Genomic DNA, 72,089 nt, shown 5'->3' with positions numbered 1-72,089 from the left:
ACCTTTACCTGCTCTTTGACAATCGGATCTTCAGAATCTCTATGATCAACTCCTGCTTCATCATAGGCGATTTAAATGGGCATAACCCTCTATGGGGAAGTGCAAGTACAAACAATAAGGGGAACGTCACTGAAGATTTATTTCTGATAATAATTTATGTGTCTTTAATGATGATGCAAGCACCTATTTCCATCCTGCCACTGGAACTTATTCTGCCCTTGACCTGTTCCTCACAGATTCAGATATTTACAACTAATTTGAATGGTCTGTACATGACGACCTTCGTGGAAGTGATCACTTCCCTAATGTCCCAACAGCTGTACAACTGTATGATGACCCATCTTCATTACGGTGAAATTGTACTGAGGTCGATTGGTCCTTGTATGAAATACTATGTGCTTAAAACCCCCTGATAATTTCAGAAATGTACCCGATCCCATCCAGTTGTTTTCAGCTCAGCTAAATGACATTGCTGATCATACATTTCCTAAAACCTCTGCAAATCCTGCAAACAAGCAAGAAAGTGTAGATAGAAAGCTGAAAAAAACATTTCTGCCGACATCCTACAGTTTACAATTTGAATGACGTTGAAATTACCAGTGACAAGGCTTGATGTGCTTATAAGCAAAATAACGGCAATCACGTACGATTGTCTCCAAAATCAATTCACGCACACCAACGTCCAAGGTGTGGAACATGGTTAAATAAATAAAAGGCAAATGTTCAATATCTTCTGTAAATACTAAAAGATGGTGACACATTAATAACAGAAAAATCTGACTTTGGTGACACTCTTGCCACAAATTGTTCATCATCAAATTATGTCCCTGTGTTTCAAAGATATCAGAAACAGCAGGAAATGATAAAAAGTGACTTTGAAGTATCATCATTGCATGAGCTACATACCGCTCTTGAGCATGGTCATGGTACTGCAGAAGGTGATGATCATATCCACTGGCAGGTATTGGCGTATTTGCCTTAATCATGTTTTGACACACGTTTAGATATATTTGACCACTTATAGACTTCGGGGAATGCTCCTCCTTCGTGGCATAATGCCATTGTAGTCCCCATACCAAAACTTGGCCGGGATCATACAGATCCCGGAAATTACCGCACTATATTTAACCAGTTGTTTTTTGCAAAACCATGAAACGAAGGGTAACAATAGATTAATTAAGTATCTGGAAATCTTATTACAAATATCCAATGTGGTTTCCTGATACATAGAAGTACTATTGACCATTTAGTACGATTAGAATCCTTTGTTAAAAAGGCTATAGTAAATAAACAACACTTATATATCAATTTTCTTTGATCTTGATAAAGCATACATACAACCTTGAAGCATGGCATTTTGAAGAATTTACATTATTTTGGCCTGAGGGGTCGTTTACCTCATTTTGTATCACAAATTTTGACAGACAGGTAATTTCAAGTCCGAGTGGGTTCAGACCCTTGAAGAATCGGGGGTAGAATAGGTCTTCAGCAACCCATGCTTGCAGTAAAAGGCGACTATGCTTGTCGTAAAAGGCGACTAACGGGATCAGGTGGTCAGGCTCGCTGACTTGGTTGATGCATGTCATCGATCCCAATTGCATGGATCGATGCTCATGACATCAATCACTGGATTGTCTGGTCCAGACTCTATTATTTACAGACCGCCGTCATATAGCTGGAATATTGCTGAGTGCGGCGTTATACAACAAACAAACCAACCAACCAACCGAGTTGGTTCAACTCTGTCTGCTAATTTTAATCAGGATCAGGGTGTCCAACAAGGCAGTATTTTGTCTTGCACATTATTTAGAATTTAAATAAATAGTCTTTCAAATGTTTGAAGTGATTCAATGGATGAATCAGTCTTCGTGGATAGTTTTAATATTTCTTGTTGTGGTAGAAATATGCATACAATAGAGAGGCAGTTACAAATCTGTCTCAATAAAATTCACATATTCTTTCTTGACAACGGCTATAAATTCTCTAAATAAAACGCGAATTTTATACACTTCTTCGAAAACTGCAAGCCGCATAAGGACTCTGAACTATTTTTGAATGGCACCCCTATCAAAGTTGTAAAGGAGGCCAAGTTCATGGACTTACTTTTGATACCCATTTAACATTCTTAACCCACATTAAATACCTTAAAGCTACATGTAAATGACTGAATCCCCTCGATTTGTTGAAAGTTGTATCTAATTAAAAGTGGGGAGGGGATCAGACAACCCTTTTACACTTATACACATCACTGATCCGTTCAAAACCTGATTACAGCTCCGTCGTCTATGGTGGAACATAGATATTAAAAACAACAACATAGAAACAAGATATTATTTATCATCAAGGCCCGAGGCTTTGCCTTGGAGCCTTTCGAACTTCTCCTATTCATAGGTTGTATGTGGAGGCCGATGAGCCATCCCTTAAACACAATTATCCTCACAATACATCACCAAATTATATTCTAATCAGTAAAATCCAGTTTTTAATTGCTTCTCTCTCTTCTCCATCTCCACTCGATGACCATGTGTTACTATTTATTCCTCTCTACATGTATATTTACAATGAGAAATCATCTTTTGTTCTTTTGGAATCAGAATCAAATCTGCTATTTCTGCTGCTAAAATTAACCTTCAAGATCTAGCTCCCATCCAACTTTTGTCATCACTTCCTTGGCAAATGGTTAGGCCAAATGTGAACCTGTAGACTAAACTTAAAGGAATCAGACACAAACCCACTTATTTATAAACAAGAATACAATCAATTACTAAAAACCTATGACACTTATTAATCGATATTTACAGATGTATCCAACGATGGTGGCGCAGTTGCTAGTGCTACCGCCATTGGTCCTGAACAGTATTACCAGATAACAGCCAATATTCACAGCAGAGGCAAACGATTTTAACAGTTCTAAACTATATCATCAATAACCATTCCAAACATAAACAATTCATATTTTTCTCAGATTCCTTTTCGTGCCTTCAGGCTATTAAAATATAAATTTTACTAAAAGGTGGTTGAATTATTTTATTATCTTGCTACTGGCCAACATGACAACGTCTTTTGTTGTTTACCCTGTCATGTTGGAATCATTGGTAACCAAATTGCCGATGCTGCTGTAAAGGCAGCGCTCAACAAATCTGTGACACCGCTTCTAATCACAGTGATTATTAACCCATGATTAGATCTTACATCCGTGATCTTATGCAAAACAAATGGGACACCCAAGTAGATATCTATATGTTATGTGATATTTACCCAACTATCGGTTACACCTACTTGGGTCAGTCTGTCCAGATTTCAAGAGGTCATTATTCGACGATGCCACATCCGATGTACAAATGAATATTTATTGAAAGATGAAGATCCTACGTTTTGTATCCCTTGTGATGAAAGAATCACGGTCAAGAATATTCTGCTTGACTGTGATGATTTTTCCATCACAAGGGATAACTATTTCAAGGTTTCATCCATAAAGGATGAGGTCTCATTTGATCGTAGTTTTTTTTAAAGAAATATAATTAATTGATCAATTTTGATGTACACAACTATTGTTTATGGAAGTGTCTATTTACTGAGATTGTTTGTGGCTGTGCCCTCAAAGGGGCTTGGAAAAGCGGAAAACTATTGTCCCCATGAGAGGGTAGTTTTTAAACATAGAATATTTGTGAATTTTAATTCAGCTGAAGGGATTGGGTACCATTTAAGGACTTAGTATCTTCTACGTAGGACTTACTATCTTCTACGTAGGACTTAGTATCTCCTATGTAGGCGATTGTAAGTCATACGTAGGAGATAGTAAGTCCTTCGTAGAAGATACTAAGTCCTTAAATTCTCACGTCTCACGTCACGATATGGACAGAAGCCCGACAAGCCAGATGGAGCCATGAACACATACCTCGCGGCATTACAGGGACAGTAGCCCTACCAGACAATGAACCATGAACACGCATCTCGAATCACCGAAAAGACAGTATCAATGTAAGAAAGATGGAGCCACAAACAACATGTTCAGCTGCCATATAAGATAACGGGAGGCATGAACACTCATCTCACATCACAAAACGGACTGTAGCCTTTCAAGAAAGAAGGCGCCATCAGTGAAGTTGAGACTAATCAGCAAGATGGATTATATAAGATGGAACTTCCTACAACTCCCTGCAGTCGTTGTGATGGTGATGTGTGTTCATGGCTCCATCTATCTTGTAGGGCTACAGTCGATGTGATGATGGTGTGTGTGCATGGCTGTCTATCTTGTAGGGCTACAGTCGATGTGATGGTGATGTGCGTTCATGGCTCCGTCTATCATGTAGGGCTACAGTCGATGTGATGGTGGTTTGTGTTTATGGCTTCCTCTATCTTGTAGGGCTACAGTCGATGTGATGGTGGTGTGTTCAAGGTTCCATCTATCATGTAGGGCTACAGTCGAAGCGATGGTGATGTGCGTTCATGGCTCTATCCATCTTGAAGGCCTACTGCCCACGTGATGTGAGATATGTGCCTATGGCGCCATCTGTACATGTGATGTGAGATACATGTTCATGAGCAGGTATATTGTCGTGGAGTTAGAGCATCAAACTGTCACTTACTCATGCCCACTGGGACCACGAATAGGTCTGGTCATCAATTCTGTGTTTACGAGTTGGTGCCAATACTCCTATATTATTGTTATCGTCAAAGCCGTGAATGGAAAGCCAAAGGTAGCAGCAGTATAGCGTATGAAACATGGTCAAACACCAAATAATGGCATAAAATGGATTAGTAATGTATTTATTACATTCAATACTTTGATACTTACGGTAACATACTTACCAAGCAGGATAAGAAAAACACATAAAGATAGCAAGTCCATAGCCAGTTGACAAGTACGTCTTGAAGGTGGTCCTGTGTGAAGGCACCGTACGGACATGTATTATGCGTTGTGGGATTGAATAGAAAGGTATAAAAAGTTCTTTCCTTGTCTTCTAGAACACACCAAATCATCTATATTTCAGTTAATGGCGTTGTGCTATTGTTTGTGATACTGAGTTGTCTTATCAATGTCCGAAGGCGACCCCAACATTGACTATTGACCACTCCATAAGGAGATATTGTGGTTGGTCTCCGATATGTGATTGGACCTTCAACATTGACGTGATGGGGGTGACATTAGGCCAGACAGTGTGTCCATTTTGCTTAAAAAATTAGATACTCTCTTTGTAATGTTAGATTTGCGGCTCCCTCTATCATGCAGGGCTACAGTCCAGCGTGATGTCAGATGCGTCTCCATCTGTCTAACTCTACCAGGGAGCCATGTTTAGTTCCTGGCTCTATCTAGCCACTGGGGTGTTGATCTGAGATGTGTGTTCGACATTTTCTCTTTTTGTTGGCATGGGTTTGTAAATTTAGAATAGATACAAAAACATATTTGGTCAGGGTGTCGTTTTTTAGGTCTGACACGCCCAGGTCTTATTGCAACCCCACCCGTTTGACGGTGCTTGTCCCACAGAGATATTACACTTTTCGTTTTGCCAAACATTCGGGCAACTTGTGATACTGACGACCCACACCCCGCTCTAGCTCTGTCGAATCCACAGTTCCCCATTTTGTCTGTTCATTGAGCTGCTGTCTCCGAAGCACTTTTAAGCGTGTGCTTAACTCAATTGCATTTGTAACCGTGAGCTTCCCCTTTCTGGGGCGTGCTGTTGATGCATGATGTGAAATTTTATTGTGATAAGATGTTGCGTTCAGATGCAACGCAACGGTTTTGTAAATGTACACCACAACGATAGCTACCTTCAAATCATTAGTTATTATTTTTTGTCGGTAATGCATTCCACTATTCTTGGACAATTTCATTAGTAATTAGGCTGGTTATGAAATGAGAAACGTCACTGATCGATGCTGACCCAGGATCTCTCAGTGCGACAGCACCGCCAAGGTAACATATCTGTATTTTTTATCTATAGTCCGTTAAAGTCTTCTTATCTCACAACCATTGTTTGTTTCCACAACAGAACCTACAGTTTCCTATACAATAATACATTTTGTATTTGTATTACATCGATTAATAAAATCAATCATCAACATATCGATCTTGAACTGTAAGTCTCATGGGTATATTCAAAATTGCAGAATTGGACAGATCGTAACATCGTCAAAGCAAATATCGTATTCAAAACAGCGAAAGTGGCTCTTAAATAAGGTTCATTTGCTCTTTAGTCTTGTCTGTCAATTTCAAAGGCTGCGAATTATTTCAAAGTGCAGCGGAGGCAGAACCTCTATATTTAGAAGCTCCATATATCGTCCTGGAGGATATGTCCTCCAAAAATTACACGCTTAATCGCACAAGCCCGCCCCTCCGTTTGCACCCTGGCAAACAAGCTTCTGTTCACTTATCTTTGTTTAAAATTGAACAAGGACAATATTTAAATATGTTAAATTATATGGTGGTAATACGAAATCAGGTTTCAGTTTTAAGATTTTCTTTTGGGGTATCTTTGTTCACTATATATTTTTGATAGTTTAGCTTGTCAGCGATTAAGTGCCATCGGGCCATGGACAATTACAATGAATCAATGCTTCGATCAATCGTTACACCCTTGCTGCTGGTGGTGACTTAAAACAACATTCACTCGCAGTTTGTAGAGAATCAAGAACAGCAAACACGACTACCCATGTGTCTCGAAAGAACACATTGTAAGTCAATGAGGTATGCATGGTATATGCTTCACTGGGATTCAGACCCTGTTCCCCACATCCCCATCTCTAAATGGTTGTGCACAGTCTTTACAGTTTGTACTGTAGAATTGAGAGTGAAAAACTTGTCATGAGCACAATTCGCCATTTGGGTTGTTGCAAGTTATATTCTACGATGTCGATAACAATAATATAGGAGTATTGGCACCAACTCGTAAACACAGAATTGATGACCAGACCTATTCGTGGTCCCAGTGGGCATGAGTAAGTGACAGTTTGGTGCTCTAACTCCACGACAATATACCTGCTCATGAACATGTATCTCACATCACATGTACAGATGGCGCCATGGGCACATATCTCACATCACGTGGGCAGTAGGCCTTCAAGATGGATAGAGCCATGAACGCACATCACCATCGCTTCGACTGGAGCCCTACATGATAGACGGAGCCTTGAACACACACCACCATCACATCGACTGTAGCCCTACATGATAGATGGAACCTTGAACACACCACCATCACATCGACTGTAGCCCTACAAGATAGAGGAAGCCATAAACACAAACCACCATCACATCGACTGTAGCCCTACATGATAGACGGAGCCATGAACGCAAATAACCATCACATCGACTGTAGCCCTACAAGATAGACAGCCATGCACACACACCATCATCACATCGACTGTAACCCTACAAGATAGATGGAGCCATGAACACACATCACCATCACAACGACTGTAGCCCTACAGGATAGACGGAGCCATAAACACAGATCACCATCACATCGACTGTAGCCCTACATGATAGACGGAGCCATAAACACACATCACCATCACATCGACTGTAGCCCTACATGATAGACGGAGCCATAAACACACATCACCATCACATCGACTGTAGCCCTACATGATAGACGGAGCCATAAACACACATCACCATCACATCGACTGTAGCCCTACATGATAGACGGAGCCATAAACACAGATCACCATCACATCGACTGTAGCCCTACATGATAGACGGAGCCATAAACACACATCACCATCACATCGACTGTAGCCCTACATGATAGATGGAGCCATAAACACACATCACCATCAAATCGACTGTAGCCTTACATGATACATGGAGCAATGAACACACATCTCAGATCAACACCCCAGTGGCTAGATAGAGCCAGGAACTAATCATGGCTCCCTGGTAGAGTTAGACAGATGGAGACGCATCTGACATCACGCTGGACTGTAGCCCTGCATGATAGAGGGAGCCGCAAATCTAACATTACAAAGAGAGTATCTAATTTTTTAAGCAAAATGGACACACTGTCTGGCCTAATGTCACCCCCATCACGTCAATGTTGAAGGTCCAATCACATATCGGAGACCAACCACAATATCTCCTTATGGAGTGGTCAATAGTCAATGTTGGGGTCGCCTTCGGACATTGATAAGACAACTCAGTATCACAAACAATAGCAAAACGCCATTAACTGAAATATAGATGATTTGGTGTGTTCTAGAAGACAAGGAAAGAACTTTTTATACCTTTCTATTCAATCCCACAACGCATAATACATGTCCGTACGGTGCCTTCACACAGGACCACCTTCAAGACGTACTTGTCAACTGGCTATGGACTTGCTATCTTTATGTGTTTTTCTTATCCTGCTTGGTAAGTATGTTACCGTAAGTATCAAAGTATTGAATGTAATAAATACATTACTAATCCATTTTATGCCATTATTTGGTGTTTGACCATGTTTCATACGCTATACTGCTGCTACCTTTGGCTTTCCATTCACGGCTTTGTAGCTGCTTATGATATATTTTCGCAAATGTTTGTACCAAACATGGCAAGTGCTGATGGTTAAGAACTCACTTAGATATGTACCAAACATGGCAGTACGGATGGTTACGTACTCACTTAGATCCGTACTAAACATGGCAAGTGCTGATGGTTAAGTACAGTAAACTACGTTTATAACGAACACCCTTATAACGAACTTACCGATATAACGAACATATTTTTTAGTCCCGGCCATATGTTGTATATATGATGTATATATGCTTATAACAAACTACGGTTATTACGAACTAAAATTAGTGGTCCCTTTGAGTTCGTTATAACCACAGTTTACTATACTCACTTAGATATGTACCAAACATGGCAAGTGCTGATGGTTAAATCCCCACTTTTACATGTACCAAACATGGCAAGTGCTGATGGTTAAGTACTCACTTAGATATGTACCAAACATGGCAAGTACTAAGAGTTAAGTACCCTCTTCTATTCGTGCCAACAAGACATATACCAACGGGTTGTTCACTCAACATTCACACCAGTGCTATATAAAACATATTATATAGTGATCAAGTCACAGTGCAATCAAAAAGATTTTTCCACCAACAAATCTGTCAGAGGATGGTATACTTTATTTGTGCTTCCCATATGCATCTGTTCATTAATAGAGGTATCACGGGTGGCCTGGTGGTCACGCCATGTCTCCATGTACACAGTTAAACCCTGAACCAACATGCTATGTCTGTACCCACATGGCAGGTGCTGCTGGTTAAATCCCTCTTCTGTCCGTACCAACATCTCACGTGCAAAATATCTTGTCCCCTCTTTAAAACGTACCTATAATGACTAAGGTGGTGTTATGAGTTTACGATATTATTTGTCGTATTTAAGAAGGGCTACTAGAGTTATATAAATAGACATTTTGTTCAAATTCACACATTGTAGAATGAATGATCATGTATCCTCAGTTACGGTATGTATATATGCTCTTTTTGATTGTGATATCATGTACGCGTCATGCTAATGTCAGTTAGGCTGAAGGGTCAGTTGCGACTAAGGATTTAGTAAAGATACCATGTTTTGAACTGCAGTCATCATTGTTGTCATTATTAACAAGTAATTTAAGACGAGGTGTAACAGTGGTTATAGTTCACTCATCAGTCAGTGCTATATAAACCATGTTCTGTAATTCTCAATTCACAGGGCATGGGAGAGGAAGCCTAATCCAGCCGTCAGAAGCAGGTATATTTTATTTGTGCCTTTCACGTGCATCTGTCATCGTTGTTGTCATTATTTACTAATAATTTAAGACGCGGTGTAACATTTGGTGGCAGCGGTGGGATCTACGTTATTTCACAGATATTGTGTGAATATATACTCATCGACAAAAGAAAAGAGAATACCATAAATGTTGGTTAACATATGAAGATGTACTCACATTCAAGATATATCAGATTGGTTCGACGCACAAATGAACATACTGGTTTCTTGTGTGAAACATCGACGCTTATGAACGCATCATATGTGACGTCATAAACCACATGCATCGTTTGTCCCGTGCAGGATTAGTGTGTAAAGTTTGGAAATCACGTGCAGCATATCGTGATAAGAATAAAGACACTGTGGTTACACTTGAGTGATTGTTAGTTTTGTCATTAACTGGTACACTTTGGAAACATCTCTTCTTTACGTACATACTTCTTGATATGTTTCTATGGTTCGGTGAGTAAGGTTCTTTTGGCGGTGAGTATATTTTATGACAGGGCGATGGCAGAAGAAATGGAGCCAATATATAGAAGAGGAGGGGAAAATGTGGAAGTGAAACGACCGCTCATCATGGCAGAACCGTTTGATGGAACAGATTCATGGAACGATTGGATCTAAGGATTTGAGGCATGTGGTGCATTAATGGATGGAATGACGAAATTAAGGTATAGGTTTTGAGACTTAGACTCACATGGCAGTCATTGAGAGTTTTCAGTGATTTGGATACTACAGAAATGAATGACTGGAATACTTTAAAACAGTGTTTGAAGAAATGTTTATCTGTGCACTCTATACCCGAAATGCTTCAAGCTGAATTCTTGATAAGGAAACAATTTGATGGAGAATCACTTCAGGAAATTGCAAATGCATTGAAACGTTTGCCTTGGAAAATCATATCCTAAGGTAGGAAGTCAAGTGAGAAATGAACTTACAATGGATAAGTTTTTTCGGTGTCTAAACATTGGATGGAATTTAAGATTCGTCATTTCAAAACCTGAGCCAATTTGATCATGCTTTTCAAATGACCTTAGAATGACGAGCAATCGAGAAAGATGTGGTTCCTAAAATCAGGAGAAACGTTGCTGCAGCAATAAGTGGCTGGAATTCTGATATTGATGAGCTTACAAGTATGTTGAAACAAGTGATGAGAATGTGTACAGGTAGAAGTGAAGATTATCAGGCAAGCCAGTGAAAAGAGCTCGAATCAAATAATGACTGTTGGAATTGTCACAAAGATGGACATAGGAAATGTGAGTGCCCAGAGAGGAAATTGCCACAATGCCTAAATGTGGGAGATATGGACATAAGCAATACATGTGCTTTGATGGACCAAATATGTCAAATGTAAACTAGATGGTGCTTAGGTAAAGGGTCATCTGTCAGCTGAAAGAAGGAGTTAAAAGGGCCCGATAGTGTATGTGGTTATTGACCACAGTGAATCTTATAGTAAGCTATTATTTCCATAAATGTCCAAGGGACGGAGACGGAGGGGCAAATAGATACTGGATCAGCATTTGGAAATCCCAAGGGCACAGGTATTTTTTTAACCAAACTTTAGATTTTCATGAAAAAATTGTATTCTTGTTGCACATAGCAGTGTCTGCAATGAAGTTCCAGTGTGGTAAATACCCCAGAAGCACCCCCCCCCCCCCCCCCCCCCCCTACAGTGTATAATAGTTCTACTGGGGACCATTAGAAAATGAAGATGACTTGAACACTTTGAATGGGACGTGATGAGGTGGGTAAAACAGATATAATTGCTCATCAAACAAACACTGGAAATGCTCTACCTATTCGCCAGCCTGCAATATCTTTACCAGCATCAAATAGGTCAGAAGTAATGGAATACTTTATGAAGATGTTGGAACAAGGTGTCATCACTCCGTATACAGTTCACAGGCATCGTCAATAGTTCTGGTTAGAAAAATGAAAATGAAAAATAATTCATGATATTTCGAAGAAGCATGCTTTTCTGATCCTGAAAATACAAGACAAATTTTATTGCTTAGCCGGCAGTCAGTTCTACTCAACCTTGGATTTAATATCAGGCCTTTGGCAAGTTACGATGCAAGATAAAGAGAAAACAGCATTTCAAACACCTTATGGCTTGTACCATTTCAATGTTATTCCTTTTGGGCTGACTTGAGCTCCAGGTACATTTCAAAGAATAATGCTGGCTGTGTTAGCAGGACTTCAATAGGAAGTTTGCCTTCTCTACCCTGATGATGTAAGGACATTGATGAATACTTGACCCGTCTTAGAGCTGTCTTGTCTAGACTTCAAGAAGCTTTTTTAAGAAAAAGGCCTGAAAAGTGTCATTTTATGATGTGTTTCATGTCTAGGGCACATTATGTCTCAAAATAGTGTTGAAACAGATCCAGAGAAAACTAGACTTGTTCATGAATGGTCAACACCTTCAACACCGCATGCCGTCCGATGCATCATACTACCGGGGTTTTGTGATGATTTTTGCCGAAATTGCAGCTTCACTACCCAAGCCCAAACAGAAAACAGTAAATTCAAAGGGAACTGTAGCACGGAATTCGCATTTAGGAGACTCAAAATCAACGGTTTGATCAGTCGTTCATACTTGATACTGATGTGTCAGATGTTGGACTCGTAGCACCACTGTCTCAAGTGCAGGGTGGGAAAGAAAAGGTCAGGTCAGAGGTCATGTTTGACAAGATTGATTACGCATCTGTGGTAATCACCAAGAGATTAAGAATGATGTGCTGTATGTGTAGTCGTACAAGGGAGAGAAAGGAAAGTTGATTGTTCCTAGAGGTCTTTTGCAAAGGTTTTTGCAGAATGTACACAACACTGTAACTGGTGGTCACTTGGATCTGCAAAGATACTGGAAAAGACCAAACAAAAGAATTGCTGGCCACGGATGGACAGTTAGGTAGAAGATTATTGCAGGAAGTATATTCTTTGTCAAACATGGAAAAATCCATCGAAGAAACAGAAAGCACCACTGGGTAAACAGACTGCAAGGGCTCCATTTGGTATAGTGGCCATGGATAATTATAATAGGACCATTACCTACAAAAGCATGAGGAAATAAGTACATTCGTTTCGTGTCTGATTATTTCACTCAGCACTAAAAAGCATTTGCGATTCCTCATAAAAATGCAGAGACAATAGCACATACTTTTGGGAATGATTTTTTTTTGTCGACATGGTGTGGAAAAATCCGTCAATACTGATCAAAGAAGAGAATACGAATCGAAATTATTCACCCGTATGCGCGAAATTTTAGACATAACGAAACCAAGAATTACTCCACGTCATCCACAGTCCAATGGAGTAGTAGAAGGGCTGAACAGGATAATTCAGGATATGCTCAGTAACTATGTAGCCGAGGATTAGAAAGAATGCGATATCTTTTTCCCCACACTGATGATGACATATCGGTTAAGTGTCCATGAGGCAAAACAGCTTACCTCTGCAATGTTGATGATGGGCCATGAAATCAACCTGACATCATCCAACACCTGATGAACACTTTGCAGACAAAACCAAGGATGCCTTTGGGAAGACTAGAGGGAATTCGGTTATTACTCATGACAAACAGAAGACCAGACACCACAAATCAGTTCATGGTGACCCTTACAAGGTAGGCGATACAGTCTGGATGCAACAAGCAAGTCGTAAGAAGGGTCTCAGTAAGTTAAGTCGACCATGGGATGGACCATATATTGTAAAGAAAATATACTCTTTGAATGTGTCTACAGGATTCATAAAGTGAATTCTAAGAAACATAAAGTTGTCCACTGCAATAGACTAAAACGGTGAGGATGTGATAAAGTGAGTGAGTGAGTGAGTGAGTTGGGTTTAACGCCGCTTTTAACAGTATTCCAGTCACATCACGGCGTGTCAGCTTGATGTGGGAGGAAAGCCCGAAGTGATGCAGGTCTCAGACGTTTACCACTTCGGTGAAACCCACGGGCACGGGTATGGTGCTGACAAACCTAGAAACATAATCGGGGCGAACCGGGATTCGAACCCACAATCATAGGTTTATGGCGTGCCCAAGGGACGCAATTCTGCACAGCGAATCGCGGCGCCTTAGACGACTGGGCCAGGATGTGATAAAGACTTCGGTTGAGAAGAAAACAGACGAGGGGCCGACTAACATTAGAATTCCGGTCAAACAACGCAAAGCCTGAAATTCTAACGGTTACAGTTTAGTATGGTTTGCATGATGGGATTCATACTGGAGGTTTTTGTCCAGATGATTATACCACTGAGACAATGTGTGTTTATTCGCCAGCCGAAGACGAGAAAGCTGCCAAGTATTTTCCTCAAACCGTGTGAAGCGGAAACCCTCATGGACAAAAGAGTTAATTGTGCTCTGAACTATTCTTGCAATGGATATAGATACAACTGAAGGGTCCATCAAAGTGAACTAAGTAAATATGTTTATAGTTTTTAAGAAGCTTAATTTTGAAATTATGAAAAATGCTTTATGTTATTGTTATAAATGTCAGCATATTTTTTAGAGGAGGGGAGTAAAGTTATCACGTTCCTATATAATTAGTGGTGTACAAGAAAGGCTACAAGTGTTATGGCCCTTTGTAAACAGACAGTTTGCTCCATCTCACACAGAATAGAATGTATGAACATTTATCCCTAGTTATATGATATTTTTGATTGTACATGAGTTTTAATTTTGTCATGGTGATAACAGTTAAGCTGAAGGGTCAGTTGTGACTGGGGATTTAGTATTTATACCACGTTTTGAACTGCAGTCATAGTTGTTGTCATTATTAACTAATAATTTAAGATGAGGTGTAACAGTAACAGTAATAGTTCACTCATCATTCAGTGCTGTATAAACAATGTTCTGTAATTCTCAATTCACAGGGCAGGAAAGAGGCCTAACAGTGAAGTTGGAAACAGGTATATTTTATTTGTGCCTTACAAGCTAAGATGCCACATCTCAAAGTTCAGCGTACAAACTGTAACCGCAAGAACCTCCTCGTCGTGGGTTCGAATCAAAATTCGTTCCAACATTAACCTTTTTTCTGTGTTCCCACATTAAGAAGATGTATCACGCCGTGGTATAGCTGAAATAGTGTTCAAAGCGCAATTAAACCAAATCCACCCGTTCCTTCATCAGTTTATTTCCATTCTCATCCAAATACCAGTAGCAGATATATAGAGGTTATCACGCGAGTGTGTTTGGGGATGGTAAATATCCTGCATTAGGAATAAACATTGTATTTAGCGAGCCTTGGCGAGCTAAATACATAGTGTTTATTCCTAATACAGGATATTTCCCATCCCCAAACACACAAGCGTGATAACCTCTTTCTCATATAATGTCATTCTTTAATTCTGTGCTTTAAAATCGCTTTCCCTCTCTCACAAACATTACCGAAACATTCCGACTTTTCCTGGAATGCGTACATTAATATTTATTACGTCACAGGGTAGGTGATGTGTCAGTCGGACAGTGACAGTAGCCGATATAGTTCCAACTGAAATCTGTTTCTTATACAGTGGCGAAGCAACATATACGTAAAACAACAGTTGTTTTCTATTGCCTTTCGCGGCATTCCATCGGTCTGTCCGCTATAGTAACTGCCCTTTGTCAAAGGGAAGCTACTCTTACCCTAGTCTATGAGACGTCACGGCCAGACGTTGTTGACAGTCGGTCTGTCCTGTTATAACGTTAAGAAGTGTAGTCAGATGTACACACAGCGTCAAATCGAAACAAGGTAACAATTCAGACTTATTTCGGCCAAATCCAACTATTTTAATTTGTGGAGAAGGTTTCAAGCCGCAGAGGTCTACAAGCACAAATAAGGCTACTGATCCCGCTTGGCTAGGCCTCGTGCCCTCGCAAAATTGTTTTGAAATTTATATCTCCAAAGTTCCCAAAACTTATAAATTGCCTTAGCTACGTCACAGTTAGACACTGATTTTCAGTATATTAGCTGTTCTTTTGATAATGATAGCAATTATCCCTGTAGTTTATCCAGATTTCCGATGGTTAATTCTGACTCGATCGCCGAATGACGAGGGCGACGCCATGTTTGTTTATAAACAGTGAAAGTAGTCCTACTTGACCTTTGATATTTGCATCTCTATCCGCATATGACCCCAACGGATATCGTTTTTATCCGTTGGCTTTATCCTGCCGAGAAACCTACCCATTATATGATAAAAGCAATTATTATTGGGTTCAGACATTAAGTTGTGTGAACTATAAAACACTTTATGTTACCAACATGTGCGGTGTCATCCATCACATTGGCACTCACTGGCATACTTATGCACAGTGAATGCTGCGCTATACAAATACATAGATTATTATTATTATACTTGTGACGCTTCTTTAAACAAACGACTAACACTTTAACAAAGATTAAGATTTGAGGGAGGACCACGTCCATGTCCTTGCGGTGGTTTTCTGGTCATCTGGTTATTCATGCCTGATGTTTAATAATATAATCATTGTATATTTTTAAATCAGAAAAGTTTCAAACTGCATTTAAACTTCTCATTTTGTGAATACGATTATGCAGTGTTTAACATGTTGTTTTATTCACCGCAAACGAAATATTACTGTACCGACTATTAGATATACCCATGTATGATTTCATCACCAGATTGGGTTGTCATCTGAAGTGCGTGTACAATGAAGTATGTTTATCTACATTTACTTTTACTGAATAACCTGAATACCCGGAATAAACCTGAAGTTTTGTTTTTTTTAATGCTATAATATTTACATGGATGGCAATAGGTTTGTAGCACTGTCAATTAAGTTTAGACTTTACATGTAAATCCCTAAATATCACTAAATAGTTTTACCATTGGCTGACATTTAGTTCGTGATATCGTACGACATGTGCTGTTCAATATGTGAATCTGCCATGAGAAAACATTTAAAATTACTTCTAAAGACACAGTCATCCTTTCAGAACTCTGCTACCCGGAAACGTCTTCATCCCTGAATTGCCGGACTCTACCAGACACGGGGTCGTGGAAGTTCTGCTTGAAGACAATGGTTGGAACTGGTTTTACAGGAACCCGTTACAAAAGGATCAGAGGGAATCCTTTTGGCGACTGCGCAAACAAGTGTTCCTCATTGCCCGGATGCATGGTATTTGCCATCAATCAGTATGGCCGATGCTTTACAACCAGATGGTGCCCCCGTCAATTTGATCTTAACTACTCTTTGTATAAAATATACAACGTGACTGAGCGATGTTCTCCAGCGGAGTACCTACCCGCTCCTAAACTTTTGCAGTTTGCGAATTAAATATTAACCAATTCTCATTTACACAACATATGCTGATGCTTTCTAACCAGGACGCATATCGATACTTCTTGTTCTTAACTGAAAATCAACATGTTCCGTTCCACAATTGAAACTCATTGAACAATAAAGTTTGTTTTGTTTCCTTCACAAGAAATTCTTTGTATTACCCAGATCAATAAAATCTGTCATTAAGTGTCTTCCACTTTACTTAAAACTTAAAAAATAAGAATGGCATTATAAGCAATATATCTATTATGACTTATTACTTTACTTAAAACAAGACTATATGACAAGAGGGATGATTTCAACATTCCAATGATCACCTTTTCCTTCGTGTCGAGCAATATTCAAACAGCTCCAGCCTTTGGTGTCTACATTTCACAACCTCGAGGCGTAATCGAGCATGCTCTTTCTACTAAGTTTTCACAGAACGTCATACGACACTAGCTCAAAAGTTGTTTTAATCTTTGAAGAACGAGCATGCTCGGTTGTGAAACGTAGACTCCAAAGTCTCTTTTATTTCGAAACTGCTGGCAAAAGAAAGAATACACTTCAACATTGGAATTGACCAAAGATTTACAAACGTTGTGAAAACGTTAAAAGGCTGAAAACAGTCATAGAAACTTGGCAAACTTATGGTCCAAAACACAACCATGTGTTTCAAACTCGTGTCAGATATATCACCATGAATATACATTTCCTGTTTGTTTCATTTTACCACCATCAAACATGGGTGTAAACTGTCTTTTGCCCGGCAGTTTAATTTAAGTAGGTCACTAAGTAGAAGGAAATTGTCTATTTGACCGTTTTTTAAGGATCAAAAGTCATCGAAATGCTTAAAACTGAACCCTGTAAGTTGAGTCTTTACACTTCATGGCCAAATTATCTTGATTTGATGTTTCCAGTACCAGCAGATATTCTGATTCATATGCATAAAGAAACATGGGAGCACAGTTGGTGTCCATGGGGATATATACATTGTACCTACTTCTTGACAGATGTCCTATCCCCAATTTGCGCACGGATGTTATCGAGGAGGCGAAGTCCAACATTTCACATATCATTTTCTCCGTAAACTTCAGATAACGTTTGCTTTTATTTTTGACGAAAAATGGTCACGACTTATAGTGACAAATGCCTCATGGATCAAGGAAAGTAGTTTCCCTTCCTTTTGTCGTGATATGGTGGGGTGTATAAAGTTGAAAATGAAATGTTTTGACATAATAATAAGTTAATGAGAATCCACATGATATTTATTCCACTAAACGTTGAGAAAGGGATTTGGTGGATCCAAGACAAATTCTCTCTTTGTATACATGTTTATATATCTTTGGAATCCACTACAAAATAGGAATGGACATGTCATCAGGTTTCAGAGACAAGTCAAAATGTTATAGTGCTGATGCGTGCTTTTAGCATATTACATCCTAAGTCATCATGCGTGCCTTATTGACATGTAACTTAGACTTGAACTGGGAATAGTATTCAAATTGAATCCGGGAGTGAATGATGCCAATTGTGTATGAGGCAGTCGTATAATCTTGCTTGAACGTCGACATGAAATGTGTGGTGTTGCCTATGTCCCGACTTACCAAATCCAGATTGGAACAAAATACTTCTTTCAGGGGAAGTCTATCTGATTTTGCCATTGCAATTCAGGGACTTGGTCTGGTAACCTGCGGTTTCCCAGATAAATGATTAACAAATTAACACACAATTCTCCTATAAACAATTTCTGTTGCTTGACTTTTCAAGAACCACTTTTCATATTACCAATCAAGATCGCTTCTAATTCGTGAGAGAGTGCTATTTTATGGTGAAAATCATGTGATGTGAATAATACTGTTCAAATGGTTTACAATGCAATGCAACAAAGGCGATCTGATAATACAAAAATGGGGTCAAATTGTTCGGTTGAGCTGCTACAAGAAGGAAATAGGTAATGACTGTACCAAGCGCTCGCTGAACACCTGCAGGGTATATCCGGCCACGTGTCTGAGTTGCAAAACAGTGTTGACGTTTTGTAGGTCCATGACTCTGCAACATCAGCCGAAAGCAAAGTATTAAAATTATTGGGACTATCAGACATTTAAACTTTGTGCCCCGGAATGACAAGCTTACGTCACCAACTTGTCACACAAAATATACATAAACTGCGCACTTGATATCAGACAAATACTGAATCAGTGTTGCTAAGCGCGGGGACGTGTCTATATGCTTATACGAACAAGCAGGATACATGTACATACATATACATGTAATTTAAGGAGCTGCCCAATCCGCGGATTACGCAAGGCAATTGCCCCATTCCCGGGAACCTGTACCCTGCTTGAGTAATCCGAGGATAGGGCACGCTTCATGGCCTGATCCTAAAGACTGAGCAACGACTTCCTACAATGAACATGTAGCAGGGGAGCTTTATCATATTCTTCCTAGTTATATCATTATTCATACACCATCTTCATAATCATCTATATAATCAATGTTCGTCTTGTCTACAGTTGAATATCAGTCAATAACTCTTTAAACAACTCAACACCCTTATTTTCAGTCTCTAGGAATCTCTCACCACATCTTCCCCTTCAACCTTCTGTCTATCTTTAGACATTTTTCACACCTGCAGACTGTAGTTTCCCTCAAACTATTTATATCTTGCATTAAGCACTTCCTTTGATGCTTAATGCAATCTGTCTTCTTATTGGCCACCCTGGTCCCCTACAGGTAGCTTCCTTCCATACCTGACCTCCTCCTTACTTCATGTGCTGCTGTTGAGGAGGAAGGACATTTTCTTTTCTTCAGGTATGGAATGGTCACATTTCAATCTGTTTTCATCTGCTTCTGTCAGAAATTAATATCTATATTAGGGTGCTGAATTAAATTGAATAATATATATGATATCATTTAGAGTTATATTAAATTAGTAAATGGAATATTAATATTATAAAACTTGTTTGTAAAATAATTAACCACGTGGTCCATTTTGGCCCATGTGCTTTTCAAGTTTCCTATAGTGAACTTATAACAGTAATTTAACATTAAAGTTAGTTTTATCATCGTTATAAAATGGCTTTTGTACTTATATATTTAAGATAAATAATACCTGTAAACTTGCAAATATATAACTTCATGTGCTGCTGTTGAGGAGGAAGGACATTTTCTTTTCTTCAGATAGTTCTTCAACAGTAGCCACCCCCATAGTAATAAACACATTATCATCATGATAACGTTATACAAGTCTAACTTTTAAAATACCATACCTTGTTTTTTTGATAGAGATTAATATATAATATCTTCATAAACGATTTAAACATTCATTTGTTGTACATGTGCGTTTTTATGCTGGCTGTGTCTGGAACACATGTTATTAGTGATGTCAGATGTCAGTGATGTCCTGTTTTTCATTGGACCATATGATCCCGTTTAATTTTCAGGTGACCAGTTTGGCTTGCGTTTGCAAGCGTTTGTGACGGGTGCCACCGGTGGGGCAGGTTACGCTCACCTTTTCGTGAGCACCTGGTACCATCACTATTTGATAGCTATTCCTAAACGCCTGCTCAAACTGGTTCCTACACAATACACCATTCAACTGTTTGTTTTTTGTAGCAATAGTGTGCTGATTATCTTGAGTATTGTCACAATACCCATGATATTCGCGTGATCAGCCCAACCTCTGTCAAAATGTGACATTGGAACTACCACACAGTCTCCAACGTTAACAAGCTTCAGTTGACTCCAGGATCTTGTTTTTGTTGGCTTGATTTCGCGTGTTTTCTAGAAATCTAACCCCCGGGCAAAAGAAATTATAGAGCCATGTTTCATGCTGGCAAAAAATGAAACAAACAAGAAATTTATATTCGATGGCGATGTATTTTATACGGTTATTATGGATGTGTCTTGGACCTTAAGCTTGCAATGTTTCGGTGACTGTGTTCAGCCAAGTAATTTTGGGGTAAATCCAATTTTCAGGTGTATACTTTCTTTTGCCCCTCAGTTTAGTTATTTTCCCTTGTGTCTCAGTAAGAACACTTCACCTTCTGCCAATACCATTCCTTGGCGAACTGCACAGCACAGCACAACAAAGCACATGTACACTGAACACACAAATCGACTCTTCACCTTCCCGACACACTTTGCAAATTTCATGAGTAGGATCGTCATCAGTGACGACATAAATCACATCGTCGCGTTTAGTGAAGTCACATCTGTATTACCTTATGTTGATCGCAAGGCAGGGTAACAACAAGTCAGTTAGTACAATATTTTAATGTCTTTTGGTATGACGCGGCCGGGTATCAAACCATGGACCTTCCACTCTCCGTGCAGACGCTCTATCCACTAGACTAAGGAGGGGGTCATTTGGATACTTATTATACGAACGGAACATGTTTTTGTATGCTTAAATGAATAGGCACTATACATGTATGTGAATTCGCACGGAACGTGTATGAGTACGTTTATACGATTACGCACAGTACATTCTCAGAGTAAATAATATGCAATTACAATACAACAAACAATTTAACTTTAAACAGCACCAAATGTTCAATTGCAAGCAAGGGAGTCGGAAAACGTTTATGTGTCATGTTGAGGCCCTGAACTGGGAATGACTTTGGGTAGGACTTTGACCTTTTCAAGAAAGAAACTCTGATTGGATGATTTTGACCAATCACAATCAAAGTGGAGTCGAAATATTGTATGGCCCGCATTGTTCTGAAGTGACCCTTGTAACATGATCGCATACAGCAAGGGAAACACTTCGTTATCGGAAATCACACATTCATAAAGTGATCTATCATATTACATCCGTTCCAGATTGGTATTTATTGATAACAGTTGAAACCATCGTCACATGTTTCCAAACATAAGTTTGTCAGCACCATACACGTGCTCGTGGGCTTCACCAAAGCCACAAACGCCTGAGACCTGCATCTCTTTGGGCTTTCATTCCACGTTAAGTTGATACGCAGCGATATAACAAAGCGGTGTTACACCAAATTCCACCTCTGTGATATTCGTGTCAGTTTTTCCTCATTGTGATTCGCACACCGCGCCATAGGCTTGTGAAACGACGCTGTTATTTCATCCTGGATATGAAATTGTAATTGATAATTTCATTGTACAGTGTAGATATCGCTTGATCTCACCCAAGGGATATCTCATGTGGGAGCCAGTTTTGGATGATAGATTGTAATTGATGAATACATCCATGCTGAAATGTATGTGTGTTGTTTAATATTGGACTCCCTTGTACTAAATCAAATGTTATTAGCTGTATGTTCGACATGAAATACTGCCAAATCGACACTTGAGTCTTGAGGACATTAACTAAGTTTATAATTATTCAAATACCTATATTATTATTCTCGTTACACTACATACTTTTAATGCGGAACAATTTTATTTTTAGATAGGCTATTAACGTCTGGTAATACATTTCCCCGGGCGTTCGAGGTGTCTAGCGTTGACAGATCACGTGGTGTGACGTTTTACAAGAAGCCCATGAAAGTTGCATATGTATTGGCGTCAGATGTCTGGGCCGCGAGGAGGAACCTGTTTTATATTTCATGAAGTCGGAGGATGATTGAATGAGTGAGGTAGAGAGCGAGTGAACTGACATTTGCTTTTCCATACATTAGGATTTTTATAACTTAAAACATTATTATTTGTATTTTGCGTTTGGTTGTAGTTTTACGTCGCACTTGGCAGTATTCAATAATAATTTGATAATTTCATTTTATTCTTGACTAGTTCAAAATAATGGTTACAATATAAGTTTTTTTAATAAAAGAATTGATGAAATAACCCTCAACACATATATATTTAATCTCATCGCAACCTGTTGCATATTTGCACTGCTTGGACCGACCCGTGAAGTTCCGGGGTAGAATAGATCTTCAGCAACCCATACTTGCCGTAAAAGGTGACTATGCTTGTTGTAAAAGGCGACTAACGGGATCGGGTGGTCAGGCTCGCTGACTTGGTTGATGCATGTCATCGATCCCAATTACGTGGATCGATGCTCATGATATTAATCACTAGATTGTCTGGTCCAGACACGATTATTTACAGACCGCCGTCATATAGCTGGAATATTGCTGAGTGCGGCGTTAAACAACAAACTAACCAACCAGCTACTTGGACCGAGTCATACCTTGGAAATAAACGGGACAAGTAATTTCTTTGAAATCAACATGACATATTATAGGGGTGACAGGTTGTAGAAATAGTGACAAAAGTGTTATTCTTTAAAAAATCACAACTAATTTTATTTCTACAACAAAGTTTATTAAATAGGAAGATTTTAGATATTTTGTTTTTACGTACCAGTTGGTTTGAAATAATTCCCAAACAAAAGTAGCTAAAAAATGACTATCGCCACACGCCTAACCTGACTTATTTCTGTTGCTCTTAACTGTCCATGGCTGAAAAAAATATTTGTTCACGGTGACAGTGCTGGTTACAATTTGCACTGACCCAGAGGAAACAGGCCTGCTGGCACAACCACATTGCCAACGGCTGAATACCGCCGTTTATAGCTGCAGACAACCACACGAGAGATACTGCTATTTTTGTGACCGATGATTGTGTGGCACTGATGAACTGATGAGTGTGTGTGTGTGTGTGTGTGTGTGTCTTCTGAAACAGATTTAACACTGCTTGATAAGCCGTTGATCTAATATCGAACGTGAACAACACTAATGGGTTATCGGAAGCCGTTGTTATATGCATCGATGCGTAGGTCGACAGATCGATGTTTTCTTACGCAAGGGTTTTGTGTGTAAAGTCATGTTGATTTTGAGGTATCGAATTTGATACCTGATTTTGACCAAAAACCTATATATGACTCTTTTTTTCTGATATGTTTTGCCTCGATGATGTTTGTCAGCCCCATACCCCTACTACTGGGTTTCACCGAAAAGGTAAACGTGCATCACTTCTGGCCTTCCTCCCACATAAAGCTGACACGCAGTGATATAACAGTTGGTTGGTTTGTTTGTTTGTTGGTTGGTTGGCTGTTTAACGCCGCATTCAGCAATATTCCAGCTCTATGACGGCAGTCTGTAAGTAATCGAGTCTGGACCAGGCAATCCAGTGATTGACAACATGAGCATCGATCCACGCAATTTGGATCGATGCCGTGCATCAACCAAGTCAGCGAGCCTGACCACCCGATCCCGTTAGTCGCCTCTTACTACAAGCACAGTCGCCTTTTACGGCTAGCATGGGTTGCTGAAGACCTATTCTCCCCCGGATCTTCACGGGTTGATATAACAGTTGAAAGCGGCGTTAAACCCAACTCACTTACTTACATGAAATAAGGACGACTATAGGCTGCATAAAAAAATATATTCTTCTTGGGCATATTTTTAGAGGAAAAATGTTTTCATTTTTTGTATTGAAAGTAGTTGAAAGTAGTACATTTTTATTTGTTTCCAACTAAGCATACGACCAACACAGCCGGGCATACACTGAACTTGGCTCTGCAATAATAATGTCAGTTGTCAAGAATGGATAACGTCTTCTTGATATGGCGTGTGAAATTTGAATTTTTTGTGTGTGTCAATAACAATGGCAGACGCACATGATTGAAAGTGACGTACCAATGAATCAGAGAGCCGGACGATTAACGTGAAATACTTCGGAAGTGAACAGTAAGTGTCTACTCAGGAAACTGGTCTGTTGTGAACTGGATGACCTAAGTTAAGCCCTCGGGGTATTGCGTATTGAACAACTCACATGGGTAATGTAGTGTGTCCATCACGACTATTCCCACGTCAGAATGACGGGCAGAACGTTTAGATGAGAGATAGATGGATTGGGAAAGGCAGTGCAGGATTTCTATTTAAACTCTGTATTTACTACTTTAAAGACCCGTGAAGATCCGGGTTAGAATAGGTCTTCGGCAACCCATGCTTGCCGTAAAAAGCGACTATGCTTGTCGTAAAAGGCGACTAACGGGATCGGGTGGTTAGGCTCGCTGACTTGGTTGATGCATGTCATCGGTCCCAATTGCGTGGATCGATGCTCATGATATTAATCACTGGATTGTCTGGTCCATACTCCATTATTTTCAGACCGCCGTCACATAGCTGGAATATTGCTGAGTGGAGCGTAAAACAACAAACAAACAAACAAATACTACTTTAAACCGTCGGACAATTACTTTTTCAGAACATTTATTGTGTGTGGCCAATTGTAAACGGGCTCAATTTATTTTGTTTTTTCTTCCCGTCTGTCTGAAAATGATGTTCTGTTCATCTATTTATATTATGATGCATTTAATAATTATAGTAGTTATTTGAGAAGTGTAATTCGTATTTAGTGTAATGTTTGAACAAAAATCCGTTTCAGTGTTTTGATAACCATTATATTGATGTCATAGTACTGAACTGACTGGCACCACAGAGTATACACTTAAAGATTGAATATAACCAAAACATTACAAACGTTATCAAAACGCTATTAGACTGAGAAAAGTCGCCGAAACAAAGCAAACTTTAGGTAAAAAACAAAGCTACGATACCCGCATCTAAACACCACCATCGATTAACCATTTCTTGGTTGCTTCATATTTAACCACCATCAAATATTGGTGTATACTTTCTTTTGCCCAGCAATCTCTTATGACGCATTAAACAATTTATGGTATTTGAAAGCCAATTCCAGCAAGTGTAAGAACATCTTATATTATATTATGTTGTGATTTTATCCAAAAAAGCCTTTTCAAAGTTTTACATGTATGTTTTGATCAAAATGATTTTTAGATGTACTCCTTTATCTGAAAGTCGGAGATGTCACCATACAAACATTCTTGTTCCAAATATGTGCATACATAGAGGGGGAATGTTAACCATACAGGGAAAGCATTTCATTACCGAAAATATTGAAATCTCCGAAAATCATGTTAAATGCTCTAGCGGTGTTATATGGCAGTAACAATATTCACTAGGCAAAGTGGTTCAACAGTTTCTCGGGAGCCACGGGATACCCACTGTGGGTTCGAATTCCGGTTCGCTCCGATTATGTTTCTAGGTCTGTCAGCACCAAACCCGTGCTCATGGGTCTCTTCAAAGCGGATAATGTCTGAGACCTGCATCACTTCGGGCTTTCCTCCACCTTTGAGCTGATATATAGCTGGAATACTGTTCAAAGCGGCGTTAAATCCAACTCACTCACCCAACAGTTTCTCACAAGTTTCCCGTTCACGGGGGATGGGAAGGAGATACAGCCAGATAATAAATTTATTGATAAGTTCTTATAGTTTTACATATTCTGTGGTCATTAAATGCTAAATAATATTATTTTGTCATATTGTCCAAGGGTGTAAGTGTCGGCCCTCGGATGGTAGCTCAGGGTGATGACGGAAGACAAAACTCAGGGGTGAAGTTTAGACGACAGCAGCCATGTTTATTGATGCAGGTCGAAATGAGTCGAAAAGGTACAAGATAGACACAAGTTTATGGATAACAACTTCTTTAATACTGTTCACATGTTGATAACAACGTGAAAGAACGCTCACCGGACCGAGTGGCCAATGTTCCCGGGTGGGTGGAGACTCGCTCTGTCACTTACCTTCTAGCTGTCTCCCTGACTGACCAGTCGGGTTTTGTAGAGCGAGGTATTACGTAACGTGTGGCAAGGTCATTGTCCCACGTCATCCGGCGACGTAAGGAGGCGTTAATTGAAATTTATAGATAGCGCTGGAGATTAAGGGTCCTGCCCGGAGGGGGCTTATGATAAGAGGGGATACGCCGAATGTTTGCTGAATATATTAAACAGACAAAGGGTATAGAATTTCGGTGTACTCGGAAACATATTGAACCAGTTAGGTATTTAGATAAATGAAATGTTAAATAAGTATTGAAATGGTTTGCACTATTTCAAATAAAAGTATTGAAATGGTTTGCACTGTAACAATATGTTTAAAAAAGACTTTTTTTAAGACAAGAATTTAAAGGACACCTATATGATTATGTTTGATTGTTGTTTTAAGAATATTATGGCAACTTGGTTGTACCGATATTTAAAACGTGAGGCAAAATTACCAGTACATCATCATTAAATTTGTTTATTTGTTGTTTATCCCCGCGCTCAGCAATGTTCCAGCTATATGACGGCGGTCTGTAAATAATCAAGTCTGGACAAGACAATCCAGTGGTTGACATCATGAGCATCGATCCACGCAATTGGGATACCATGACATAGATCAACCAAGTCAGCGAGACTGACCACCCGATCCCGTTAGTCGCCTCTTACGGTAAGCATGGGTTGCTGAAGACCTATATTCTGACCCGGATCTTCACGGGTCACATCATTATTAAAAAGGGGCTGGTGCTGAAGCATGGCTGTTAAAGACCGGCTCATTATGTCGTAGAATCGGGTTCGAATCTCTACATGTGTACAATGTTGGAAGCATATTTTTGAGCTGGAATATCTAGAATATTGCCACAAGCGGCTTAAAACACAACCCACTCACCCACCCAGACAACTTTCCAAAACATATCTCTGTAAGTTATATTTTGTATGATCTATTGGAAAAAAATCAAACCTATCTCAATTCTGAAGTTTAATCAGTCATTTCACGCTACAATTTACGTTAAATGTATACCCTTTATTATATGCTTCTGAATATCTATACTAAACAGTAAAATTAAATGTTTTAAATATCAACAGATGAATCGTTATAAAGAACATATGAATGAACGTTATACCACGCTCAATAGTATATTTGTTTAAAAACACATACAAATAGTCCTCTTTTGAATATTTTTTACAAATAGCAGATCAGCTATTTTGTTTATCATGAAAAACACAAGAAATAAACGATATAACACACTAAATTGTATATATACATATATGAGTTTCCATTTTCAAAAAATCAACGATTACAAGAATATCAAGTACTTTTTAAAATATATAGACTGAACAAAACAGGTTATGCTTTATGAATAGTTTTGAGAATATTTTCAGTTCTCAATCTTCACTACAAATAATATCCATATCCCTAAATATTCATGACACCTAACAGTACATAATAAATAGTAAGATCAACTACGTTGTTTTTAGATAGGTAAGAATTACACGATTACAAAAATACGCTGGGAGTACCCAGTCACCAATATTGGTGATGTTAAGTGTTTCTTGCAGCTATTTAGACAACGTTTGTTGGATTGCAACAAACAGAGTATACAGATGAAAATTTATGAGTCTCGTAAATTAAGGTATTATTCACACGTCAAGATATTATTGGATATGGAATATTATGTTACAGCTTTCAGAAATAGAGACCATAGACGTATGATGTGCCTGTTGCGATTAAGTGAATTGCCTATACGGAGTAATCTGGGCAGAAGAGAGGATATTGATTCTTCACAACGCTTTTGTAGGCTATGTAACAATGGTTGTATTGAGGACGAAGTCCATTTTGTGTTTGTCTGCCCGTTTTACGCAACAATAAGACAAAAGTATATTCCTGTAAGATTCTATAACAATCCATGTATTAAGACTTTTAGTAATCTCTTAAATAGCAAAAATGACTGTATACTCAGAAATGTAGCTAAGTATGTGAAGGAAGCCCTATTATTACGTACCAAGTCCTAATATTATACCCTTAAGATTGTTTGCAATGTAAATTGTCTCAATTGTATAATTGTATATTACTATATATAACTGAAATGTACATGGGCCTATGGCCTCCCATACATGAATAAACACACTTTAATATTCATGACACCTAACAGTACATAATAAATAGTAAGATCAACTACGTTGTTTTTAGATAGGTAAGAATTACACAATTACAAAAATACGCTGGGAGTACCCAGTCACCGGTACGTGTGACCCAGCAACAAGTCTCCCCCTTTGTTCAATCGGGAGCGGCCAACAAATGACTCCCCTTTCCATGAACCGCGTCAACACTTGTGGCTGTGACCTATATCTCACGTCGTGAATAGCTTCCTCGGAGGAGGAGATGGAGTGCGCCAGCGAGGACACAGACGAAAGTGTTCTGTGAAGCCAGTGTTTGTCCCTCGGTCGCGAGCCAGTGAGTTTTTAATAACGTGCTCATTAATTGTTGACACGCATGTCTCATTACCTATGTAAAGATCTTTTTAATATTCCGAACACGTTGTGCGCTTATAACCACAGCGGGACTCATTCCCTGTGACCCTCGTGCATGTTAAAATTTAGTTTGTGCTGGAAAGTGATCAACACGATACTGTTATTAATGTTATTACAGATTTTTACAAATATGCAGCATTTTAATTTTAACAAATACATTTACTGAGGATCTATAACGCCACGGTAGTTTAATCAAGTATGTTTACTGTTCTACGGCTTGAAGTTTTGAAGTATTGAGATGTTGTGATATTATAGGTAATTTGACATATCAACACTGTGTTAAACTTGCAGTAGGAAACATCCGCCGAGATCGTCATATTCAGTCATGTTTGTGGTTTTCAATGCCTTTCGTCCACAATATCCTGTATTTACGATATTTTATTTAACAAAAAACAAAAGCATTCACTATTAACCAGCATCATGACAATAGTGTTGGTTCTCATTTCTTCGCTGACTTCCTGGGGAACAGTAAACATACGTTGTTGGCATTACGCAGTAGATGAGGTGAGGTGAAATGTGGTTTAACGTCGCGTCCAAGATTATTGCACTTATATAGCGCCGTGCATGCACGTGTGCGTGTGCGTGTCAAGTACTGGGTGTCAAATGTCCACGATGCTGTACTGGGTGTACTAGTCTGGACTGAAGCCGATTTATAGAGCTAGCTCATTGAGATACCATGCCGGAGTATACTGACTCCGAGCCGACCAGTCCTTGTTTTATCCCCCTTATAATGCCGGGTGCCAGACAGGGTAACAACCAGTATCATATTTTAACGTCTTTTGGTATGACGCGACCGGGGATCGAACCCCGGACCTTCCGCTCTCCGGGCGGACGCTCTACCACAAGACCATGGAGGCGGTCTTACGCAGTAGAACCAGGACATGGACCTTCGAGGTGGCAGCGGCTTTAGGAGGAATGACGAATCCACGATAATTGTACTGGGTGTCAAGTGTCTACGGTAATTGTACTGGGTGTCAAGTGTCCACGGTAATTTTACTGGGTGTCAAGTGTCCACGGTAATTGTACTGGATGTCAAGTGTCTACGGTAATTGTACTGGGTGTCTAGTGTCTACGGTAATTGTACTGGGTGTCAAGTGTCTACGGTAACTGTACTGGGTGTCAAGTGTCCACGATGCTGTACTGGGTGTCAAGTGTCCACGATGCTGTACTGGGTGTCAAGTGTCCATGATGCTGTACTGGGTGTCAAGTGTCCACGATGCTGTACTGGGTGTCAAGTGTCCACGATGCTGTACTGGGTGTCAAGTGTCCACGATAATTGTACTGGGTGTCAAGTGTCCACGGTAATTGTACTGGGTGTCAAGTGTCCACGATGCTGTACTGGGTGTCAAGTGTCCACGGTTATTGTACTGGGTGTCAAGTGTCCACGGTAATTGTACTGGGTGTCAAGTGTCCACGATGCTGTACTGGGTGTCAAGTGTCCACGGTAATTGTACTGGGTGTCAAGTGTCCACGGTAATTTTACTGGGTGTCAAGTGTCTACGGTAATTGTACTGGATGTCAAGTGTCTACGGTAATTGTACTGGGTGTCAAGTGTCTACGGTAATTGTACTGGATGTCAAGTGTCTACGGTAATTGTACTGGGTGTCAAGTGTCTACGGTAATTGTACTGGATGTCAAGTGTCTACGGTAATTGTACTGGGTGTCAAGTGTCCACGGTAATTGTACTGGGTGTCAAGTGTCTACGGTAATTGTACTGGGTGTCAAGTGTCCACGATTCTGTACTGGGTGTCAAGTGTCCACGATGCTGTACTGGGTGTCAAGTGTCCATGATGCTGTACTGGGTGTCAAGTGTCAACGATGCTGTACTGGGTGTCAAGTGTCCACGATTTTGTACTGGGTGTCAAGTGTCCACGGTAATTGTACTGGATGTCAAGTGTCCACGATGCTGTACTGGGTGTCAAGTGTCCACGGTAATTGTACCGGGTGTCAAGTGTCCACGGTAATTGTACTGGGTGTCAAGTGTCCACGATGCTGTACTGGGTGTCAAGTGTCCACGGTAATTGTACTGGGTGTCAAGTGTCCACGGTAATTTTACTGGGTGTCAAGTGTCTACGGTAATTGTGCTGGATGTCAAGTGTCTACGGTAATTGTACTGGGTGTCAAGTGTCTACGGTAATTGTACTGGGTGTCAAGTGTCCACGATGCTGTACTGGGTGTCAAGTGTCTACATTACTTTATTCAGAATCATATGTCCATACTGTGTTCAGAGGCAGGTGTCAGAGGTGTCCACACTGATGTTCTGGGAGTCAGATGTTAATAATGGCGGACTGGGATTCAAGTGTCCACGACGTTGTACTTGGAGTCAGATGTTAATAATGGCGGACTGGGAGTCAAGTGTCCACGATGTTGTACTGGGAGTCAGATGTTGATAATGGCGGACTCGGAGTCAAGTGTCCACAATGTTGTACTGGGAGTCACGTGTTCACAATCTTGTATTTGGAGTCAGATGATGATAATGGCGGACTGGGAGTCAGGTGTCCACAATCTTGTATTTGGAGGCAGATGTTATTAATGGCGGACTGGTAGTGAGGTGTCTACAATGTTGTACTGGGAGTGAGGTGTTCACAATGGTGTACTGGGAGTGAGGTGTCATCAATGTTGTACTGGGAGTCAGGTGTCATCAATGTTGTACTGGGAGTCATGTGTCATCAATGTTGTACTGGGAGTCAGGTGTCCACAATGTTGTACTGGGAGTCAGGTGTCCTCGATGTTGTACTGGGAGTCAGGTGTCATCAATGTTGTACTGAGGGTCAGGCGTCATCAATGTTGTACTGGGAGTCAGGTGTCATCAATGTTGTACTGGGAGTCAGGTGTCATCAATGTTGTACTGGGAGTCAGATGTCCTCAATGTTGTATTTGGAGTCAGATGATGATAATGTTGTACTGGGAGTCAGGTGTCATCAATGTTGTACTGGGAGTCAGGTGTCATCAATGTTGTACTGGGAGTCAGGCGTCATCAATGTTGTACTGGGAGTCAGGTGTCCTCAATGTTGTACTGGGAGTCAGGTGTCATCAATGTTGTACTGGGAGTCAGGTGTCATCAATGTTGTACTGGGAGTCAGGTGTCCTCAGTGTTGTACTGGGAGTCAGGTGTCATCAATGTTGTACTGGGAGTCAGGTGTCCTCAATGTTGTACTGGGAGTCAGGTGTCATCAATGTTGCACTGGGAGTCAGGTGTCCACAATGTTGTACTGGGAGTCAGGTGTCCACAATGTTGTACTGAAAGTCAGGTGTCCACAATGTTGTATTGGTAGTCAGGTGTCATCAATGTTGTACTGGGAGTCAGGTGTCATCAATGTTGCACTGGGAGTCAGGTGTCCACAATGTTGTACTGGGAGTCAGGTGTCCACAATGTTGTACTGGGAGTCAGGTGTCATCAATGTTGTACTGGGAGTCAGGTGTCCACAATGTTGTACTGGGAGTCAGGTGTCCACAATGTTGTACTGGGAGTCAGGTGTCCACAATGTTGTACTGGGAGTCAGGTGTCATCAATGTTGTACTGGGAGTCAGGTGTCCTCAATGTTGTACTGGGAGTCAGGTGTCATCAATGTTGCACTGGGAGTCAGGTGTCCACAATGTTGTACTGGGAGTCAGGTGTCCACAATGTTGTACTGGGAGTCAGGTGTCCACAATGTTGTATTGGTAGTCAAGTGTCCACACTGCCGTATGTTGTACACGACAATGTTATTATTGGATGTCAGGTACCGGTAATTATGTTACCTACAACTGCAATCATTTAGTTGGAACCATAGTTTGAGTTGATGCCACAAAAACACTGGTGAGTAAAGAAAGGATTACCGCCTACCAGCTATCAACTGTCACCATGCAGGCTAACCGTGTGTTTAATCTTGAACCCGAGGCGTACTTATCGATTCTGGCTCATCAACACATTATGTGACCGGCCCCAGGGTTTATCACTCCTCGCAGGCTGCTCGCAAATAATCTGGGTTATAATAGTGTAAGTCCCCATAAAGCAGAATAAACATAAACATAAACAATGTCACACGTGTATACCGACAACACCATACACATTGTATTTATCATTCCCGACATGGGTACAATGTGTGAAGCCCATTTCTGGTGTCCCCCGCCGTGATATTGCTGGAATATTGCTAAAAGCGGCGTAAAACCAAACTCACTCACTCACTCACTCACTTGAATAATTGACTCTATTTAAAAAAAACAAGATAACAAAAAAAAACATGCGTTTCCATGAACTTCAATTTCTTAGAACAATCTTGTGACATTAATCATAACCGCCGCGGTGCGTTACGCGACCTGTCACTTCTTCTCTTAACGTATCCTGTTTGTTCACTTAATGTGCACTTTACACATGCTTTGTAGATGTCGTAGTACTACTCAAAAACGGACCGCTTTGTTCTTTCATACAGATATAGTTACCCTGTCATAGCATGCCACATTAACTCTAGTGATATGAAAGAATCTGGTGGTCCTCAACCTCTTTTGAGTAGTATGTCTTCATCCTGGACATATTCTGCTTACAAATATTACTATTCACTTACAAAACAGAAGATACTAAATATGTAATGTGAGAACGAAAATATATATGAAAGACCTCACTGTTTAATAATTTCTAATTAAACAAAGGAAAGAAGAGATATCTTTGAATACATGATATAGGTGTATGGAAACTGAACCTTTGATTGATGCACATAACAAAGAATTGCACAATCCATCACCGCGAATGAAAAGTGTATTTCGAGTGCATTACGTCAGCGGACCAGCGAGTATGTAGACGAGGTATTTCTCTTACTGTTTGGGATTTTGAATCGAGATAAGTTATTTTGTCAGCTACAGCTTCAAAATCAGATATTATTTATATTTAAAATTATGAGTCTGGATTTTGATTTTATAAACAACACCTCGTGACAATGTTAATTTTGTGGCAGGCATTTTTGTCAACAGTAGGTTCAGTAAATTTGGTGGACAATTAAAACAATTTAAAATTATGAGCCTGGATTTTGATTTTATAAACAACACCTCGTGACAATGTAAATTTTGTGGCAGGCATTTTTGTCAACAGTAGGTTCAGTAAATTTGGTGGACAATTAAATTTTTGGGATAAAATCCAAAACCTAATTCAGAATTACAATATTACAGCTATTTGACGACGGCCTATAAAAAATTAAGTCTATGCCATCCAAACCAGTGATTAAAATTATGAGCACCATCCCACGTTATCTCTTATACGGAGTTAAACAACATTCACTCATCACACGTATTATTAACTAGTCTTTGTTTGTTTTCAGATATCATCTGCCAAGATGGATGTTTTCCTGACGAATTGTAAACCACCCACGTGACTTTTTGTTACCGACTGTCACAAACCAGAGGTTGTGTCATCGATCGAACGGCCAAGTGATGAAGCAGGAATGATATGATGGAGAAACTGTTCAATTTTCAAGCTCTCTTGTCTGGCACAGGGATGTCGTCCCGTTTAATCCTCATAATATTCAATTTGGCAATTCTAAGTGTCTTTAAACTATCATATGCCATGTCGATTGGTGATTCGACAACTAATGTCTCACATGTGTCTATATTGGGAACAAGCCGACACCTCCCCACTGAGTGGGAGACAACGTGTAGGCAGGACTCGCATCTAAACTCCTCTTTTGTATCCATTTCGTGTACGGTGACAGTAGATGATGTATGGGATCTAAATCACTTCCGGAACTGGTCAGCCATATTGGATAATGACACCCTTGTGTCTCTGGATGTAATGTGTGAAACTGGAGCCAGTGCCTGTCTCCCCTGGCCGTACCGAGCCAGACATCTGGATACTCTGAAGATCAGGAATTGCATCAACACGTGCTACTTCTCAGACTTCAACCGACCGGAAGTGCTGGATATCCCTGACTCCCTGAGGGTGTTTGAAGGATATGGTGTGACTGAACAGTTTAACGTTATGGATATGTTGTCTGTCGACCTGAAGAGTCTCCCTCCTGCCTTGGAGTGTGGACCGATGTCCTTAGAGGTATTCATCTACAGGAACACCACGACAGATTTTATATATCCAGAGGGATTCTTTCCAAAGCAAGAGGACTCCGTAACTGACGAGTTTGTACAAACGACGCGGGATATCAACAGTCTTGAACATGTATGTCGCTATAGAAATATGAAGGTTTATGATTTGAGCCAAAGGACTGATACGGCGGTTGCCTTAATATATTCTACATTCATCAACTCTCTATTTCCCCAGCTCAGAACACTAAACTTCTCAGACACAGAATTACAAGTTTATCCTTCAATTTTGGAAACATGGAGACTCCGCTTTGAGAAGCTGCAAACTTTGGACCTCTCTCATAATAATATCTCTCGTTTTGACTTGAGAGATATGAGTCTTATTTCTCAAGGTACTGGTCTAATAAACCTCAGGTATAATAACATTCGCACTATAGGCATCCAAGAAATAAATTCTTTTTCAAAAACAAAAGGCGCAGTAATTGACATAAGAAACAATCCTTTTAGATGTGATTGTGCTATGGCAAACTTTAGTGACTACCTCCAGAAGAGTATAAAAAAAGATCAAGGTGAGAATATAAACATGAACTACAGCTATCTTTGGGACTTGAAATGTGTTACCCCTCAAAGGTTTCGAGGAAAAGCGATCAGAGGCCTTTCAAAAGAGTTGTTGTGTTCAACGGATACGACTGCCTATGTCGCTCAGATATCAGTCCTGTGTGTAATCGTAATAATTTTGATAATCACTATTATTGTAACGACAAGATATAGGAAGGAGATAACCATTCTTGCTTTCACGCGTTTCAATATTCTTCTTCCATGTCAACCGATTGAAAACTCAAGCAATAAGACATACGACGCTTTTGTGGCCTACAGTCACCATGACACCACATGGGTTGTGAAAACTCTCCTCCCTCGACTAGAGAGTGGTTCCCCTGACGGAAATAACTTCCGGTTATGTCTTCATCAGCGAGACTTTGCAGTTGGCGCCGCTATAGCTGACAACATTTGTCAGAGCGTTGAGGCAAGCAGACACACTATCCTGGTGTTGTCTAGGAAGTTTCTGGAGAGCGAGTGGTGTTTGATGGAGTTCCGCACCGCCTTCCACCAGAGTCTCATTGAGAAGAAGAAACATCTGATTCTGGTCCTCCTTGAGGACATCCCCGTGAATGATCTTGACGCGGACTTTCGGCGTTGTATGCAGACATGGACGTACATTCACATCTCTGACAAACTTTTTTGGGATAGAATCGTGTATTCGTTAACCGACAAAAGTAAACCGAAAAAGAAATCAATCGCTGCAAAAAACGAATGCTCTGACATCAACAATAAACAGACCAGTGCAAGTGACTCTTTTGATCACGTCAACACCAACCTACCAGAACAATATGATCTTTGCCAGTATATTGAAAAGGAAACAAGGTCAGCTGACCATATCACTGATTTTTGATTCCACTGTTTGTACTTTCATATACTGAAAATGACTGAGACTATAAGTACACGCTTATGCTCTCTCTGTGTTGTCTCTTTTGTTGGTTTACGGGCTACTTTCAACGAACCAAGGATCATTAGTGGGAATTCAAAAATTATTATATTTGCTGAATAATAGAAATGAACAGTTAGTATTTGATAAATTGTTTTTTAATGTTTTCATTAAAGAAACATTTTCGTTCACGAGTTTTATGTATGATTAGCACGGAAGGTGGGTTCGCCCAGTTGCTTCATTCGGGTACATCGGTTACCCACATTCGTTTCATGTTGGATTTGGATGTCATTGGTGATTTAATGCTGAAAGCGGCATAAACCAAAACTCACTCATCAGATTTAACCCAAGTACCTTGCACCATCGAATACATACATACACATGGTGTGAGTGTGAGATCGATTGTAACAATGTGACACTACATACTTACAATATGCTTTATGGTTATGATATACTACATTGTTAGGATATACTACATAGTTATGCCATACTACATGGTTATGGTATACTACATACTTATAATATGCTTTATGGTTATGACATATTACATGGTTATGGTATACTACATACCTATAATATGCTTTATGGTTATGGTATACTACATGGTTATGGTATACTACATGGTTATGGCATACTACATGGTTATAGCATACTACATTGTTATGGTATACTACATGGTTACGATATACTACATTGTAAGGTTAAACTACATGGTCATGGTATACTACATGGTTATGGTATACTACATGGTTATGGTATACTACATGGTTATGGTATACTACATGGTTATGGTATACTACATTGTAAGGTGAAACTGCATGGTCATGGTATACTACATGGTTATGGTATACTACATGGTTATGGTATACTACATGGTTATGACATACTACATGGTTATGGCATACTACATGGTTATAGCATACTACATTGTTATGGTATACTACATTGTTACGATATACTAAATTGTAAGGTTAAACTACATGGTCATGGTATACTACATGGTTATGGTATACCACATGGTTATGGTATACTACATGGTTATGGTATACTACATGGTTATGGTATACTACATTGTAAGGTTAAACTACATGTTCATGGTATACTACATGGTTATGGTATACTTCATGGTTATGGTATACTACATGGTTATGATATACATGGTTATGGTGTACTACATGGCTATGACATACTACATGCTTATGGTATACTACATACTTATGGTATACTACATGGTTATGGTATACTACATGGTTATGACATACTACATGGTCATGGTATACTACATGGTTATGGTATACTACATGGTTATGACATACGACATGGTTATGGTATACTACATGGTCATGGTATACTACATGGTTATGGTATACTACATGGTTATGGTATACTACATTGTTATGGTATACTACATGGTTACGATATACTACATTGTAAGGTTAAACTACATGGTCATTGTATACTACATGGTTATGGTATACTACATGGTTATGATATACTACATGGTTATGGTGTACTACATGGCTATGACATACTACATGCTTATGGTATACTACATACTTATGGTATACTACATGGTTATGGTATACTACATGGTTATGACATACTACATGGTTATGGTATACTACATGGTTATGGTATACTACATGGGTATGGTATACTACATGGTTATGATATGCTACATGGTTATGATATACTACATGGTTATGGTATACTACATGGTTATGATATACTACATGGTCATGACATACTACATGGTTATGGTATACAACATGGTTATGGTATACTACATGGTTATGACATACTACATGGTCATGGTATACTACATGGTTATGGTATACTACATTGTTATGACATACTACATGGTTATGGTATACTACATGGTTATGGTATACTACATGGTTATGGCATACTACATGGTTATGGTATACTACATGGTTATGACATACTACATGATTATGGTATACTACATGGTTATGGTATACTACATGGTTATGATATGCTACATGGATATGGTATACTACATGGTTATGACATACTACATGGTTATGGTATACAACATGGTTATGGTATACTACATGGTTATGGTATACTACATGGTTATGGTATACTACATGGTTATGGTATACTGCATGGTTATCGTATACTACATGGTTATAGTATACTGCATGGTTATCGTATACTACATTGTAAGGATATACTACATGGTTATGGTATACTACATGGTTATGGTATACTACATGGTCATGGTATACTACATGGTTATGGTATACTACATTGTTAGGATATACTTAATGGTCATGGTATACTACATGGTTATGATATTTTACATTGTTTGGATATACTACATGTTCATGGTATACTTCATGGTTATGACATACTACATGGTTATGCTATACTACATGGTCATGGTATACTACATTGTTAGGATATACGACAATGTTATGGTATACTACGTTGTTAGGATATACTACATGGTTATGGTATACTACATGGTCATGGTATACTACATGGTTATGACATACTACATGGTTATGATATACTACATGGTCATGGTATACTACATTGTTAGGATATACGACATGGTTATGGTATACTACGTTGTTAGGATATACTACATGGTTATGGTATACTACATGGTCATGGTATACTACATGGTTATGACATACTACATGGTTATGATATACTACATGGTCATGGTATACTACATTGTTAGGATAAACTACATGGTTATGGTATACTACATTGTTAGGATATACTACATGGTTAAGATCCAGCACATGGCTATGGTATATTTCATGGTTGTGGTATTTTTCGTGGTCGCGTGATAGTTGATGGTAAATTATATGTTAAGTTTGATCTGTAAAAATATTATTTGTTTGATAGGCATTACTTAGAAGGTGACGGATGACAAAGTCGACACAATTTATGTATAACAACTTCTTTAATACTGTAAAGGCAACGTTTGTGGATAACAACTTCTTTTGTCTACTTTGTAAAAATTCTGGCAAGTTAGGGTTAGTTGGGTGACATTAATGAGGGATGATTTTAATAGATATTGTCTGAGGTATTTGGTTATTGTGGGAAGTTATCGGTGAGATAATTCTTGGTCGTTTTAAGAAAGGGTAAGGGATGTACACGAGCAAGTTTGGGATTTAAAATCTTGAAAGTTAACATTTGAAACATTTTTAACTGATTTTGATAAGATAAAATACAATGTAGCTCTAAGTTCTATACAAAAGGTAGGTGAATTTAATCTAAAATGGCACATTGTTACGTTTATTTTAGTTTTGTGAAAACGACGAAGACATTTCGCGTTTGATTTGGCAGTGGCCATGTCACCATGTCCCAGGAATGACGCATGCCACCTGGTCCCAGCATTGACGCACGTCACCACGTTCCAGGACTGACGCACGTCACCAAGTCCCAGCAGTGACGCACGTCACCACCGCCCAGCATTGACGCACGTCACCAGGTCCCAGCATTGACGCATGCCACCAGGTCCCAGCATTGACGCACGTCACAAGGTCCCAGCACTGACGCACGTCACCAGGTCCCAGCATTTACGCACGTCACCAGGTCCCAGCATTGACGCAAGTCACCATGTCCCATGACTGACGCACGTCTCCAGGTCCCAGCATTGACGAACGTCACCATGTCCCACTAGTGACGCATGCGACAACGTCTCAGAATTGCCGCACGGTTCCATGTCCCAGCACTGCCGCCCGTCACCAGATAGTAGTGGTGGTGATGGTAGTGATGCATGCCAACAGGCCCCAGCGGTGCAATACACTGTCAGACATTCCTTGTATGATAAAACAGACACGCTGAATTCACATCAACTATATCATGCGCATTATTTATTACTATGAAAGAGGAAGATATATATATGCAGGTGCTTATATCCTGTTTAGTGAGGATCCTGGTGTCACATTGCTCGCGTATGGTAATGTTGCCAAAATGTACAGTATGCTCACGCTTAGAGCTTTCGCCAGGTTAAAACATCACAGCCCATGACACAGGTAAATATATATATGTAGGATATTAACGCTTCTCCTTCTGTTCATCATAGTCATAGTTGGATTCAACTCATCATAACATTAGTTTGGTGATCAAACTTTAGAGTTATAGAGAGACTAAACTCGAGCCAATTGGTAGTTTTGTATAGTATTTCAGTAATATGACACTGTGTCAGCTTCATCCGGAAGTGCTGCTGGTCTCTGACGTTAACTACTGTTGTGTCACTCACGAGCACGGGTATGGTGCTGACAACTTAGAACATACAATGTAAAGTGATATGTAGGATTCGAATCCACGACCATAGGTGTCTGGCGCACCTCTACACAGCGAATTGTGGCGCCTTAGACGTATTGGCTACACGTGCCCCCTTCAATTTGTGAAATGTAGATGGAAATTGCAGTTTTGACCATTACAGACCGACCATTTGATGTTCCTTACACGAATTGTACGGGAGATATGTAGCAACTTCATACACACTAAGTCATAAAACAGCTTGATTTGGACCGCCTCTGTGGTCTAGTGGTAGAGCGTCCTCCCGGAGAGCGGAAGGTCCGGGGTCCGATCCCCGGCCTCGTCATACCAAAAGACGTTTAAAGATGGTACTTGTTGTTACCCTGTCTGGCGCTCGGCATAAAGGGACTAAAACAAGGACTGTTATACTGTGTCTGAGTCTGGTATTAATGTTAAGCTGCGGCATGGTATCTCAGTGAACCAGCACTATAAATTAGCATTAGTCCGGATCGTGGAACACACTCCTCCCTGGAAGGGATATAAGTCTTATTATCGAAGAATAGAGCTGAAGTATACTCAACAACAAAATCTTTTTTTGACACCAATATTTAAGTGTATTTTTCAAACAAGTAAAGTTTGGTTTTCAATATTGTAGTACATGTATGGAATCAAGTCACAAAAACGCAACTGCTACAGAAAAGCATGCATTCCATGCAAAAGTTGACTTTTACGTGTGCAAGCCCAATACATTTCACTACCCAAGAATGGGTATGAAAACATGTGCGTTAACGGGATTCCATATGCATTGTTTAGCATCGTGCTGACAACAACCACTCAGAAAAACAACAAAATTACGCAATTATTCATCATTACGAAATGCCACGCCTGTCCGAAAATGAGCGTCTGCGAGCCATTGGTATGCTTGAAGCAGGATCGAGTCAACGTGATGTTGCAAGACAATTTAACGTCCACAGAAACACCATTCGGTGTTTATGGCAACGTTGGCAACAGACGAATGCAGTCAGAGACCATCCTCGGAGTGGCAGGCCACGCGTAACCAATAATCGACAAGACAACTGGATTCGAACAACACACCTACGAAATAGATTCCTGCAAGCAACAGTGACTGCAGGAAGAATCCCTGGCCTTCGACGAATATCTTCACAAACCGTACGTCGTCGCCTCAGATGTAGAGGGATTGTCGCCAGAAGCCCCACTAGACGTCCAACTTTGACAGGAAACCACCGTCAAGCACGTCTACAGTGGTGCAGACAGCGTCTACGCTGGACGGCCATGCACTGGGGACAAGTTCTATTCACTCACTCATTTTCACCTCAGCCACAGCGATTGACGGATTCGAGTGTACCGACGTCGAGGTGAATGTTACGTCAATCATTGTGTCGTGGAAGAAGATCGGTTCGGGGGCGGTAGCGTTTTGGTATGGGGTGGGATTACAGCAAGACAGAGGACTCGTTTGATAGTGGTAGAGGGAAATCTCAATGGACAGCGCTACCGCGACGAGATCATCGTCCCTGTTGTTCTACCGATTTTGCGTCGTCATGGCATTACCTTTCAACGTGACAACGCCCGGCCTCATATTGCTCGACTTGTTCAGGATTCACTTCAACAAAACAACGTGAATGTCATCCCCTGGCCGGCTCGTTCCCCTGATCTCTCACCAATCGAGCACATGTGGGATGAGATGGATCGGCGCCTTCGACGTCAACCACGTGTTCCACAGACACTCCAGAAACTTCGAAACATGCTCCAGCACATATGGACAGATATCCGACAGGGCTTTGTGCGACGCCTGGTCCATTCCATGAGACGAAGATGTGTTGCTTGCATCGCAACCAGAGGTGGACACACACGCTATTGATTTGTAAATTGACATTTTGGCATGTTCATGTTTTTTATGAAATCATGGATTTTCTGAAGTCAGTATGGCAAATTAAACCATTTCAACACTTACAATAGTCTTTCATCTGTTGCAAACCGAATTGTTTCAGATTTGGTAAAAAAGATAACTTTGCATTAAATCTTAATCAATGTCACAGCAACTTTTGTTGTTCAGTATATTTAAAATGAAAACATTTCCCCATACACATTAACGTCCTAAACTACCTGTGTCTAGAGAAGTGGAAAAGATAGCTTTCCCAACATACATTCGCATCCTAGACATTCTTCTAATCTCTTCTAAACTGCCGGGCAAAAGAAAGTATACATCCATATTTGAGGTTAATTAAAAATGAAACAAACAAGTATTGGTTATTCGATGGTGATGATATTTGATACAGGTGTCATAGTTATGTTTCGGACCTCAAGGTTGCAGTATTTCGGCGACTGTTTCAGTCTAGTAACGTTTTGGTAACGTTTAGAATTGTTTGGTCAAATCAAATTTTTAAGTGTAAACTTTCCTTTGCCCGGAAGTTTATTTACTTTACGAATAGATTTAACTTCTCCCCATATTACTTTCATTCCCTTTGGCCTTCTATTTTTTAGAGTAAGAAATTAACCTTTCTCAATATATTTTCACATTCTTCGTTTGTTTGCTTGTTTATTTGTCGTTTGACGCCACACTGACGCCACAGCAATATTCCAGCTATATAATGGCAGTTTGTAAATATTCGAGTCTGGACCAGACAATCCAGTGATTGACATCATGAACATCGATCCATGCAGCTGGGATACAATGTCATCAATGACTAGGATCAACCAAGTCTGACCAGCCGATCCCGTTAGTCGCCTCTTACAACAAGCATCGTCGCTTTTTACGGCAAGAATGGGTTGCTGAAGACAAAAATTCTACCCCGGATCTTTACGGGTCACATTCTTAGTAATACCATCATCACATAAGAGTGTTAATACACACATTGATGCCTTGTATTGGTTTACAGACAACCAATAACAGACAATCCGTTCCCCATACACCTTTATTTTCTTAGAAATCTGTCTGCTAATTGTTCTCGAGTAAGAGGATTTAGTTCTTTCAACATGACTTCCGTTCTTGTATATACCATTATCTCGTCCATTTGTGAGTACAATGATAATCATTTCCTGATGTACCTTTACATCATCATTCAGCCCCAAGTCTTTTATTTGTCATGGACTAAGAGGATCTTACCCTTTTAGCCTCATCTTACATTTAAATGACTTCTATTTAGTTTGTCATCTCACAGAGAGTTTTTGTTTGTTTGTTTGTTTGTTGTTTAACGCCACACTCAGCAATATTCCAGCTATATGACGTCAGTCTGTAATTAATCGAGTCTGGACCAGACAATTCAGCGAATTATATCATGTACATCGATCCACGTAATTGGGATCGATGACATGCATCAACCAAGTCAGCGAGCCTGACAACCCGATCCCGTTAGTAGCCTCTTACGACAAGCATTGTCGCCTTTTACGGCTAGCGTGGGTTGCTGAAGACCTATTCTACCCGGGATCTTCACGGGTTGATATAACAGTTGAAAGCGGCGTTAAACCCAACTCACTCACTTACATAAGGACGATTATAGGCTGCATAAAAAAATATATTCTTCTTGGGCATATTTTTAGAGGAAGAATGTTTTCTTTTTTTGTATTGAAAGTAGTACATTTTTTTTGGTTTCCAACTAAGCATACCATCAACACAGCCGGGCATACACTGAACTTGGCTCTTCAATACAATGTCAGTTGTCAAGAATGGATAAAGACTGCTTGGGTTGCTGAAGACCTATTCTACCCCGGATCTTCAAGGGTCCTCGCAGAGGGTGGTCTGTGTAAACACCAGCTTTCTTCACATTGGATCGACGGTACGGACAGACCCACACTAATTACAGTTGGAAAGACGACTGTGATCAAATATATTTTATGAAAATATATGTTAAAAAATCGTCATGTCATCACCTATTTGGACAAATGGTATCATAACTGTGTCTTTAATTACTATAGAAGCTGGTGAAAACCTTTGACCTAAATTATTTGAAATCCTTCCCTCTCCTACGATCGGTAGAAATACATGTATGATCATGTCAGATGAATGGAAGGCAATGTGCAAGAACTCAAACGAGAAAACCAACAAATCGTTTATCACCATTTTCTCGTGTACGTTGAGGGTGTATGGGACTTAAATCTCTCCCGGAACTGGTCAGTTGTGTTGAATAATGACACCCTTGTGTCGCTGGATTTAGTTTGTGAGGGTGGAGCAAGAATGCCGTTTTGAATTAAGAGACATGAGCCATGATAGATCTAAGGTTTAATGATATACGTACAATTAGAGAAAATGAAGTGACGTCTTTTTCAAAAGTTGAAGGAGTCTTGATTAATGTAGGCGACAATCCCTTTCAGTGTGACTGTGGTATGGGGAATTTCAGCATGTATCTTCAAAAGTATAGCAGTACAACTGAAGCTGGTATAAACAGGAAGTATGCATATCTCTGGGACTTAAAATGTTTCACCCCAGAGAAGTTTCGAGGTAAAAGGATCACACGGAATTTGCTATGTTCCACTGATATGGCAGCTTACGTATCTCTAATATCTATGAGCCATATGTTTAATCATGATGATTTTGGCTGTTTTCATAATACGAATGGTAAGATATAGGAAAGAAATAAGGATTCTGACGTTAACACGATTCAACATTGTTGTACCATGACCGTCTTATCATTAGAGCATTTTTGTTTTTGAGCATGTTTTAAAAAAATATCCTAACAATAAATCACAAATGACGGCCATTTTGAAGTTCAGTTTTTGTTACCTTTGTCTACCTTATGAATAAACATTTTTTTCAACTCAATCCTACAATAACAATGCTGAAATGACGTACAGTAGACCATTAACTCTTGTTTTGTACCTTCATTACTGCCAATATCAGAATCTTTGAGTTCATGAGCCGGGTGTTCTCAAGAGAAATGAGCTCTTGTAATCTCCAGGGACCCGTTCCACAAAGCGATCGTAGCGCTACGACTGTTGTAAGCCTATGTTAAAGTATGGAAGTTAGGATCATCTTAGCGCTACGATCGCTTTGTGGAACAGGGCCCAGCACATGTTGTGATAAAGTTATACACATTTATGTTCCTGACGAGCACTATTAGGTTCACTGAATAAAATATGTTAAAAGACATAATGAGTTAAGTTTTATGTTATAAAGGTTCGGCTAATAGACGAAACTACTTTCTAGATTTCCATTGAATTCCCACTGACCATGACTTACAGTTACGTGGAATAAAGATTTTGAATTTACTGTCGCCATTGTTTGGCCTGTAAGTTTTGTCCCTTCTGCGTAAGGCATGTGTGACAAATGCAAATATACTTCAGTTGATGGTGCACGATGATTAAGTTGAAAGGTGAGACGTTATCAAGATACAAATCATACTAGATAAGTATAACTTTAAAACAAGGATTTAAGAGGGAACATGTCATAACTTGACCACTGTCAGCGACTGACTTCACTCTGGTGCATTGTCAGAAACGGAAAGTGTTTTATAGTCCATTGTTACCATAACATCGGCAGCATTTATGCCGCTGGAAAATGTAACATACCAATGTTTGCAAACAATGATGATAAAACCAGCTGTAACATGGAAAATACGTAACTATTCAACATGTTAGAGAATTATCATTATACGCGACTATCGAATCCGAGAAAACTAAGAAGACCTGAAAAAGTTAAGAAACATCAACTAGTGCTTTTCGGGACTTCCGCTTTCTGCATAAGGTTACCTGCGCGTGAACAGTCCACACAGTCTGGCAATCTTTGACTGTGAAATTTATGACAAAACATGGCCACATGCAAGGAGGTTCATCCTTCATAGTATTAAACAACTATGTATTCACTGTAGAAAGCAAGGCCATGGCGACTTCCGGGATGATGCTATCTACAGTGATTACATAGATTATCACAGAAAAAGGGCACATTGTTCTACTTTCAAGAGAAATCTTTGTATGACCCAAGTCCGTGTCACAAAATATATTTTGTACCATATGTGTGTACTGTCTTGAATTACATTTCCTAAGACCATTAGCTTGGGTCAAAGCCTTTTCAATATTCGTTAACCTTGCCTTTAACATTTGGTGCTGTTTAAGGTCCAAGAAATGCAAGTGTTGTGAAATTCTAATTTCCTAGATAACGTTTATAACGAATTCAAATTTGTGCACATTTCAATAATTTTGCAGACCTCGTGAGCCAATATATAGAGCCTTATCATTCCTTGGCCTTTCTCTAGCAATCTCAATAAAAAGTAATAAGCCATTTCAGTATGATAACGGATCTCCCGGGTTCTGATTATACAACCTTCTGTGTGATATCGACGATAACATCTGGCATCTTATCTCACTGGGCAGGCACTGAAAACCATCATACGGCCGGTCTAGTACAAGCAGCTACACTCACATGTACATACATGCACGTGGCTATACAAGTGAAATAATCTTGGACACGACGTCAAAACCCATTTCACCTCACTTAATCCTGTGTTTATGATATACTTCATGGTTATGATAAATTACATGGTTATGATATACTTCATGTTTATGTTATACTACATGGATATGATGTACTGCATAGTTATAGATATACTGCATGGTTATGATAAATTATACATACAGAATACTAAACGAGCTCCCGTGTAATACCGATTTTATGAAACGAGTGAATAGTTCTGGTATTTGACGAACGAAACCATGGTTATGATATACTACATGGTAACGATAAACATCATATGATATGATATTCTAAATGGTTATGATATACTACATTGTTATGCTACACGACACGGTTATCATAAACTATTTAGTTACTATATACAACATGGTTATAATACGCTAGATAGTTATGATATACCACATGGCTATGATATAATTTAAGGTTATGATATACTATGTAGTTATGCTATACCACATGCACATGATATGCTTCAAGGTTATGTTACACTATATGGGTATGATATACTACAACGTTAAAATGATTTACATTGCAATGATATACTACATGTTTACGATATACATGTACTAGGTAGGTAGGATACACTACATGATTGTGATATACGACATGGCTGTGCTATGGTTGTGGTTATGATATGGTACATGATATATACTACGTACTTATGATATACTACATGGCTATGATATACTTTATGGTTATGATGTACTACATTGTTATGATATTCAACCTGATTATGGTATACTACATGGCTATTATTTACATTATGGTTATAATATTCTACATGTCTGTGATATACTTCATGGTTACAATACACTACATGGTTATGGTACACTACATGGTTACGATATACTACATGGTTATGGTACACTACATGGTTATGCTATTCTACATGGTTATGGTACAATACATAGTTATTATATACTACATGGTTATGGTACAATACATAGTTACGATATACTACATGGTTATGGTACAATACATGGTTACGATATACTACATAGTTATGATATACTACATGGTTATGATATACTTCATGGTTATGCTATACTACATGGTTATGGTACAATACATAGTTATGATATACTACATGGTTATGGTACACTACATGGTTATGATATACTACATGGTTATTGTATACGACATGGTTACGATATACTACATGGTTATGATATACTACATGGTTATGATATACTACATGGTTATGGTACAATACATAGTTATGATATACTACATAGTTATGGTACAATACATAGTTATGATATACTACATGGTTATTGTATACTACATGGTTACGATATACTACATAGTTGTGATATACTACATGGTTATGATATACTGCATGGTTACAATATACTACATGGTTATGGTATACGACATGGTTACGATATACTACATGGTTATGGTACAATACATCAACTGACGTCCAAAAGAAACTTTACCAACTGAAAATATAAATTTCAGACAAAGTACAAATTTTTTTTCGATGAAGTCTATCTCAAACACATAACCTAAATACAACAATAGTGTATGCAGAAAATGTTAATCGTCTGTTACATGTTTGCGAGATAACACGCGAAAAAGTGAAAAACACGTTCACCACGGACAACTGCAAATGCACGTGCGGGTAAGGGTATAAAACGATTGCAACGGCAAGTCAGACATCCAGAGTGATAAAAAACACAAAAGAAATGCCACGACTCACAGTCGAACAACGTGAACGGGTATGGTACAGATGGGAGCCACCCACGCCCATATTGCACGAACCTTCGGTTGCTCCCGTGTTGCCGTTACCAACTTGATGCAACGTTACAGACAGACACGGCGGACCGCTGACAGGCCAAGAAAAGGCAGACCCTGGGTGACCACGCCCAATGATGACCGGTACTTGCGTACCTTGCACCTCCGAAATCGATTCCTGACAGTGACGTCATCGGCGACACAGGCTTAGGTCACAGGGTTAGTCGACAAACAGTGGCCAGGAGACTCAGGGCTCATTGAATCAGGGCTTTTAGGCCATACAGAGGACAGCTACTGACAGCGCAACATCGTCGTCTGCGATTGAGATGGGCCCGGACTGTACGACGCTGGCAACGACGTGACTGGCAGAGGGTTGTCTTCACTGACGAAAGTCGATTCTGTATGTTTAGGGCTGATGGAAGACAACGTGTTTACCGCCGAAGGGGTGAACGAACGGTGGCGTATTGCGCGCAGGAGGTCGTACCATATGGTGGAGGGAGTGTCATGGTGTGGGGTGGGATCTGTGGGCAGGAGAGGACACCGCTGGTCATTGTTCACGGAAACTTGACAGCTCAGCGTTACATGGATAACATTCTTCGTCCAGTTGTCCTGCCATTTCTCCAAAAGCAGCAACGTGGTGTCATTTATCAGCAAGACTACGCTAGAGCCCATACAGCCAGAATTGTCACTTACTTCCTCGCAGCCAACAACGTCAACGTCCTGCCGTGGCCTGCACGCTCACCCGACATGTCCCCCATAGATCACCTCTGGGACTTGATGGATCGTCGTGTTCGACAACGACCACACTCTCCAGCCAACCGGCAAGAACTGATCTTGGCCCTCCAAGAAGAATGGCGTCAAATCCCACGTGACCTCATCAGACGACTGACTTTTTCTGTGCGTCGAAGAGTTTTTGCGTGTATTGAGGCATTTGGTGGTCACACACGCTACTAATGACTTGTTATTGAACGTGAGCGATTGTTTATGTACTCTGCCTATTGTCCATGATTCTGAAAGCTCGAGTTTTGTACCACACACAACTTTGGGGGGCTCCGACGTCATTCTCGGTCGCGGTATGATTGTCATTTTCAGTGTTGATTATGTGGATATATTGATCTTCTCAATACACTTTACTTCATGCATGTATGTTTTGTTGTTTTTGAGCAAGAGTGATTTCAAACTCGGGTAAAGATTCTTTTGGGCGTCAGTATAGTTATGATATACTATATGGTTATGGTACACTACATGGTTACGATATACTACATGGTTATGATATACTACATGGTTATGGTACACGACATGCCAGGCTATCATCCGTAATCATGTTTATGTGTATGCTATACTTCATGACTATATTGTACCTCATGGTTCTGTTATACGTCATGGCTATGTTATACCTGATGGTTATGGTATACTTCAGGGTAATGTTATACCTGGCTGTTAAGTTATTATTTATGGCAATGATATACTGCAATGTCATGCTATACTTGATACTTATGCTTCACTTCATTGTTAAGTTGTGATTCATGATTATGGCTGTACTATGAGGTTTTTGTGTTCATGTTCTATTTCGGAATGAGACACTGACATTGACAAATAGCAGCGCCTTGGACTCATAAAGCAGAATATATAACGCTGATGCAAGTACGTTGAGCAAACGCCTTATTTTTGCATCCCATTATGGTCAAACATATACAGTTCGTTCTAGCTAGATGGATCTAATTTCTTGAGAAGATGTATGCAAAGAAAAAACATTGACGAGGCAGAGATGGGACAACAGTAGCCCACACACGCAACTGTTTGAAGCACATGATTTACTGTTGTGACAGAGGGAAAATGTTTTGCATGATAATGCAAAGGTGTTCATCCTGTTTAGCCAGCTTCTTCACGTCACACTGACCCAACGAACTCGTATAAATGTTTACGCTGAAACTTGTTGGATCAACACACGGTACTCTCACGCTTTGCAGGCTTTATAAGGTTAGAGCATATACAGTCCATGAAACAGGTCAGTATGCTGTTGATATGTAAAGGTTTTCACTTTAATCGATATTTATCATTGCTTATAGTTAATCTCTACTGACCATAGAACTAGTTTGGAGGTATTACATTTATATATTGAAGTTTTGCCTGGACTAGCCGCCGACCACTCGGCAGCTCGAGCAAGTTTTATCTAAATCATTCAAAATCTGCATTGTTTTTGTTTGTAAACTGAAATATTATAATACGTATTAACATATAACAGAAAAAAACAGAGACAATATCTCAGTTCCACACAGTATATTTGCATGAAGCATTATTATTTTTCATTCCCCACCCCCAACCACACCCCCGAATAACAAATGGTTGACCCCTATTTCAGAAATGAAAACCTGAAGGCTAAAAAATTATCATCTCGTTTTTATGACGTATATAATTTTAGATCAGAGGCATTTCAATTGTAAAACCTATTTATACTTTTTCGCTTTTCTATACATTTTAGAGTAAAAGGAGACGTTACAATATATGGGTCCTCTAGAAGCGCCTTGCAGCGTTGTCTCGGTGACACCGGCTACTGATATCAACGTTCCCTCTTCTTCGCATTAAATGACGATTCCGATAACCAAGGAAGAATTGCAGAGATACAGAGACTGTGTTAAAAGGCGGCAGTGAAACTAATAAAGAGTTAACCATGTCATCAGGAATATACTTCAGGTTTTGGACAATGGTTATGCTTGGTGTGTCATTAGTTGACACTGCATATGGTAAAGACCTTATGCCTCTTAAACGTCCCCCCTCTCCAACGTTCAAGAGAAATATGATCATGCCAGATGAATGGAAGGCAATGTGCAAGACATCAAGCGACAAAACCAACATATCATTTATCTCTATATATTGTCATGTGAACGTTGAGGATGTGTGGGACTTCAATCACTTCCGGAACTGGTCAGTTGTGTTGGATAAGGACACCCTAGTGTCGCTGGACATAGTCTGTGAGGATGGAACAAGAATCTGTCTTCCCTGGCCGTACAGAGCGGGGTATCTGCACACGTTGAGGGTTACCAGGTGCACCAATACTTGCTACTACTCGGACTTCAATCGACCGGAAGTGTTGGATATCCAAGACTCACTGAAGATATTTGAAGGTTATGATGTGACAGAGGAGAGGAAACTACTGGATATGTTGTCCATTGACATAAAGAGTTTACCGCCTCCTATGGTGTGTGGCCCAATGCATCTGGAAGTCTTCATCTACAGACACAAGCAGCTTAAAATCCTATTTGACGAAGACAGCGAAGATTACCCACAACTTGAGGACCTCAACATTACTGACACGATCACGAAGAACACGCGCAATATGGATGATCTTGGTTATGTATGCAAATATGAAAATATGAGAGTCTTTGATAAAAGTCAACGGATTCGGGCTTCGTCTCTCCTTATCTATTCAAGTGTAGTCAACTCACGATTCCCCCAACTTCGAATACTAAATTTCTCAGATACTGAGTTGCAGGTATTTCCCCCAATTCTGGCAGTCTGGCGGCGCCACTTCGACAAGCTGCAAATTTTGGACCTTTCTCATAATAACATCTCCCGTTTTGAATTAAGAGACACGAGCCTTCTCTCTCAAGATGTTGGAATGATAGATCTCAGGTTTAATGATATACGTACAATTGGAGAAAAGGAAATTGAATCTTTTTCAAAAGTTGACGGAGTTGTGATTAATGTGAGAGACAATCCCTTTCAGTGTGACTGTGCTATGGGGAACTTCAGCATGTATCTTCAAAAGTATAGCAGTACAACTGAAGCTGGTATAAACAGGGATTATGCATATCTCTGGGACTTAGAATGTGTCACTCCAGAGAAGTTTCGAGGTAAAAGGATCTGCGAGTTCACACGGAAGATATTATGTTCCACCGATATGACAGCCTACATATCTCAAATATCAGCCATATGTGTAACTGTGGTCATTTTCTTAATTTTCGTGATACTTTGTGTTCGATATAGAAAGGAAATAAGAATTTTGACTTTTACACGCTGCAACGTTATTCTACCATGTCAGTCATTTGAACACTCAAGCAATAAGACATACGATGCTTTTGTGGCCTACAGTCACCATGACACCACATGGGTTGTGAAAACCCTTCTCCCTCGACTAGAGAGTGGTTTCCCTGACGGAAATAACTTCCGGTTATGTCTTCATCAGCGAGACTTTGCAGTTGGCGCCGCTATAGCTGACAACATTTGTCAGAGCGTTGAGGCAAGCAGACACACTATCCTGGTGTTGTCTAGGAAGTTTCTGGAGAGCGAGTGGTGTTTGATGGAGTTCCGCACCGCCTTCCACCAGAGTCTCATTGAGAAGAAGAAACATCTGATTCTGGTCCTCCTTGAGGACATCCCTGTGAGTGAACTTGACGCGGACTTTCGGCGTTGCATGCAGACATGGACGTACATTCACATCTCTGACAAACTTTTTTGGGACAGAATCGTGTATTCATTAACCGACAAAAGTAAACCTAAAAAGAAGACCTCCATCGCAAAAGACGTACCCCCGCCTGGAAACAATGCTGAGAACATCGACGTTAAGATCTGTAGAAAGCCCCCAGAACAGTATGACCTTTGTTAAGATACTAAATCACAATCATCTAATCATATCATTGATGTTTCATTCAAATGTAAATATAGAAAGATGAACTGGACTCAAATCTCTTGAACATGAACACACTTGGGCACCGCGAACACCTGATGTCATCACTGATTTTTTGTGATCCATTGACAATTGTTAATGCTATGTTGCCTCTATCGCCCAAAGGAATATATTCCGGCAGATAATCGAGACTGTTTATTCTCTGGCGTTATCGTTTTATATTTGGTTTTGTTGTTTTAGTCCAAGGACAAAGTGTCAGCGGATTTGAAACAATGTAAAAATAATATATTCGTTGATCACAATACGTAGTTGTACAATATAAATGACTGTTATCATCACGATTATATTGGCCTTTGTGTGTCTTTAACGTTATCCCTTATTGTCCAAGGACAAAGGGTCAGCGGATTTGTAACAATGTAAAAATAATATATTCGTTGATCACTATACATAGTTGTACAATATAAATGACTGTTATCATCACGATTATATTGGCCTTTGTGTGTCTTTCACTTTATTCCCTTATTGTCCAAGGACAAAGGGTCAGCGGATTTGTAACAATGTAAAAATAATATATTCGTTGATCACAATACATAGTTGTACAATATAAATGACTGTTATCATCATGATTATATTGGCCTTTGTGTGTCTTTAACGTTATCCCTTATTTAACTTTTTTTTCATGCGGAACATCAAGCCATTTGTTTTTATGTATTTTCAAAACTTGCTTATTACAAAAGAAAGCAGTATTGGGATTCAGTCCACGATGGTGATGTAACCGTGCTTATCCCGTATTCATGGCAGCACTTGGCAAATTTAACTTTGGTTAATTCAAATGTACATGGATCAATCGAAGCTTAAATATTACCAGCGCTACGAAATAAAATGCCCTTGTTATATGTACATCCTATATACCAATATTCTTTGTATTAGCTTGTCAGAATAAACATTATCTGTAGCTATTTTAGGTTTTTGATTGGACAATAACTTCCGAGCCACGACCATTCACGTATTAGATACACTATGAGTGTCGAGTTTGAATGAGCTATGCTAAACGCTGCTTTGGAAAATATTCTGTTGTAAACCAGCGAAAGAAACTATACCTCTCAGTTGATTTTATCATCTTATTGATTTTCAACTGAAAATATCTTAAGTTAGTGATCTTACATGTATATAAAAAGAATGAACTTTACTGGCGCTACGCCAGCACTCAAAGAATTTTTTATATGGTTTTATTTAAAAAATAATAATTTGATTTAACACGTTTAAAAATTAAAATATAATACACAAGTGCTGATGGGTATCTTATAAATCTTATCTTTGAATTTCAATAAATTTGCATTTTATGGCACAAATGTACATCATTTCAAACATGGTAGAGGTCATGTGGTTGCACATTCATTTCTTACCCCAGTCTTTATTCAACCAATCTATTGTGACACATATTTAACTGTTGCAGGGATGGGTTGTTAAATAGACATAATCTAACTCAGCAACATTTTTTTTTCAATTACGTAAAAAACAAACTCGGTATACTTTCTTTTGCTGAGCGGAGAGACCAGTGTGACGTATGTTGCAGATTTAACAAACAAGCACGGATAGCTCAGATCAAGGAGCGTAATGGCGGATGGGCTAATATGGGATTCGAACCCGTTATCAGATACACGTAGAAACTACATCCTGTTCTATTACATGTGTAGATAAAGAGCCTATAAAATGACACACATAGACATCTGCTTGTGCAATAGCATACGTATAAACGACAACAGACTGAGCAATGACACAAAACACAACTGATTGTGCTACGACACATGCAGTAGACTGTACAATGATACACGTCCACCGTAGTCAGTTGGCCGCCAGAGGAAAAGAGGCTATTTAAGATCTTTGTTTCCATTTTTTCCTGTATACCTAAAAGTTTTTCTAATGCATGAGGGACGCATCTGCTCACGATTTCCAATGGGCAGTTAGCTTGCAAGTGTGTGCAGGAATTTACAGGGGGTCTAAATTGCATAAATTGATGGGAAAATGCATAATTTGACAAAATTGCCTGTAACATTTTTATTAAGTCATGAAACTATCCAAATTATGTATTTTTATTATAGGTAATATGGTCGGTTATCTGAATTTTGCAAACATGACGTGTGTACCTATTACTTCCTTCTCTGACTTATTTCATTGTCCAGTCTGTAGATGCGATACAAATTTAGATGCAAGCCACAAGAAAATATATATGTTTAAAGGGCGGAATGACAGGAGTACTGCTGTTCTGTGTCAGGCAACAAACATTTACATTTTTTAATGCAAATTGTGTTAGTAGCGGTGCTACCAGTACCGGAAGGGCAGACATGCTTACCCTTTCCGCGAACACCTGGTGTCATCATTGATTTTCAGTGATCCATTCATATACTTTTCACCGAAAGTTTGCTTTTACGCCCAATGGAATGTCTCGTCGGAAAATCGAGACTATATATATTATCTAGCGTTGCCTTTTTATATTTTTAAAACCAAACCAACGATATATTTTAAGGGAATGCGCGGGTAACATATTAATAGGAGCGACAAAACCCTTTCCATATTCATATTAAATCTCTGCAAAAAAAAGAGTCCATTGTACGATTCCGACTTATTGGTTCAAACACATTAACCATTTTATTGCTGTGACTTTTAATAGGGTGACGGCAACTAATTCCAAAGGAGAGACATTTACCTTTAAAAAGTAATGATTGTTCATTAAAAACACACTTGTTGGACACAATTTGTGTAGCACATGCGATATAAGTGCTTTACCTATTCCTATATTCAGCACATCAGATGAAGAATAAGTATTTTCGTAAACATATTTAACATGAAACTGAACATTAATATTTCCTTCTTCTAACGCAGTAACGCATCACCTATTCCTATATTCAGCACATCAGGTGAAGGATAAGTATTTTCGTAAACATATTCAACATGAAACTGAACATTAATATTTCCTTCTTATATCGCAGTAACGCATCACCTATTAGTATATACAGCACATCAGATGAAGGATAAGTATTTTCGTAAACATATTCAGCATGAAACTGAACATTAATATTTCCTACTTATATCGCAGTAACGCATCACCTATTCCTATATTCAGCACATCAGATGAAGGATAAGTATTTTCGTAAACATATTCAACATGAAACTTAAGATTAATATTTCCTTCTTATATCGCAGTAACGCATCATCTATTCCTATGTTCAGCACATCAGGTGAAGGATAAGTATTTTCGTAAACATATTCAACATGAAACTGAACATTAATATTGCTTCTTCAGTAACGCAGCTCGGTCGTACATAACTGACAACCGTCCCTTTGTGTCCTGCTGCTGACAGCTGTGACCCGGATGACTTATATTAGAACAGGATGTAGACAAATGTTAGAATCAGGAGATATATGACAGGGACCAATCAAAAGGCTGTTACCGTTATGACAATGATGTATTAAACAATTAATGTAGTTCCTTGCATAGTTAAATAAATCGGTTGATCCACTAATGAATTATTATCTAGCTATGTATTCAACCTGCCAACAAGTTTTGCTATTTTATAGTGTTGGCATTCCACAAACAGTTATACGGAAATATTATTTGATATTTGGATGGAACAGTTGCAGCAACTTGTAGTTTATACGTTGTTGCTATGTCGTCTCACTTAAGACATTGGGCACATGTATAAGAGGTACATTAATATGTGAGCATATGTGCCAGTAAAATAAATGTGTTTTACTTATGACGAGAATAACCACGAGCAAAGAGGAAGTGTTTGTCCCGAGTGAACTAATATTATAAGTCTCAACCCATTTACAATATATATGTTCTTTGTCATACTCATTGTCATTTTAAGGGAGGACATGAAGAAGTGACTGAGTTTACATTTAACGTCGGCATTACGTCATCGCAACAAAGAGAACTTCACCGACGTCAGCCTGTTTTCGAAATAAAGTAACGGTACCAATACGCAACGCCATGGACATTTGGTGACGTCATATCGCAATGACTTTATGACGCATCAACTGACCAGTCAGCATTAAAAATTGCTAGAAAGCGAACATGCAAAATATTGGAAAGTATTTACACTTTGGTCTTTCTAGGCTAGCGGCAGTGACGTTTTCTGTAGAGAATGCATTAACAAATGTCAGCGGCATTCTCCAACAACACAGCAAGTGAGTTACAATTTAACGTCGCACTAGCATTGAATTGGTGATGCAACGGAACACAGTAAGAACAGTAGGAACTAGCATTCAGCAGTAGGAACGTGTAAGTTGTCGAAAGACTCCCAGGTCGCTGATGCTGGTACTGGAATCGTACAATGGATTTTTGGCTGAGAGTCCTTATTATTATGGGAAGTGTTTTGTCGCTTTTATTCATTGAATAACAGCAAGGAATTGTGAAGACAGGGATGCAGACTGGACCTGCTTGTAAAATGAAGTGGTATATGAATAATTGCGCTGAAGTTTGACGACAGGGTAGATGGATATAGGGTTTACCCATGTGTGAGATGGAATGGTGAGATGGAGTGGTGTGTGAGAAAAAACGTAGGTGAGATGAGAGAGAGAGAGAGAGAGAGAGAGAGAGAGAGAGTGAGAGAGAGAGAGAGAGAGAGAGAGAGAGAGAGAGAGAGAGAGAGAGAGAGAGAGAGAGAGAGAGAGAGGAGGAGGACTCGAACCCATCATCTTAGGTTTCTGCACGCCTAAGGTTGCATTGCATGCCAACATCAATCCACAGTAAATTGATTGTAGCATTGTCGGGGCAGATCCTGCGTTCGGAAAAAGACAATATGTCTTTGTATAAAACGGAAATAATAAATAATGAAACAAAGTTAATGTAAAGCTCACAACGCCAAAAACTGGGGCATGATGACTTGAGATGCAGAATACAGATGACCTTTACTTAAGTATCTCTGTTGGCATGACATTCTTTGAGCTGGGCACTGGGTACTGTCGTGAACAATTCAGCCGAGACTCATGGACTAATAGTAACACGTCGTTATATCATACAAAATGTATTTATTCCCGATTTAAAATCGATCCTGTATTGCTTAACGCAAACATGTATTACATTCCTTCATCTATGATGTCGCTGCATTGTTACCCCGTGTGATTTCATGTTTTTCATGGAGGCATAACTTGCACGTGGCTGTACGTTAGAAATATAGGGAAGTAAGGAAATGCGCATTTTTCAAAAACAGGTATCATACTATGTTTACTTGAAGATGAACGTTTTATCCATATGTGGTTAAAATCCTTATCTAATAAAGTTAAATACTATTAATTGTTTTATTTGATTCAAAACTGTTAACACCGTCAGTAGGTTTCCCTATATGTATACGGATATGGCACGGCAGTTAGTATTGCACATCAGCAATTCACTTCTTGTTTCAGTTGGACTGTTAGATAACGTCTACACGATGTTTTATAAGGCATAGAAACACCGCCCGTCACTGAATAAGTATTAATTTCTTTTCAGTATCTCTTGACAATGTTGTGTTTACATGTATGTGAGTGTTTGTGTGAGTGATTGTGTATATGTGTGCGTGATTGTTTGTGTGTGTGTCTGAGTGTTTGTGTGTGTGTGTGAGAGAGAGAGAGAGAGAGAGATAGAGAGAGAGAGAGAGAGAGAGAGAGAGAGAGAGAGAGAGAGAAAGAGAGAGAGAGATAGAGAGAGAGAGAGAGAGAGAGCCTTGGTTCATTGTCCTGCATGGATGTGTATAGGGCATCGTGTTCTTAGCTCACGTGGTGTCGGTAGATAAGTGATAACGATACGAAGAGTTGAAATACTTTTTATTGTGTTAACCATTTGGTGTAGGTAGATTAGCGCATTCCCGAACGCTCTCGATTAACGCTGAAAGTGAAGCTGAAAACTCTCAGACAAATAACGATAAGAAAAGTTAAAATAAATTGAGCGAATAGGGCAGATCATATTATATATCGGTTAAACGATTCGGATAGTTTCTTTTTTGATGGATGTGAATATCTAATGAAAATATCCGTGACTTGATAGGATCGATTTTAGAATTTAGATTTCCCAATTTGCTAAGAAAAAGAAGACCCCAATATTTGGGCCCCAACAGTATGAAAAAGCCATTTCAGGAGACGAAGTTAATTCAGAGAGAATTATAGCAACACATTCCTGCCACACCCCACAACCCTTCCCACACACACCATCAAAACACCAATTAAATGACACATAAAATATAAAACACAGAAAATGTACAGCTGTTTTTCATACCTGACATATCCTATAATCAGTCTGAATAAAACTGCGTGACAAAAGAAAGTTTACACCATGCATATGTTTGATGTTGGCTAAGATGAAATAAAAGAGAAATGGTTATTCGACGCTGATGCATTTGATAAGATTAATGGTATCATTGTTGTGTTTTGGACCGTAGGTTTGCAGTAATTCGGCGACTGTCTTAGGCCTAGTAATGTTTCACAACATTTGTAATTCTTTAAACAATCCATTTTCAAGTGTATACTTTCTTTTCCCCGGCAGTTTAAGTCTCAGGAGCTAACAGTGTGTGTTTTAACTGAATATTTCCTCTTGTTACAACAGTGAATATACGAAGCTTACAAATAGTTTCAACTATTCCAGTGAATAGTAGATGTGTGCTCACACCTATAAGCATTGAACATATATTGGGCGCGTGGTTAAAGCATTGGCTCGTCATGCCGAAGACCCGGGTTTGATTCCCCACATGGGTTCAATGTGTGAAGCCAATTTTCCGGTGTCCCCTGCGTTAAATTGCTGGAATATTGCATTAAGCGGAGTAAAACCATACTAACTCACTCACTCAAAATATATCGATATTTTCTAAAGTTTCTCCTGGGTAGATTTTGAGGATTCGTCTTTGTGTCGTCCATCATTGATGTTTTGTTCGTTGATGGGGGACCGGCCACACAGGATTCGGCAGCTTCGGGAGATGAGCAATTTAACATTATCTCTGTAAAGGATGCTTAATATGAGTAAGGCGACCAAAATGACAACAACAACAGCTAAAACAGCGACGAAGGCTTGGTAGGACGCCACATTCACGACATCAAGGTTGCAAAGCGCTTTCTTTGAGAATTGACTAATTTGTTTTCCTCTTTTACTGACTGGATCAACGCACGTGAGATCCCAAAGATATTCGTAGTCAAGACTAAGACCTGCGTCTTTTGGCGTCGGATGTCTTCTGAGAAAGTTACTGAAGTCGGCCATAGCGCAGTCGCATCTCAGGGGATTTTGTCTCACGTCCACAACTTGTGCAACGGAAGACTGAAACGATCCGATCTCGGCCTCTTTTATTGTTTGAATGGAGTTGTACGTTAAGTTGATAACTCTGATTGGTGCCTCAAAACTTTGAACTCTGAGGTCAAAACGGGAGATGTTATTATGGGACAGATCCAAAATTTGTAGTTTTTCAATGCGTCCTTTCCATGATAATAAAATAGAAGGGAACGCCTGTATCTCCGTGGAAGAGTAGTTTAGTGTTGTCAGGTTGGGGAAGCGAGAGTTGATGAAAGTGGCGTATATACCTACAGACGATGAGTCTTGTCTCTGACTCGCGTCATAGACCTTCATATTTCTATAGTTACACACGTGTTTAAGTTTGTTTATATCCCGCGCTGTTTGTACGATATTGTCAGTAACCTCGTCCTCCCCTTTCGGCACAAAACCTTTGGGGTAAATTATGTCAGCCTTGGTGTTCCTGTAGATGAATACCTCTAAGGACATCGGTCCACACTCCAATGCAGGAGGGAGACTCTTCAGGTCGACAGACAACATATCCATAGCGTTAAACTGTTCCGTCATACCATATCCTTCAAACACCCTCAGGGAGTCAGGGATATCCAGCACTTCCGGTCGGTTGAAGTATGAGAAATAGCACGTGTTGATGCAATTCCTGATCTTCAGAGTGTCCAGATGTCTGGCTCGGTACGGCCAGGGGAGACAGATACTGGCTCTAGTTTCACACATTACATCCAGAGACACAAGGGTGTCATTATCCAATATGGCTGACCAGTTCCGGAAGTGATCTAAATCCCATGTATCGTCAACACCCACGTGACAGGAAATGACTACGTTTGAAAGGTTAATGGCGGATTGACAAATGTTTGACCACTCCAAAGGGATACTACTGTTCGGATATCCACTGGTTGAGTGTGTCACTAAAACAATGAAGAGCAAACGGATGGAATGGATCGACATCGCTGACAATGTATTCTTTCACGTTCTGATGGATCTGATCTCACTGTTGCTTACACCTCTTTTGGGGGAAGATATCTGAAAATATAAAAAATATACATGAAAGTTGTTGGAGTATATCAATGGCAGTCACAAAACATTATTTACAGTCTATCGTCATATAGCTGGAATATTCCTGGGTGCAAACAAACAAACACACAAACAAACAAACAAATAAAAGGCTAAGTGATTCAGTTAATTTAAACTAACACTTTCTCATTGAACTGAAATGCTATGATCAATATCAAACTCCTTGTTTTCAAAACCACTACATGAAGTATGGAAGAAATATCATGATGTTTCCGTTATAAAATAATGGAATGATTTCCTTCATACAGCTTCCATATGTACATAAAGTTTATGACACCCATCCGTTCGCCCGCCAGAGAAATTGCCTTTTATCAAAGGGAAGCTACTCTAGTCTATGATACCTCACGTTCGTCGGTTATGGGCCGGAAGAGCGAAACCTAGCCTTAATCAATTCTAAAATCTTTTCGCTTTCGTGAAGCTACAGTAAGACTGGTCACGCTACAGTAAACACGGGATATTGCTGTACCGGGACTCTCAAATTACAAGAAAAACACAGAAATGCGTATACCGTATTTACAGTAGTAATTTATTAGATGCTGAAGTATAGTATAGTTGCACAAAAGTACTTTACATTTAACAAATTTAATAACTCTAATACTTTAATATTTCATAGAGGTACATTATAATTTCTACAAAAACAACAATAACTTATATCTTTTAATATGGTAAATACATAAATACATTCTATAATAAATTTGTCATTCACTCCAAGTGGATCAGGTCACCAACGTGATTTGTGTACTCAACGTCGCCGATGACGTTGTTTACGAGATTGTCTTTCAGAGCCTGAAGACGGTTGTCAATCAGCCGGTATCTTCTCTTTCTGGGTGGTGCTGACCAGTGGGCTCCAATTCGTTGAATGGCGACTTCTACGTTGGATTGTTCTCTTTGAAATAGCGTAACAACTTCATAAATGTTCGGATGGTTCTTCCTGGCAAGTTTGTTGAGATTGTGATTCCACCCATCGACGTTATTGTTAGTGCGATGCCATTGGTTACCAAAATGGTTCCAGATCTCAGGTCCGAATTGGCATCCTTCCACCCACGTTGTCGTGACGTAGTCCATGAATGCTGCGACCTTGGGACCCGCGGGACTGTCAGCGATGGCTTGGAGCCAGACGTCGTCGACCTTGTCCAAGGGAAGCAGAGGCAAGGCTGCGGCTCTTCTCGCCAGTCGTCGCACTTCATCATCGTTCTTGTAGTCCGTAGCCAGACCTTCCTTCTGTACTCAAATGTCCTGGTGTACGTATTTTCGGACTTGTTCGGGAGCAGACAGTACACAAGCGGGAACATGTGGCCTTGGAATTCAGCATGCAGTGTGTAGATCTGCTCAAACAGTCGTGGAGCCGAGGAGAAGGTGCCGTCACCAAACACTTCATCTGCTGCACACAGGTGCTCAATATTCTTGCTTGTGGTGAAGATGAGAATGTCGTTGTCGATGCGATGAAGGCAGTGTTCTCCTGCTTCGGCCAATGTCAACTGTCCTTCAAGATGAATCTCAGGTCGGGTGGCAGGAAGTTTAGGAAGGGTCTTGTGGCGTTGTCGGTGCAGAATGGTCTTCAGGGATGCAAAGGAAGGAATTTCTTTAAGCAGGTCGTCTGGAACTACGTCGTGGTGGCGGCGAAGTCTGGAAATCTCATCTCCGTATATGGTTGGAATCGGTGTTGTTTCCGTCTTAGCACGGTGGATGAGCTTGGACTTGAAAGATTCCACTTCCATCTCATATTGGATAGGTTGGTGGGTATGGTTCACCTGCAATTAAATAATTGCATTTTAACTAATATTAACTATAAACAAATACATACATGTGACAAATACCTGTGGTATCTAAAAATAAGTAATAATAATAAGTAAAATAAATAACTGAATAGTTTGTTAAGCAAAGTCTTTTGAGTCTATGTCTTTAAGATTATTATCATCATGATCATGTGCATTATTTTCTTACCTACAAAGCCGCTTGAAGAATGCCGTTTTCAGTGATCACCGACGCTCTGCAGGCAGCAACAACGCAGTTCCAATACTTCTTCTCACGGACCGTTTTCTTACAACGAAACTTGAATCCCTCATAAAACAAGTGCTGACCACCTCGCACGGTATCAACCATGGTCACTCGAACTTGTGCATTAGCCATTTTGGACATAAATAAATAAGTTGCAATCTTTATATATACCATCAAATGTATGTATTCTTAAGAAACGACTCTCCTCTCCTCTCCTCTCCTCTGTTTGAACAGCACGGGCGCTAATCTAAACTACGGTAATCCGGTGATTTTATAGCCATTACTCATTTCTCGCTTTCGTGGGACAAATACCCCAACTTGGGTTTTCGCTTTACTGATACTAGGGAAAATTGGATTTTCGCTAACCCGGCACGACACCGTTTCGTCTGCTTGCCATTACATTATCGGAACGTTACGAAATGCAGTCAGACGTCCCAAACTGCGACAACAACAAAAACGAAGTAAATTTTCGGATATATTTCGGCCAAATCCGACGTTATTTAATTCGGGAGGACGCCCCAAGGCGCAGATTTCTATCAGCAGAGATATGGAAAGTGATCCCGCTTGCTTCCCCGTTCAATGGCTTCCCCAATTTATCCAATGTTGCCAACGCTTGTTAAAGGCCTAAAGTACGTCCCTGGTAGACATTGATTTTCGGCATCTTGGACTATTGTTCTAATGATGATAATAACTGTCCCAGTATTATGTCCAGATCCCCGAATATCAGTTGTGATTCGATCGCCAATAGGCAAAGGAAACGCCATGTCTGTTTGCACTGGCGGATCCAGAGGGAATGTGTGTGTGTGTGTGTGTGTGTGTGTGTGTGTGTGTCTGTGCGTGCGTGCGTGCGTGCGTGCGTGCGTGCGTGTGTATATGAATGTATGTATGTGTGCTTCTGTGTTTGTCTGTGTATGTGTGTGTTTGCGTGCGAGAGCGTGTGTGTCTGTGTGTACATGTGTGTGTGTGTTCAGAGGTGGGTATTATGTGCACCTCCATTTTTTCAAAATCCCGGATCCCCCGCTGCTTTGTTCACACGGACAGAACTTCCAACCTTACCTTTTACATTTACATATTTATCCGTAATGACCCTCACTGGGTACTGTTTTTATCCGTTGACTTTATCCTGCCGAGGAACCAACCCAAAATATCATAAATAATACATATTACCTATTAGCGACTGGTCCATTCACGGAAATTGCACTGGGACAAATAAATAACTTATGAAACACCTTATATATTGACATTACACTCGTTAACCCATTCGTACACAAAAAAAACACGGATCTCCGGAATCCTGTAATTTGATTTATAGGTTGCATTTGGTCCGACGTATATTGATGGTATCCAGTCAGAAACGAGTTTAACGCCTACTTAAGGATGGGAATTAGGGTATTATATCCTTGTCGTTGCCAATCATCTTATTTTATTCGTTTCATAATACTGTTTTCGTTGTTCTGTTCATTTCTTTGTCAAATAATAAATATTTGAATTAAGACCTGGACTATATATCTGCTCTTGCATAAAATCTAGTCTGGTGCCGTTCGAAAAATATACGTCGAACCTCTAAAACTATTGTTCCAGAATGTTAGTTGTTTTTTAGTGTTTTTCAACACATTTGGTGTGTGGTCCAATATTTATAGAACTATGGGGTTGTTTCGTACTATTTCCTTATACAAAAAGGTCACCCACTGCTGACCCAGTGATTCAGAGACTAGAATGAAATGTTCAACACACTAGTGACGAGTCCTCAAAACACAATTAAGACACACGTTACTGTTATCATAGGACATGATTAATCAATAAAAATTAATAATATTTATAATGGTATGTCAATACTTAATTTAACAAACTGTACAAACAGAAGACATATATAACCATCGAATTTGTATAATGAGGGTATGTATAACCAGAGAATATGTATAATCAAGGTTAATATTTGCCAGAGAATATGTATAATCAAGAAATATGTATAACAAGGGAATATGTATAATCAAGAAATATGTGTAACCAGGGATATGTATAATCAAGAATTATGTATAATAAGGGAATATCTATAATCAAGGAATATGTATAATAAGGGAATATCTATAATCAAGGAATATGTATAACCAGGGAATATGTATAATCAAGGAATATGTATAACCAGGGAATATGTATAATCATATATGATAATTATATATATATCATTATATTTTAAAGGACATTATTAGATATGTACATACGAATGTGAACTAAACTTGGTTCATTTCAGTGATTGCATGTTTGGGACATGTGACAACACTTGTTAAGGATAATATTTGTAAAAAGGCTGATTTTACAGGTTTTCACTTAGCGTTTGTCTAATAATTAAACATGAGTAAAGTATGTGACATAGTATATATTATATCTTTATCCAGGTGTTATATTATGTAGTCGTGCAGATGCAAGGATCTTTAATTTGAATTTGACTGCTTACCAATACCCTCAAAGACCAGCCGTTCGGAATATTATTTAACAACACAAGAAACATGCCCCAGCTTAATTATCACACACTATCCACGTCATACGAAAAACAACATTCACAATACGAACTTGCTCATACAGCCGTATAAGGGACTTAATTATATATGCAAAGGACGTAATTAAAACCGGCTAAACAAATTACTTACACTGTTACAAGTAGTGTGTCCTTACAGTCTAGACTTTAAAGTGAGTGCAGTCTAAAACAGTGTAAAACATTTGCCATTTAATTTCTTTTCTAAGGTGCCGAATTTAAGCTTAACCCTATGTTGTATTGGAGCTGGATTTAAAAACAAATCCGCTCACTCACTCCTATTTACGTTTAAACGAGGAAGAGCAATATTGCGGCCGTTTTGTTGGACTGCAGTATGGTGCTAACATGTGGTTATGAAACTTTAAAGGATTGCTCATTCCTTTGGGGTAGACTGCAGTTGACCCATTGTCCAGAGATAAGTCGGAGGCACCGGCACCCGCACCCGCCTCAGATACTTTTGTGACTGCTGTGGCGCGGACACAGTGGTTTGAATATGTTTGTGATACTGTCTATGACTTTATAACTATATGAAGATTATACAATGGCCTAATGACATTTTCAAAGGCCTTGAACGTTGTCGAAAGACCTCATGACAGTACAACCATCATATGTCATCTTGCAAAGGTAACATTAAATTCCACAAAAGAATGCCTGCACATCCAGCACATGTCACAGTGCAATAATCGTTTTATATTGTGCAACGACAATGCGGATTTGACTATGAATTTAACAAAAACAACATGTATGTGACATTCCATAACATAGTGACAAGAGCGTGTCACATTCCACAATGGTGTTGATCCTCGGTCATTTGAAAATGTACAACGATCATATGAAATTGTACATAGGCCATATAGGGATTGTACATTCATCATAGGAAATTGTTCATGGACCATGTGAAAGTGTACAAATAGCACATTCCACGATCGATACTACTACTACTACTACTACTACTACTACTACTACTAATTATAATAATAATATCATCAACAACAACGACGACGACGACGACGACGACGACGACAACAACAACAACAATAACAATAATAATAATAATAATAATGTGCACTTATAATGCGCTAGCCTCCGTGTAGCAGTTCATGCTCAAAGCGCTACACGTTTAGTATCCCAGTCAATGGATTAGTGAGCACTCGATTTTCATTCTCAGCTCCCTGGAGAGTATACAAGAAAAAGCTGCCCGTGAGGCGCTAGAAGGCTAACATCCACATTACAATCTCATGTACTTTACAAGTGTTTCAGTGTGGGGCAGGGCTGAAGCCCTAGCAACTCTCAGGAGTCAAGTTTTATGACCTGTTCGCTGTGCACGGGACCACGTGCCACCACGTTATGGCGATGTTAAATATATTGTTATGTAAATAAAACCATATAAGAAGAAAATATTTTGCATAATTCTGCAAAGAGGAGGACAGTGTTTGGAAAGCGACAATCTTACCTATCGTTGGGCCCATCGACTTCCTTCTAGTATTCCTCCAGCTGTATTCATACACATGATAAGTGTCAGTTTCCTGTAACGACTTCTGGTCGTTATACATTCAAGGACGGAAGGCTAGCATGTATCAGTCATTCAAACAACGTGCGACAAATGCGTATCGCCAGTCATCATGGGGCTTCTATTTTTCATCCAATCAGAATGCTCGAGCATGTTATTGCGTTGTACATCTGCGATGTTTGTGAACAGTGTTCCATCGCCCAGCGACTCGGTCTATTGCTCAATTCCAGCAAGCTTGTGTGTGTATGAATCACGTCGGCCTGACCACTCACACTCATCTGTTACAGCGACAGAGTGGTGATCCTGTGTGTCAGCTGTAAGCTAGGGAAGCTGAATATGCCACAGGACGTGGTGAAACTGAACTGAACTTTTCTACACACTGTTAGACCGCTATCATTTCAACAACAAACACATGTACGTAAAAATGTAGAATAAATTCAAAACACACACACATAAATATATCATATATGTTGAGGCGTGTCACAGTCCCCCGTCATCGTGTCCTGAATGTTGTGCTGTGTCATGGTGCCCCGTCATCATGTCCTGAATGTTGTGCTGTGTCATGGTGCCCCGTCATCATGTCCTGAATGTTGTGCTGTGTCATGGTGCCCCGTCATCATGTCCTGTATGTTGTGCTGTGTCATGGTGCCCCGTCATCGTGTCCTGAATGTTGTGCTGTGTCATGGTGCCCCGTCATCATGTCCTGAATGTTGTGCTGTGTCATGGTGCCCCGTCATCGTGTCCTGAATGTTGTGCTGTGTCATGGTGCCCCGTCATCGTGTCCTGAATGTTGTGCTGTGTCATGGTGCCCCGTCATCGTGTCCTGAATGTTGTGCTGTGTCATGGTGCCCCGTCATCATGTCCTGAATGTTGTGCTGTGTCATGGTACCTCGTCATCATGTCCTGAATGTTGTGCTGTGTCATGGTGCCCCGTCATCATGTCCGGAATATTGTAGCGTGTCATGGTACCTCGTCACTATGTCCTGAATGTTGTTCTGTGTCGTGGTACCTCGTCACCATGTCCTGAATGTTGTGCTGTGTCATGGTACCTCGTCACCATGTCCTGAATGTTGTTCTGTGTCGTGGTATCCCGTCATCGTGTCCAGAATGTTGTGCTGTGTCTGGTACCCCGTCATTGTGTCCTGAATGTTGTTGTGTGTCGTGGTATCCCGTCATCGTGTCCAGAATGTTGTGGTGTGTCGTGGTATCCCGTCATCGTGTCCTGAATGTTGTGGTGTGTCGTGGTATCCCGTCGTCGTGTCCAGAATGTTGTGCTGTGTCATGGTGCCCCGTCATCATGTCCGGAATATTGTAGCGTGTCATGGTACCTCGTCACCATGTCCTGAATGTTGTTCTGTGTCGTGGTATCCCGTCATCGTGTCCTGAATGTTGTGGTGTGTCGTGGTATCCCGTCATCGTGTCCTGAATGTTGTGCTGTGTCATGGTGCCCCGTCATCATGTCCGGAATATTGTAGCGTGTCATGGTACCTCGTCACCATGTCCTGAATGTTGTTCTGTGTCGTGGTATCCCGTCATCGTGTCCTGAATGTTGTGCTGTGTCTGGTACCCCGTCATTGTGTCCTGAATGTTGTTGTGTGTCGTGGTATCCCGTCATCGTGTCCAGAATGTTGTGGTGTGTCGTGGTATCCCGTCATCGTGTCCTGAATGTTGTGGTGTGTCGTGGTATCCCGTCGTCGTGTCCAGAATGTTGTGCTGTGTCATGGTGCCCCGTCATCATGTCCGGAATATTGTAGCGTGTCATGGTACCTCGTCACCATGTCCTGAATGTTGTTCTGTGTCGTGGTATCCCGTCATCGTGTCCTGAATGTTGTGCTGTGTCTGGTACCCCGTCATTGTGTCCTGAATGTTGTTGTGTGTCGTGGTATCCCGTCATCGTGTCCAGAATGTTGTGGTGTGTCGTGGTATCCCGTCATCGTGTCCTGAATGTTGTGGTGTGTCGTGGTATCCCGTCGTCGTGTCCAGAATGTTGTGCTGTGTCGTGGTATCCCGTCATCGTGTCCAGAATGTTGTGCTGTGTCGTGGTATCCCGTCATCGTGTCCAGAATGTTGTGCTGTGTCGTGGTATCCTGTCATCGTGTCCTGAATGTTGTGCTGTGTCGTGGTATCCCGTCACCATGTCCTGAATGTTGTGGTGTGTCGTGGTATCCCGTCGTCGTGTCCAGAATAGTGTGCTGTGTCGTGGTATCCCGTCACCATGTCCAGAATGTTGTGGTGTGTCGTGGTATCCCGTCGTCGTGTACAGAATGTTGTGCTGTGTCGTGGTATCCCGTCATCGTGTCCAGAATGTTGTGGTGTGTCGTGGTATCCCGTCATCGTGTCCAGAATGTTGTGCTGTGTCGTGGTATCCTGTCATCGTGTCCTGTATGTTGTGCTGTGTCGTGGTATCCCGTCATCATGTCCTGAATGTTGTGGTGTGTCGTGGTATCCCGTCATCGTCTCCAGAATGTTGTGGTGTGTCGTGGTATCCTGTCATCGTGTCCTGAATGTTGTGCTGTGTCGTGGTATCCCGTCACCGTGTCCAGAATGTTGTGGTGTGTCATGGTATCCTGTCATCGTGTCCTAAATGTTGTGGTGTGTCGTGGTATCCTGTCATCGTGTCCTGAATGTTGTGGTGTGTCATGGTACCCCGTTATCGTGTCCAGAATGTTGTGCTGTGTCATGGTACCTCTTTATCTCGTCCTTACTGTTGTCTCTCTCAGCGACATCGCAACTACAACCAGGCAAGGTCCAAAGTAAGACCACATAAGCCTGTTGACAACAGGAATGGCTATCCAGCTTTCAGCTATCATAACAAGAAGGCAGTATTTCAATAACTGGATTATCTAATTCAGACCTCATTATTAACAGGCCCCCATCATATATATGGGATATTTCTGAGTGCGGTGTTAAACAAACAAACAAATAAAAACAACAACAACAAAACTAACAAATGGTATGTCATAAAATTGAGTGTACCATGGCCACGACATTGTATTTTAAAGACGCTTCAGGCGAATTTAAAGTTGCTATTTTGCAACGCTCGTCCTTATTTGTTTTGTTTGTTTGTTGTTTAACGCCGCACTCAGCAATAGTCAAGCTATATGACGGCGGTCTGACATCATGGTCATCGATCTACGCAATTGGGATACGACGCGACGCATCAACCAAATTAGTCCGTTCCCGTTAGTCGCCTCTTACGACAAGTATTTAGGAGTGGGTCGTTCCAGCTGCAGTACTGTCGGAAATGCTAAAAGAATGCTTTTTGCCCGTTTAAACAAGATAGAATGTTTGACAAACTGTTGCTATTGGAATATCGAGTAACTACCGATGTACCTACGTGTGGTTTGAACAATTTCAGTCACAAGGAGTCCTTTCGACAGTTTTGCACATTTCGGACGAAAAAAGCAACTTTACATTTATTCTAAGTCCAATGAGGAAAGTCTGAAACGCAAATAGAAATACGCGCACGTGACCCCGTTAACATAATCATAATTATCATAATCATAATAATGATTAATCATTCTGGATGTGCATCTTAGAAATAACAAAATCACGCTGCATGCGTTATTAACTTATCTACTTGTAGTAGAAGTCGGGAGGAAATTAATGTTCCCCGGACGACATTATATTTACCTCTCCACTTTATGGGATTTCGATACACAATGCATGTGGCGCTGACCGAGCAGTTTTCAGGGGAAAATATTGCATCATGCCAATGAGGTCACATTGTCTCCACGCAAGTCATGACGATCTTGCAGGTTCATAATAAAATCATGCTGTTCCAGCTCAGAATAAAATGCCAATATAATGAGTGAGTGAGTTAGGTACACCACTTTGATCAATGTTTTAATTATATCACGGAATAGCAACTTGATGTGGGAAGAAAGTTTAAAGGGACGTTAAACCAAACTCACTCACTCACTATTCAGAAAATAAGCTGCAGAATAGTTTTGATACAATCCAAAACGTATTGAATAGCAAATAATGTTTAGTCTCACTGTCTTATTGGGTCTTTGCTATGTAGATTGACCTCCCTTA

The 72,089-nt window shown here is 39.9% G+C and overlaps 3 protein-coding genes across 3 annotated transcripts; 2 read left to right on the top strand and 1 right to left on the bottom strand.

Annotated features, from left to right (window-relative positions):
* Positions 1-28,931: 28,931 nt before the first annotated feature.
* Positions 28,932-36,819, top strand: LOC124138883 (protein toll-like). Its single transcript, XM_046505771.2, has 2 exons — positions 28,932-29,067; positions 34,436-36,819. Exon 2 carries the CDS (start codon positions 34,564-34,566, stop codon positions 36,595-36,597), a length of 2,034 nt encoding a protein of 677 aa, XP_046361727.2. The 5' UTR covers positions 28,932-29,067; positions 34,436-34,563; the 3' UTR covers positions 36,598-36,819.
* Positions 36,820-50,834: 14,015 nt separating this feature from the next.
* LOC124138885 (toll-like receptor 6) lies at positions 50,835-54,615 on the top strand. Its single transcript, XM_046505772.2, has 2 exons — positions 50,835-51,047; positions 51,522-54,615. Exon 2 carries the CDS (start codon positions 51,711-51,713, stop codon positions 53,643-53,645), a length of 1,935 nt encoding a protein of 644 aa, XP_046361728.2. The 5' UTR covers positions 50,835-51,047; positions 51,522-51,710; the 3' UTR covers positions 53,646-54,615.
* A 4,844-nt stretch (positions 54,616-59,459) lies between these two features.
* Positions 59,460-68,582, bottom strand: LOC124130053 (toll-like receptor 8). The gene is made up of 2 exons (XM_046493382.2): positions 67,995-68,582; positions 59,460-61,959 (listed from the first exon to the last, which is right to left on the bottom strand). Exon 2 carries the CDS (start codon positions 61,882-61,884, stop codon positions 60,508-60,510), a length of 1,377 nt encoding a protein of 458 aa, XP_046349338.2. The 5' UTR covers positions 61,885-61,959; positions 67,995-68,582; the 3' UTR covers positions 59,460-60,507.
* Positions 68,583-72,089: the final 3,507 nt, after the last annotated feature.

The sequence above is a fragment of the Haliotis rufescens genome, unplaced genomic scaffold, assembly GCF_023055435.1.
Source record: "Haliotis rufescens isolate VD_foot unplaced genomic scaffold, xgHalRufe1.0.p SCAF_19, whole genome shotgun sequence".
In the NCBI taxonomy this organism is placed as follows: Eukaryota; Metazoa; Mollusca; class Gastropoda; order Lepetellida; family Haliotidae; genus Haliotis; species Haliotis rufescens.
The sequence above is the reverse complement of the archived record's forward strand: the minus strand, read 5'-3'. Positions and strand labels throughout refer to the sequence as shown.

Coding starts and splice junctions, on each gene's coding strand:
- LOC124138883 (XM_046505771.2), top strand. CDS start 34,564: ATGATGGAGAAACTGTTCAATTTTCAAGCTCTCTTGTCTGGCACAGGG.
- LOC124138885 (XM_046505772.2), top strand. CDS start 51,711: ATGTCATCAGGAATATACTTCAGGTTTTGGACAATGGTTATGCTTGGT.
- LOC124130053 (XM_046493382.2), bottom strand. CDS start 61,884: ATGTCGATCCATTCCATCCGTTTGCTCTTCATTGTTTTAGTGACACAC.